Source organism: Heloderma suspectum, chromosome 2, assembly GCF_057233095.1.
Source record: "Heloderma suspectum isolate Gila_16-S chromosome 2, 16-S_ref, whole genome shotgun sequence".
Taxonomy (NCBI): domain Eukaryota; kingdom Metazoa; phylum Chordata; class Lepidosauria; order Squamata; family Helodermatidae; genus Heloderma; species Heloderma suspectum.
In genome coordinates, this window is record NC_139459.1 from 206,857,317 (window position 1) to 206,929,405 (window position 72,089).

Genomic DNA, 72,089 nt, shown 5'->3' on the forward strand with positions numbered 1-72,089 from the left:
ATCACCTGTTGTTTTCTTGAACACAATGCTTCTTCATTCACTTGTTCAGTTGCAAGTCCTACAATGAAATATCCATGGACATATACACACACATGTTGTGTACAGATGGGAGAGCAGTCCTTAGTTACATCAGGTACTTAGGGAAAAGCTGTTACTACCGTATTCTGTGCTGCCTGTTCCAGTAAGGGGTGAATTCTTAGGGATGGATTCCACATTACATCCCTAAGAATGCTTCATATTTATATAGTGTATTTTGAAACCTACATTATAGTATATATAAAAATAAGAGGTGTAGTGGACAGTGAAACCAATATGGGGGAGCGTAGCTCTGAGCCTTCCCCCCCCCCAAAGTTGAAGCAATGACATCATCTGTCAGAGAGCACCAGTTTAATAGATGAAGCGTCCTTGCTCTGGCAAGTGAGTGAGGTGATAGAGGGCTTTCAAGTTTGGCTATTGCTTGTAGGGATGGGGGAGAAATCCTCCACAGACCCCAGTGAGGCTGGATTCAAAAGAATCCGGCCCCCCAGACTCCGTGGAAGATTGGAAGACTTATCTCTGCCTCCTGGAGAAATCCTTGCTGGCTGGATCCTCCCCGCCAGCCAGCTCCGGAGTGCCAGCGATACAGCCACCATTGCCATATCGCTGGCTGGGCGGATTGACTGCAGCCACAAATGGCATCTGGGATGCCATTTGCGGCCATAAAGGCCTTAGTTTAAGGTAAATGCAGCTGTAAATGGCTGCATTTACCTTAAACTAAGGCCTTTACAGCCGCAAATGGTGTCCCGGATGCCATTTGTGGCCGCGCCGCAGTCGATCCACCCAGCCAGCAATATGGCAATGGCAGCTGTATCGCTGGCACTTCAGAGCTGGCCGGTGGCTCTGCAGACTTGCCGTGGAGTGGAGCTGGCTGGCGAGGATTCCGGGGGGAGGGACGGATCGCCTCCTCCCCGCTGTGGACCCCCGCGGATGCCAGGTAAGGGGGTTTCGCACATCCCTAATTGCTTGTGACAGATTAGCAAAGAGCAAGTCAGAGACCAAAGCAAATAATCACACACATGCTGGCTACGTCTTTCTTTTCCTTTGATGGGTTTCCTAATTCATGCTAGATGTTTAAATGGTAACACTTCTTTGCAAGATTGTTTGCATTTCTAATTAAAAGCTAAAGGTTGCACGTTAAACCTCAATGTGTTTAAATGTTAAACATTCAAAGAGAGCAATCCTATGGCTGGCTGCTAAACAGTTTCTAGATGTCCATAGGATTTATTTAGTTTCTGGGAACCATATTCCCCCCTCCCCTGCCGTCTCATAGGCGGCATGGTTCTTCCCCATCTCTGCACTTGTAAGTGCAGCATGGAGAGGGGGAAAAGGGGGTGTTCCTGGGGGTGGGGAGGGGACAAGACTATGGAGCCTCCCCACCTCCCACTGCATGCACCATGCAGCCTCCTCACCTCCCGCTCTGCCTCTGAGGTTCCCCACTAGACAGCCAATATCGGCTGTCTAGCCATAAATGCAGGGTGGCCGAAGCACAGAGGAGAGGATCCCCTCCACGTTCCACCCTCCCTGCACTGGATAATCAGCTGCCTCCAAGTTTGGAGGGAGACAACTATCCTGATGGGATTGCACCCAAAGTTGACCCAAGTGGTCAGAAGTAAGCACCACGGAATTCAATGGTGCTTAATCTGAGGTAGCTGTGCATGGAATACTCGTGATTCATAAAATGAACTGTGAGACTTTATTAGTGGTTTGTTTGGTTTTGATTGGATGTCTGTGTTCTATGATGGAGTTTTAGACCAGTTTTTAGAAAAAGCAGAATATAAATATATATTCCTGGGCTATAGTTTCTCCTTGGGATGTGTGGCTACTACTTGGTACTACCTAGTACTTGATGAACTCCTGCATTTCAAAATTTACCACTTAACCACAGATTGAAGTGCTTTGAGAAGCTAAGATAAAGTTTGCACTAAGGATAGAAAATATTATTTCTGTGACATTCCCCTCGCACCCGCAATGCATTTTAAATAAAAACAAACACTACAAAGCAAACATGGTCCAGATGACTCATTGTCTCTCATGTGGATGGGGATGGAATGGTGGTGACGTGGAATAGCAGCTGCATATATATGCCTACAACAAAAACCTGAACCTGATTACGAGTATTGTAAAGAAAGAAGGTGTATTGGGAAATTGAATGTAGTTGTTTCCCCTTGCCATTAATCTCATTTTATGTTCCTTTTACTTTTATTGCAGAAAGGTTTGAAGGTGGAAAAAAAATCAGCAGGGCTGCAGGTCATGCCTGTTGTCAATGTGAGCTAAAACGAAGCTGACAAGTGAATCCCTGACCTGGCCCTCTGCATGCTGCGCTAATGAGCTCCATCGCACTATGAGTCCAGATGTGATTTCCTCACTTTATTCAAATTAACTAAGCTTTAAATAAAAACATAGCACTTCTTTTTTTAGAAGGATGTATAAAGCCTTTGTTCTAATATATATATATATATATATATACACACACACACACACACACACACACACTCATTCTAACGCTGTTACTCTCTGCACATGTGTGTTGGGAATATTACTCTCAGTTTTCCATTCTGTCATATCGCAGGCATTTCAGGCAGGACCTCAGCAAATAGTGTTGCATAAATGCAAAGTGGGCAACCATAATATGTCATGCAATCAGCCCATACCTTTTGCTTGGCTTCAGCGGGCTATCCTGTGTATAGGGCTGGAAAGAAATTGCCCATTGACTCACGAACAGCCTCCTGTCATTTTGCCTCTATGACTTGAACATGTTTTATTTCACCTTCTTATAGACATTTGGTCCTGTGTTGTTGGTCTCAGAGGTCAGGTGGCAATTCTAGAAGAATCCGTAAATGCAAGGTAAGGTTAATATGACTACGTACAAAATCTTGGCTAGCAAGATAAAGTGCTCTCAAACATTTCATGTAATGGTCGTGAATTGTTGGCTATCTAGGTGTGGTTCATGTTACATGACATGTGCAGAAGCCTCGAGAAGCTTCTGGAGAGGCCACGGTGAAAAGAGGCCACCATCAGAGACAAGGAAACAGTAGATCTAAGGTAGCAGTTTCCTTGTGCTCTCAGTCAAGAAAAAGAAGAGAGAAGAAAGCCGGCACTGCTACAACAGTGAGTAGATGGTGGTAGTGATTCTCTCTGTGCTGGAAATACAGTGTAACTGTAAGGTGAGGACTGGAAAGAGGCTGTCTAGTCACAGGTGCCTATAATGGCTGTTACAGTATGTAATATATGTATCTTGTCTCTTATTAAGAGGGTGGTGCAAGGTGGTGAGCATCCAAGATGAACATGAAAGGAGAGGAGAGAATAGACTCAGGATGCTGTAAATGATTTTATTGATGAAAAGCCCAACACGTTTCGGCATGTTTTACAGCACAAGACAATCTGTTGTAAGGATCCCTGCAGGCATTTGTATAACCCTTTGAAGAAGGTCTAATATTAAAAGACAGAGGCAGAAAAGTATCAGGCTTTTCATCAATAAAATCATTTACAGCATTCTGAGACTATTCTCTCTCCCTTTGTGTTCCTTATTAAGATGGTAACATCTGAACCTCCTAAAGGAAATAAAGTAATCAACCCTGAGTGCTCACTGGAAGGACAGATACTGAAGCTGAAATATTTTGGCCACCTAATGCGAAGAGAAAACTCTCTGGAAAAGACCCTTATGCTGGGAAAGACTGAATGCAAAAGGAGAAGGGGACGGCAGAGGATGAGATGGCTAGATAGCATCACCGATGCAATGAATATGGACTTGAGCACACTCCAGGAGAGAGCGCAGGACAGGAAGGCCTGGCGTGCTATGGTCCATGTGGACACGACTGAATGACTCAACAACAACAACAACAACAACAAACATCTGAACCACTTCAGACCTTAGCGGCTGCTGTAGCTCCATTGAATACAATGAGATTACACTTGTACAAATTTATGTTTGTGAATTGCTCCACAAATAATAATAATAATAATAATAATAATAATAATAATAATAATTTGCATGATTGCAAAATGTTACTGTATCATATTAACTGGCAGATGGATAGAGAGAAGCCATTGTCATGTCTGATCCTGACAGCAGCTGGGATTAGGGATGGTGGAGAATTCCGCCACAGACTCCAATGAGTCCAGTTCCCCTGGAGTCTGTGGCGGAATGGAACACTTACCTCCGCCTCCCCATGGAATCCTCTTCAGCTGGATCCTCCGGCTCTGGATTTCCAGAGATACAGCTGCCATGCCGTATCGCTGGCTGAAGGGATTGACCGTGGACGCAAATGGTGTCCAGGATGCCATTTGCGGCCGTAAAGGCCTTAGTTTAAGGTAAATGCAGCCGTAAATGGCTGCATTTACCTTAAACTAAGGCCTTTACAGCTGCAAGTGGTGTCCTGGATGCCATATGCGTCCACAGTCAGTCCCTTCAGCCAGCGATACGGCATGGTGGCCATATCTCTGGAAATCCAGAGCTGGCTGGTGGCTCCACAGAATTGCTGCGGAGTGGAGCCAGCCAAAGAGGATTCCGGGGGGAGGAACAGATTGCCTCCCCCCTGCGGGCAGATTCCCCATGGACTGGAAGGTAGGGAATCTGCCCATCCCTAGCTGGGATGACTCATCAGATGAATGCTCAACCTGGCAGAGCATAAGCTCCCCATGGGAGCCCCTTGACATTAGCAAGACCCAGGTATCTCTGACATCAAGGGAGAAGATGGAATGGGCCCTTCTACAGCAGCGGACTCTAAAGGACCCCCCAGATGGACCCCTGAGGACTGTAACTTGCTTGTGGCAGCAGATGAGAAGACTGAGTGCCCACTTAGCCCACAAACACATCAGGTCCAGAAGGTGGAGAAACAGGCTGCCACATGGAGATGAAGCACATGCTTCAAGGATCGTAACTGGACTCCTCAAGAGCAAATGTTTACTCATGAGCAAGGTCCTCCTCATGAGTAGGGTTTTGCCAGCAGGCCTGTAATGATCTGCAGCTGAGCCCTGGGCGGGGCTCTGGAAGCTCTGGCTATATCAGCTCTCAGTTGGAATTGGAGAACTCTTAGAAACAAGGTCTCACTACAAGCTCTAGTGCCTTGTTGTATGTCTGTTCCTCTGACCTTGTTCCATGACTGAACCTTTGTGCTACTGACCTTTGTGCTCTGCTTCTTGGGCTGTGTTTTATATCTGACTGCGTATCTGTGTTTGGACCTTGGCATCAGACCTCTTGGAACTCTCCCTCTTGCCTGGTAAGTCTGTGCCTTTGACCTTTGCTTGTTTATTGACTTGCCTTTGGGTTGCCTTTTGATTGCATTAAGGCTGAGTCTGACCCAGCCCAAGCAGGACATTTATGTACTCTAGCCATCCATCCAATTGGGTATGACATTCAGGTGTGTATAACTTAAACTTTGTCTTTTAGGTAGGCTGTACTCATTCCATTCGAACTCAAGAAAAAAGAGGTCAGATGTGGCTGGCCGTAATGCTTATTGCACGTGTTTTGTTCTTCTTGTTTTGCTTCACCAACAGCTATTGCTAATTTGTACAAGGGGTTGTATTTGGTGCAACATCCAACACTGCTGCTCCACTTACAACTTTGATATAGTGCTAGCATGAGTGATCTCTAGTGCTACACCAATAGCAAGAGCCTGTGTGACAGGTTTTCTGGGAAATCTGTCACATCAGCTTATACTATTGGTGTAGTGCTGGAGGTTGCTTATGCTAGTACAGCCTCACTGGTGTAAGTGGAGCAACAGCATTGGATATTGCTCAGAATGTATATCCAACTTATTGAAAAATCTCCAATGGAAGGGCGTCAGTATCATTACTTGATAATATATCCTACTGCTTACCCATTGCACTACTAGATTTTTCCTTTATTTACACTTCTCAGTTCACATGTTAAAGAAGCACATTTATGGTCATCTTTAAGGTACAGAGAGCTGCCATAAGGCTTGTTCTTGGCCTGCACACATGTAGAGGCACAGTTTCTACAATCCAGTACCTCTATGTGGTTGCTATACATTCAGCTGCTACAACTTCCATTATGTCAGTAGCCCAAGAAACAATCATCACAGAAGTCATGGCAGTTTCATGTACTGCAACTCATGTGTGGGAGGCTGCTGCTTCAACTAAACAGTATGTCCAATGTCAGCCTCACACGTTTCCCAAGACAAGCCTGTGGTGGTAACTTGAGAAGTTGAGAACTGGCCCTTTTCCTTCCTGAGACTCTCTTTTCCCTAGCAGTTCCCTTTGACCATGTGAGGCTGCTTCATACTGAGTCAGTCTGTTGTCCATACTATCTGTATTGACTCACACTGGAAGCACCTCTCCCGGTTTCTAGCTAGAGATGCCAGGGACCTTGACCTTCTACATTCAAAGCAGGTGCTCTACCATTGAGATAAATTCCCGCCATCCTTTATGTCCAAGGTGAGGACCCTGAGGCCCTCAAGATGTTGTTGGATTCCAACTTCCATCAGCCCCAACCAGAATGGCCAGTGGTCAGGGATCATGGTAGTTGTGAACCTCCAAATATCTCTGGACTACAAGTTCCCCACCCCTGCTATGTGTTTTAAACTGTCCAGTGACATTTACAGAACAGCTAGAAAGCCATTTATGGCTTTCCTCTCACTGGAGCATCCAGAGGAAGGCATTGCCTAGCCTCCTTGTGCTTTGCTGCTGACAAACAGAATGTGCATGTGCAGGCTTATCTGCCACCACCAGCCCATTGTCAGAAGCATCGGCGAGCTGGTCTCCCCCCACACCAGCTGACCCTACACAGTGGTTTATGAACCTTTGGGGATTGGGAGCTGAATTAAGTTCTGTACTGTGTAACTGGTATGATTATTATCATTGCTATTTATTGGCTGCTTTTATTATGCCCCAAATTGTGCAAGGAAATTGCCATGGTCAGAAGTGTTGACTTTTTAATGTGTGTGAAAGTTTCCTGAGACGGAACAATATTTTGAAGGCAGACATTCTCCCTTTGAGCCAACTGCCACTCCCTCTCTTTGCCAAAATATTGAGGTTAATTGGGGAAGTCCAAGGTCCCGAATTACTACCGAGTATAAAAGAGTTCGACATCCTTGTTTTAATGTTTTCATTCAGGCCCTTGTAAAAATACCATTGAAAGTCTGAGCTATTACTAATCACATTACAGTCATGGGCATATTTTATTATTTGGCAGTAAGGTCATCCTGTACATTGTAACTAAATCTGTAACAGGATCCCAATTCCCATTTGATATTGCTGGCTTACTTAAGTATTATGGCTACAAATGACAGGAGCAGAGGAGGGGGTGGTGGCAGTGGCGGCGGAGGCAGCAGCAGCAGCTGGAGATTGAAACTTATTCAGGCAACCTAATTTCTATTCATTACTTGTCAAAGAAATGTGGGTATGGTTCACTGGGAGGGTCTATTAGAGGATGAAAAAGGCATCCGTTCTGATCCTCAGAATGAAGCATCTACAGCCAGTTAATGACACTAAAGGGAACCAGCTCCATTATATCCATTGCACATTTCAATATTTATAGCCAGAAACAGAATATAATTCAGGAATTTTGAATCTCTTTCAGCCCAAGGGCCAAAGACCATTTTGGAGGAACTGTCTGCTGCAGCGGGGGCAGGATGGACATTTCAGGGGTGGGTGGTGCCAAAGACACAAGGGGAGGGCCCCAAACAAAAATAAATCAATACCAGCGTGTTTTCGCTGAATGGCATAAAACCTGGAAATCACCAAATAATTGGAGACCAGGGGAAAGCAGGTGGGGCTTGGCCATCTGGGGAACCCCAGAGGATGAGATTTGGCCCCTGGGCCTGAAGTTCTGCACCCCTGTTATAAAGGCATACTTTAGTAAACACATGGTTCTAAAAGTTCAATACTGCTGGAGTGGGCAACCTGCAGCCCTGGGGCCACAAGCAGCCTTGGCCTAATTTCTCATGGCCCTCAGCCTAATTTCAAAAGCCCTCTGCATGCAATCAGTTCATACCTCTGGCAAAAGCTTTCTGTCCCTTCCCATTGGCATGTTGCATGGGAAAGAAAAGGAAGACGGAGAAAGGAGGGATCTAGAAAAAGAAGAGGGGTTACCCATACACGTTTGGCTGTGTCCCATTCCCACCACTTGCTTTGGTCCTGTCTACCGTTGATATCCCCCCTCCACGATTACCTACAGGGAATGTGGGCCTCAATGGGCTACCCACCCTTCATATAGTGGGCCAGAGCCAGGTGAAGTCTTTGCAGAACATTTTCAGAAGAGAGGGTCAAATGAGGAGGATGTCCAGTTGTGCAAGAATGCCAGTGGAGGAGTCCAGAGTCAATGGACTGGAAAGTCCAGTAACTCCAAATGCTAGGCAACAGTGATTTGGGGGTGGAGTTACGATGGGGGTGATACCTTGGGATTTCAGTTTTAAAAACAAAAGTGACATCAATAGTCCCCCCCCCCTTAATATCAGAACTGGTTTGTATCTAAATCGGCTTTAAGCAAGCAGGAGCAACAGTATTGCATCGACAATTGCTTGGGGTGGGATTAGTCACCCATTTCCAGCACTGGCTGATGAGTAATGGTGTGGCTGCCATTGCTGATGTGCACTTGGCAGGGTGTGGGTGGGGGCTCCTCTTACCACTAGTTGCCATTTGCAGAGGCAGGAGGCTGCTCGGCCAGAACCATGCAAATGCTGACCGGCCAGAATGGAGGACGTGGGTTTCCGATCTCGTCAGCTATTCCTTATTACCTGTATAACAGCTCATCTGATCAGCTGCTTCTGTCAGCTGCAAGGAAGGGTGCACCCCAACATGTTTGCATCCTCCAGCTTTTCAAAGACATCCCAACACTTCAATGAATTCCCGCTGTTTCTGATGCATAGCTGGCAGCCTGGTCCTGGAGCAGTTTGATAGGGTGCTGGGAGGTAGGCCAGGCATCAAGCAGGTAAATGGATCAGAGTCTGAGAACAGCTCAGTCTGTGCCTCAGCAATGACTTGTTCAGACTAATGATCCAAGTTAGAGCAAGCAGTTTTATAAGACCAGGTAGAACCCGATCAGCTCTATGTATCACTTGACCCCCTGCTGAGGTGGTAACTGGGTTTCCACTCTCTGGCCGTCCACACTAGTGGTGCTGAAGTGAAGGAGGAACCTGCCAGCACCTCCCCCTCCTGCTAGTATATAGAGAGAATGGTAATTAAGCCCCCCACTACTGGAGTCTCTGGCTTGAGACCATTACAGTCTTATACTGACTTACCATGCTGGTGTCAAGTATTCCCCTCGTATTTAGCTCTTTCTGTGCTGTATTCTAGGATTCATCATCCCAGACTGACAGCCTCAGATACAAGCTAAACTTAAGGATGGGAAAGAAATTCATTTGGTTCACATTTTAGTATGAACCTATGTAATATGAATGAATATGCGAACCAGAATGCAAGTATCCTTCCATTTTTGCACATCTCTGTATTTTGCGATGCAGATCTCCGATTTAAAGATGTGCACAAAAAGGCATATATTAAGGGAAATCACTTGCAAAAATGCATGTATTAGGAGAAATTAGTATGAATTTTCATATGGACTTTTAACCCCTGCAAATGCTCAAGCTGATGTGGAAATGGGATAGAACAAACTTGAGCTTCATAAGATGTGGAAGTTGTACAAGGTGAATCAGAGATTTGTCTGCCCCTAGCTAAACTGAAGGCTTGTCAGCAAGAGGAAGTGTTCTAGAGCGGTGGTTCTCGAACGTTCCCCCTTCCATAGGCACCTTGAACATCGCTGAAGGTTTCAGCAGACTGCTTAATAAAAATATGTTCATTCTACAAATCAAAGCATGTACAGAACTCATATTTTTAATACCGGTCATCTTGCCTTTCAAGTGTTCCACAACCCACCTGACTGGAGTTCAGAGGCCCCCAGTGGTTTGTGCAGCTCGATTTGGGAACCTCTACTTTAGCCAGCTCTTCCTTAACCAGCCAGGATGCACTTCAGATCCAGTGGTCTGACACAGGGAGGCAGAGAAATCCACAGTGGATTCAAATAAGTTTGGATTTCTATGAATCCAACCAGTAGATTTCCTAGCAGACCAGCTTTTTCCAAGTTGCATGGATTCTGCAGACTTATGGACTGGTTTCTTACTGGGGGGGGGGCGGAATTTGCACAAATTCACACTTGTGTTAGTGCTCACTAGCACTACTGTGCCAGTGGACGATATTCTTGTACATCCCTAACCCCCCCTTCAATTCCATCAATAAGCAGCCAACAGAATGAAAGATGGCTGACAATCCAGGAAACACAGACAGAACAGATTCAACAAAATCTGTACCTCCCTAGTCTGAAAGCACCACTGACAACAGTGGTATCTGTACTTGACAGTGTACAATTTCATTTTCATTGAAAGGCTCATTTTCAGCTAGCACATGCTGAAAAATGTGTACCCCAGCTCACACAATTCTCAAGGTGGCTAACAGTAATTTTAAAAAAACCCATACAAAATACCTAAAATAATTTTGTAAGATCTTCCACCCTTGAACCAGGATGACTTTCAATGTCTGAAATGTGTGGTTTCATTAAATAGGGCAATTCCTATTGGGGGAAGATTCCATTTTTATTTATTGAGAGGCACATAGGGAGTGAGGGATGTTATGGTTTGAGTGGATGAGGCCTGGGTTTTCAGCAGCTCTCATGCCAAAGCCACAAACCATTGTTTAAAATAACTTGTATCCCACTTTTCCTCCAAGGAGCGGATGACACAGGGTTTTCCCATTTTTATCCCCACAACAGCTCTATGAAGTACTGTAGACTGAGGTATACTGAGCAGCTGAACAGGGATCCGAACTCAGGTCTCTCTGGTTCAGTCTATCCATGGCAACATTGCTTTAGAAACAATTTCTAGACTCTTGAACAGTTGCTGAGAGCAGTGGAGGCTGGTGGCACTGATGTCAGTGGGGAAGTGGATGTGCTTTGGGGTTCAGTCAGAGCCAGTCAGAACTCTAAAGGAGCTCTCAAAGATGCTGACTCCATTTTGGGGATAGGGCTCAGCACCTTGGTCAGCTCCTTTAGAGTTCTGACTGATTCTAACTGAAACCCAAAGCGGATTCACTACCTCACTGACATGGGAGCCTGCGCTGGCTGAGAGAGAACATAAGAAACCAATCCCACAGGTGTGTTCGTGTCCATACTTCTGGATCACTGCCCCCCGCCCCATATTTTTCAGCCCTGCTTCCCAAATGGCTGAAAAATGTGGATGATAAATGTAGGTAGTGTATATGCACAAGCCTGGGTTGCAGTTGTGGTCTCTGTGTTTGTTCCTTGTCTCTCTCCTGTTCTTTTCCCCTGCTTCCCCCTACACACACTGGAAATCCTTTGGGCTGAATAGTGCCGAATGAGCACTTGCAAGCATGAGCCCACTGACAACAACAAGACTTGTAAGCAGAGATATTACTTAGCTTGAGCTCCTACTGGAGGGCAAGGAAATTAAAGTCTTATCAATCTTGGTAACTGCAGCTGGGAAATTTTTAAAAAAACAACCCTTTTCCTATATGGGAAGGATTAGATTAGACAGAGGTCAAATCTGTGTTTTTTTGTTTTTTTTTAATCAACACCATCAGGCGTTCACATACTGTTTTGTCACTTTCAGGGATGTGAGACTGTGATGTACTATGGCTCTTTGCAAGTGGCACAGTGTACCAATAAGGCAGCTTGAAAGATTTCTTGTCAATAATCTATGGACTACAGCCCTCCTGATTCATAAGAGGCCAGCTCAGACCTCTATAAGCAGCAGCTATGTTCTCTCTATTTTTTTCCTATTTTTCTGGCTTCGCAGAAATTGAAAACAGAGCTTCTTCCTGGGGAAGGCATGAAACAGGATGGAGGGAGCCCTTCCCCAACAACGGATTCATTCATAAGTCAGCATCCCGCCTGTTGCTCAGTACAGATCTCCTTATGACAAGGTAGCCCTGCCTAGGCATGGGGTAGAATTTTGCCCAGTTTTATCTTTATCAGTTTATACTCTGTTAACGCAATAGATCTTTTTCTATGAAAGACCATGTGACTGTGATGGTTGATCTACCCCTTTGTGCTACATCATGAAGCTTATAAAATCTCACCAAGTCATGATGAAGTTCTCCCCTTATTGACATTTCTGTATGCCCTTTGTGTGTTGGTTAACTTTTCCATTAAAGCTATCAACCATAATCTGACTGAGTCAGTCTGAGTGCTTCTCCAACTCCTTGCTTTTCCCATCTTTGCTGCTACCTAAGAGAATGATAGAAGAACCTTGTTTTTTAATTGTATGTTTTCATTGTCATATAATGAGAGTAAATCATTATACAGGGAGTAAATCATTATACAGGGAGATACAGATCACTTGATCTGTGATTAAAGCAGCCTCCTTAAACACCTTTTGCCAAAACTGATTGTCATATACAACCACCACATGTGAAAAATGTACCTATTTCATTACACTTTCTCCAGCACTTGGGTGAAGTATTTTTGTAAACGTAACAGATTTCTAGGAGTGAGGTACTTACCTATGAAGTTGTTGTTCAGTCGTTCAGTCGTGTCCGACTCTTCGTGACCCCATGGACCATAGCACGCCAGGCCTTCCTGTCCTGCGCTCTCTCCCGGAGCGTGCTCAAGTTCATATTCATTGCATCCGTGATGCTATCTAGCCATCTCATCCTCTGCCGTCCCCTTCTCCTTTTGCCTTCAGTCTTTCCCAGCATCAGGGTCTTTTCCAGGGAGTTTTCTCTTCGCATTAGGTGGCCAAAATATTGGAGCTTCAGCTTCATTATCTGTCCTTCCAATGAGCACTCAGGGTTGATTTCCTTTAGGATGGACTGATTTGACCTCCTTGCAGTCATATTTTCCTTAATTTTTGCAGAGGTGGATTTTTCCTCTTGCTGGTACAATTTAGCCCATTTCCCTCTGTCAGTAGTGGTTCCCAGGTCACTTTCCCATACTGGAGTAATTCCATCCATTGTAGGAAATTGTATATCCAATAATAATCTACATATAGTTGACATCAAACCTCGTGTCTGTTGTATTTTGTATTATAAGGTTTTCAAATTTGTTTCAGGATGGGCTATTTGTGCTTTTACAATTGGTATGCTGGAAAAATGTGATTTGATTTGATTTAATTGTATCCAATTAAGTGTTGTATTTTGTAGTTGAGATTTCAACTCTTCCCCAGTTTGGGGAGTAAGTATTTTTATAAGAACTTACAAAATTTGCACTTCTTTGAATGGGATACAAATTGGAATGCGGATACCCTTTAACAATTGTACTTCTCACATTTTGTGATACAGTTCCCCAAACAAAATATGTGTATATTTAGAGAAACACATGCACAAAAATGCATGTACTAGTGGAGGGAGAAACATACCCCTAAAGCATTAGATAAAGGAGAACAGTTCACCAATAAAGTGAATATCAGGCAGAATTGCATACAAGAACACAAATTAGGAGAAATGTGCACAAGAACTCATATAAAGGAGAAATTGAAAGATATGCCCGTCCCTACTTGCTGTTGATGGTGGTGAACGGGTGGAGGGCAATGCTCCTTATGGTGTCTGGACAAACTCTGTGATGAATAGTGCCAAGATGGTAGTAACTCCTTAGCACTAACTTCCCCACCAAAAGCAACCACTACCCAGATATGGCCTCCTAATCAGGCAGAGAATCCAAGATTAAAAGCAGACTGAACTAGCTGTTCCCTTGATGTATTTTGAGCTGATATAGGCACACCTGAAAGTTTCCCAATAAAGAGAAAGAACCTATCCCTTTACCACTTGTTTTACCCCCCTGAACCTGGGGTGGGGGGGGCATCTAGACAGATAGGTGGGAACTTCTGTTTCAGTGCTTTCAGTTGCAATCTAGACACTTTAATGTCACAGACCAGAAAAGTAGCAGAAAAAGAATGGGTAAGAGGCCAAAATGGATGGTGCATTGCATGTAGCTGACTTCTCTCTCACAGTGAATTGTGGGAGAAAAGGTACCTATCTTTCACAGTCACACATGGTTAACTGAGCAGTAGCATGCTCAATAAGGAAACGTGAAGCCGTTATCTGCTCATATCCTTGTAGGGATGGACAAATCTGTCAGTTCTGTTTTCTCCCACATTCATTTTTTTTTTAAAGAATCTCAAGTTCTTCTTTCTCTCTTGTTTATTAAAAAATGCAAGTTTGGTTCTCACAAAAAAGAACCAAATTAAATTCTTGTCTATCCTTATGTGAAGGCTGCCATAAGTAACTTCGTCACTGCTTCTTATATGTGTGCCTTTTTATATTTATTAGGTTTATTAGCTGCCCTACCCAGCCACTCTAGGCAGCATACAATAGAAATAACATGAAATACAACAAATTTACATAATCAACTGAACAAAACAGCATCGCTATAAAAAAGCCACACACACACAAAGCCCTAACCAACCCCAAATGCCCAGGTTTTCAAAGCCTGGCGGAAACTCATCAAAGAGGGGGCATGGATGGATGCCCTTCCTCTATTAACGTTGATGCTTTGTGGTGCAGAAGCTTAAAAAACAACATGGCTCTGTTAGGTATCTGCATAGGGAGCTGCCTTCTACTGAATGAGACCATTGGTCCATCTAGCCCAGTATTGCCAGCACTGACCGGCAGTGGCTGGCTGGCTTTTAGGCAGGATTCCTTTCTTGCCCTACCTGGAGATGCTGGGGATTGATCCTGGGACTTTCTGCATGCAAAGCAGGTGCTTTACCACTAAGAAACATCCTTTCCCCTGAACTGCAGATTAGGTGAATAGCTGGGCAACTAGCAGAAAGCCTTGCCCTCCCACCAACATTAGATTTCTATTTCAATTAGGCATCCCCTTTCGCTTTGCGCATTGCTCATGGGTGTTGTTGTTCAGTCGTGAAGTCGTGTCCGACTCTTTGTGACCCCATGGACCATAGCATGCCAGGCCTTCCTGTCCTGCGCTCTCTCCCGGAGTGTGCTCAAGTTCATTCATGGGTATTGCCATGCCACAATTTAATCTCCCTCCTGCTCTTTTCACAGCTACTTCCTACATGCACAGCCTTCCCACTGATATCAACGCATCTCAGACCATTGATTATGAAGAGAAAAGGAGAGTGAACAAAATGTACTTGCACCATTTATAGTTGCAGTTTGGTGGCTCTCCTTTGCAGGTGAAGTTCAGTTTTACTTTTGTACATGCTTGGCGGAGAGTGCAGGCCAAGCTGAATCAGTCTTTATGGGATGTGTTTACCTGCTTAGAAAGTCTGGTTGTTTTTAGGACATTTGACATGGGACTCTGATAGGGATGTCAGAGAATTTCTCCACGAATCTGAGGCGGCGGCGGCTCCTGGCAGCGGTTTGGCGGTGGTTCGGCGGCGGCAGCCGGTCTTCCGACTGGCTGCCGCCACTGCCATTTCCAAGTAACAAAAACAACAACAACAAACGTGATAGGCTACGTAAGATTTACGTAGCTTATCACGGCTAGATTTTCAAAAAACATCGTGATAGGCTACGTAAACATTTACGTAGCCTATCACAGCTGACTTTGGAAAAAAAAATGCATACGCAAATGGCGGCGCCCATGGGCGCCGCCATTTGCGTTCCTTGTTTGGGCATGTGTAGTCTACGTAAACATTTACGTAGACTACGGCGAAAATAAGGGCAACGCTATTTGCGTTGCCCTTATTTTCGCTGTAGTCTACGTAGACTACATGTGCCCAAATAAGGAACGCAAATGGCGGCACCCATGGGCGCCGCCATTTGTGTACGCGCTTTTTTTTTTCAAAGTCAGCCGTGATAGGCTACGTAAACATTTACGTAGCCTATCACGGCTGACTTCAGGGACGCAAATGGCGGTGGCTACGGCTGCCTCCATTTGCGTCCCGGCAGGACAGCAGGATTTGTGGCCGGAGGGGCGGGGCGCCTTCCCCCTGGCCAGAATTCGGGGGGAGGGACGGAGCGCCTCCCCCCCACTGCGAAGCAAGCTGCGGGATCAGGTAAGGGACTTTCATCCATCCCTAGACTCTGAATGTAATTCAATAGGCCTAGGAAGTAGCTTCTGTTAAGCAGCACCTTATCTATGACCAAGAATATTGTTCCTGTGTAAGCTGAAGGGCCTGTTTCTCATGAACTAGAACAGACTTTAAGGAAAGGGATGTTTTTAACCCCTCATGAAAATGTCACAGCACCATAACAAATCACTCTCTTGGCTTGGAGTCATATGAATCCTTCAATAGTATGTTAGTTAAGGTGAAAGTAGGCTAACCTTGTTAGATATTGAAGGTACGGTGAACATGGCTTCTTCAAATCACAATTAATTGGATAAGGAATGAAGTGACTTAGGTCTTTATTCCCCAGAGGCAAGGGTGTGGGGAGCACCCTATTTTTGCAGTGCAGTCCTATATAATAAAGTAAGTCTCTCTCAAGTTCAGTGGAGCTAACTCCCAAGAAATGGTGAATGGGCTTGCAATCTTGGGGCAGTATCCTATACTGGTGCTGCATCTCTCTCTGCTGAGTCTCTTGCACAGGTGGGACTAGCTGCTTGTGCAACAGGAACTAGTAGTTCCAAAAATAAACCCGGGAAATGAGCAGCAATCAATGTTTGTTTCCAGAGCAGAACAGGTTAGCAGAGCTCCCTTCTGAAAGCTCTGCTGATGTGTGCCCTTCCAGAAACAAGTGTTGCCACTTATTCTGGATTTCTTTGGGAAGGTCCCATTGCACTGGCAGTATGTCCTGTCCTGCTAGTCTTGGATACTGACTTTAGTTGCTGTGTGATGCATTTTCTAGGACTTTAAAACTTTTCTTCTGTTCTTTAAAAAAAAGGGGGAAAGGGGAAAGGGAAAATAATAGCATATGCATCACAATTATTTTGTTGTTGTCTGGCTTACTGTATTGAGAGATGATGATTCCACTGGCTACAAGCTTAGATGGTTTTCAGAGGGGATTAGCCAAATTCAGGCTATGCAGAGGTCTATTAACTCCTAGCCATCTTAACTAAATGGCAGTGCCAGGTTCAGAAGCAATACGTCCCTTATTGCCGGCCAGGTGGCATGTCAGTGTATGCTTGTCCCATTTGTGGGCTTCTTGGAAGCAACTGAAGGGCAGGATGCTGGACTAGATGGATCTCTGGTCTGATCCAATGGTGCCGTTCTTACTATCACACAGTGGTGTAGTGGTAAATTTTGAAGTGCAGACACTCATCATGGCATTCCCCATAGCCATTCTCCCAAGGAAAGGCCAAACATTCAGGCAGCTGTGTTGGTCCACGTCAAGAAACCATTTCTGGCAGTTTTCATCTCCACCAGGATCAGGTCTTTTGCAAAGCTAATGAGTCTTAATTGCCTATTCAAGACCAAGCCAGCTCAAAACAGTTTTCATTACAGAAGACAACAATATATTGATGCTGGGGAAATTCATTTTCCCCCAGCAACTGTGAGGATTGCAGCTAAGCTCAGAAGGAACAGGGAATCCTTGAGTGTGTGTGTGGGGAGATGGCATCAGCATCATTGCTAATCAAAAAGTGCCAGTGTTGTGTCCCTGTGAGCTCTGGCTTCACCACACCACTGCTATCACATGAATTGGGACAGCCCACTGATGGTTTTAGATATGGTTAAAAGCAGAACATTTTGAGGCAGGCCTTTCCTAAAGTGTCATCCTCTACAGTACTATGAAATGGTCCCACAGATATATGGAATAACTTCCCATGTTCAGTCTAGCTAAACATGGATGTTCCATTTAGCTAATAGCCAATGACAATCCTCTGTTGTAAGCTTTGCCTGGTGTACATCAAACCATAAGAACATTTTTAGAATGTGCCCAGTTACTGTGTTTTGCATTTTCATCATGCTTATATTGCTGAGGTTGGTTGGATTCTCTCTTTCTTTCCTCAGGCATTTTGGTTTTTGAAAAATGCGCTTGGGAGGAAAAAACACAAAACAAAATTGGCAGATGTAATAAATATTATAAATAGAAATCCACATTTTTGTAAGAAAACATTATGTAAGAGTTTGTGCTTTCTATAGATGCCTTTAACACAATTAGTGCAACACAGCATAATGTAGATACTTTGTGTAAAACATCCTTAAAAAAAAAAATAAGAAAAATGAACTTTAGTTTCCTTGAAATCAGCAGTTCACATTCCCTCCCTCCGTTTTTCTTACAAAAATCACTTTGAATAGGAAGCAATTCATTCTACAGAGGGTTTGGATTGTAAAGCTATTAAATTACTTCTCTTTATAAATAAAATACTAAAAAGTTAAAGTTCATAAGCTTTGGTCAGACATCAGCCCTTGAAGAAAAGTGCTCAGTGAATGGAAATCTGTATGAATAAGATGGATTCATAAACAGGGCCAGAGAATGGGACTTTAAAAACCACAGGACTAGACATGACCAAGGAAGGAAGCAAGTTGGTTTTTCTGGAACAGAGAACATATAATAATTCACTTTCATGTTCTCAGTTGTGATTCACTGGAGCAAGTAATTTTTGGGTTTTCTGGCTATCATTTGAAGGAGATGAGGATAGAGTTCCTTGAAGTATGCAATTATTTTTTGTTCATTATAGACTTTTCCTAAAAATATTTGGGGCTGCTTAACCAAAAGGTGTCTGCAATGTGGCTATGGTGTTCCAAGCATCCGGACTTGCAATAATAAATATCAGTTTTGGTGACCCCAATAAGCATCCACCTGTACACAAAATGTATCTCTCCAGTGAAGTTACCTGCCAGCCTATTTGCAGATGTACCTATGCACCACATAGGTATATCAGTGGCAGACTAAGGTCTGTTAAAGCGTCCTCGCCATAGTGGTGGCGAAACAACAAGGCGGTTTCCTTTTAGAGCTTTTAAAAGCAAGAAGGAGAGAGCTGTGAGTGTGTGCCTAAGCATAGCATTTGATGCTTCAAAAGGCACTTCACAGTCTGTGTGAATCTCATCTTTTAAAGTAGGGATGTATGAGCATTTCATTTCTATTTGCAAATCATGCAGGTTTGTCCCACTGGCAATCAGTCAAATGTGAATGTGAGCTGCAGGAGCGCTTTTTTTTAATTTTTAGAAATGTTCACCCATTTAAGAATTTGAAAAACGAGTACTTGAAAAAATGTGCACTTTGAAATGTGCATTTATTAAAAATATGCATTTTTACACTTTAGTCAATGGGGGGGAAGTGTGGACTTTTGAAAAATATGCACAGAAACGCACATTTTTCCTGTTCAAAATGTGTGCTTTTCCCATTCAAACAAGCTGAACAATAGGTCAAAAATGAAAACAGGAGCAAGCCAAAACAAACTTCGAAGTGATTTCTGGAGAATTTAGGTGAGCTCAGAAATTGCTGGTTCTCCCATCCCTACAGAACACACACAGAGAGCAAGTCTCTAGTTTATGCTTCTCTCCATGTATGTCCTGGTGTGTTTGGAAAGTGTGATGAAATCTGAGAAACTGGGGGGTGGGGGGACAAGGGTAGGGAAATGGATAAGCTTTCTAGGTCAATGGATATAACTTTACTGCCATGCTTTTTTCCATGGCCACTACATTCCTCTTTCCTCTGTTTCTGTTTTCCCCAACTGTTTCAGATTAGGTATTCCTGCATTCTGGTTTTTTTTTTTTTTTAAAAGCCATTACAAGAAACAAAATATGAAATCTTATGGTAGTAGGACAGACTATGCAAATGGGGGACACTTCCTATGATAGGTATCTGTACCTAAGTATAAAAACCTAGTACAAAATACATTACTATCCAATGCAGGACAGGCAGAGCTCAGAGGGGATCCTCTCCTCTGTGTTCCGGCCACCCTGCAATTGTGGCTAGATGGCTGCTTTCGGCTGTCTAACCAGGGTGCCGTGGAGCGAGAGAGGGGAGGCTGGACAGTGCATAGGAAGTGTCACACTGGTGCTTCCATGGTCCCCTCCCCATCCTCAGGAATGCCCCCTTTTCAGCTGCTCCATGCTGCTCTTCTGAGCACAGAGCCAGAGATGACCCGCGCCTCCTATGAAGTGGTGGGGAAAGGGGCAGGGAGTCAGGTTTCTGGGAACCAAGCTCGGACTGCTTACTCTGAGCTTGGATCCCAGAAACCGAAAAATCCTATGGCCGTTTAGACGCTGTCTAGAGGCCATAGGATTGTGCCCTAAGTGACTTTGTATTTGTGTAACTATACTCAACTCCCAAGAGTGTTGTGAGAAGAAGCCCAAATTATTTGTGGAAGTTTTACTAGAACTAAGAACTAAGCATGGATTTTTAACATATCTTCTTGGTGCACAGTAAAAGTGGCCTATTCACAACATTGTCTGCAAGCTGGATGTCATATACTAAATTGTAAACTCTTCCATTTCACTTTTACAGCAGAAATTAACTGTTGCGGTGGAAGGTAGAAATTATTTCCAATGCTGCACACCATCCAGTGTTGTTAAGCAGCAAATTAGTGTTGGGGATGAGGGAGGAAGGACAGCTTGTAGGACAAAACATCTGGAGGGCCACAAGTTCTATTAACCCTCACCACTGGCTACTCTGGCTAGGCTGATAGGAGTTGTAGGCTAAAACATTTGGAGGGCCACAAGTTGCCCACCATATCGATGTGATGTCTAAAGGGCAATCACATCAGGTTGTGGGGTATACTGTGCTTGTGGGAGTTGCCGGCCTGGCCTGAATTCAAGAATGCCGACTGCTGTGATGATTCAGCATGACAGGTATCCTCAAAAGTCACACCAGGGGACATATTTTCCTGGCACATGACCCTCCAGTTCAGTGCTTTACTACGTTAATTGCTGTTGATCTCCCCAGTTCAGTGCTTTGCTATGTTAATTGTTGTTGCTTTCTTCAGCATTACAAGCCCTTTTCACCTGGCCTGAGAGTGGGTGAGAGGGGCCTAGCTGTGAGCAGTGATCAGGACACTGATACTGTGTCAGAGGGGCTGGACCATAGCCTGGATGCTGAACCCGAACCCCAAAGACAGGAACCCATCAACCTAGATTTCATCCCCCCACCTAGCTGGGACTCCCAGCAACAGCAACCCTCTGAGAAGCTAGCTCTCTCACCTTCAAGGGTCTCATGTCCTCTGGAGCACAGCTGCCAGTGCAGGCAACGCACTTGGTGAGAAATAGTAGGGAGACAATGGACTGCTTTGTTCCAGACCAGAGGATGGCCCTTTTAAAGCTGTCTACCCCTCAGGAAAGGGGGTAGAGCCTGGAAAGGGCAGTCAGTCCCAAGGAGTAAATATGGGCTCAGGTGGATGTAGGAATCATGCAGAACAAATTGCGCATCCCCTGTGATCTGTCCAGGACACTGAAGCATCTATCTTTGACCTCCCTCATTTTCCAGACTATGGTTCCTGATCTTGCATTGGACACATGATGTAGCCTGTGCATTGCCTGCAGCGCAAGGCAGCTTGCTCAACCTGCTTCCTCCCAATATTTCCACTGGGTCAGTCTTATTAGGATGGGACAGGGAAGGGGGAATTGGGATCATGCCCTGCTGTTCCCACTCCTGATTGTTGCACTTTCAGCTGATGGGCGGAGTAGAGCCTACATGTGACACGTAAAGTTGTGCACTCCTTGGATCTGTTTAGACCTGGGCTGCAGAAACTCAGGACCAGGGGCCATATCCAGACCACTGGGATCACAGTCTAGCCCTCTGGGATTTCCCAGAAGGACATGGCCCCTTCCCTCAACCACCAATTGTTTGGTTGTTCACTGGCTTTGTGCAATTCTCTCCCCCACTCTAAAAGGTTGAAAAGACTCTTTTAAGGCTCAGGGAGCAATCCTATGCCCCCACAGGCAGCATCTGCAGAGGGGGACAGAATTGTTTGGTGTCTGGACCCCCAGGTTGGAAGCAGAAAATCACACTCCCCCCCCCCCGTAGCGAGTGTAGTTCTGGTTATATATCCATGCTCAGAGACAGAGCCTGGAGATGGGAAAAGGGGGTGTTCCTGGGGGCAGGAGCAGTGGCCATATGACATTTTCTATGGCTGCCCCAGCCTCCTTCCCTCCCCCTCCACAGTGCTGCTGCTAGCCATGAGCAGAAATGCAGGGTGGCCGGAGAGGCAAAGATCACCTCTGCAGTCCAGCCGCCCTGCACTGGATACTCAGCTGCCTCCGAGTTTGAAGACTGCCAACTATCTTCATGGGATTGTTGTGCCCTCAGTCACCCACAGTGAGAGCATTAAGTTGCAATATGCTGATGTTTTTGCTGAGTTTGACTCCACCCTTTTCCCATTTGGATCCTCCCACCATTGGAATGCGGCCCCCCTTCTTGAAATGGAATTTGACACTCAGGCTGAAAAAGGTTCAACACCCCTTCAGCTGAACATGTGTAGATTGGGGCGGGGCCAGCACGTGTGAATTTGTCCTTCCATGCATTCAGTGAATACAGATAGATATTAATAGGGCCATTATTCAACTACAAAAATGGTAATTGGAGAAAGAACCTTTACAATGGAAGATTTTTAGGCACCACTTTTTTTTTTAAGCTTCCAAATATTTGGGTCCTACTGTCTGTTCAGGTGCTGTCTATTCCGAATAGTAAAGACTGCAACATTTAGTGCTTAGGAGAAAGGAGAACCTATAGGCTTTTTGAGACTAAAGAAATTCTTTGCATAATAGCCTAAAGGGGGAGCTATTGGAGTCTATCAAATAAGAATGACACCCATAGAACAATCGGCCTGGTTTGAGGTGGAGATTTCTTTATAAAAAAACAAAGCACTATTTTATTTCTCTGTTTATTTAAATATGGATCTCAGGCAATCTCTTGAGCATAGGGGAGTTGGAAAAACTGGACCATTCTAAGTTTTAACCAGAACCATGACCTGTGATATTAACAAGCAAAATGGAAACAGAAACAATGTTATGCCATCTTTAGTTAACACACCACTAGGAACAGGTGATCAAGCAAATCTTGCCAGTGTTTACTGAAGTGGTGGTATACTGCAAATAAATTGAGGAGATGACCATCTGTGTTCAGTGTGGCTGAACTGAAACAAATCTACATGGCAAATCATCCTTTGTGAATTCTGGTGTCATATTTGACATATTCCCTGGATGTTCTCTGAATACTCACCGAGTCTATGCACAAACATACTTTAATCAATGGGAGAAAAATGTGTACATTTAAAAAAATGTACACACTTTGTGCTTTTGGAATTTTTTTTGGGGAAAAAAATCCACATGGAAATATACATGAATTTTCATGCAAAAAGAAAAACCAAAGCTCACAAACTGATACCACTTAGAGGTGGAATTCTGACAACCTCAGTGAGCCTTGAGTTTTTCTTATTTGTACATCCCTACTTAATATGCAGTATTCAGTTGTTGGCAGGTTCTGAGATTTTATGTTCATAAAGTCTGCCAAAATCAAAGTCATCAAAACATGGCAACAATTCTAAAGCACTCAAATCTTGCTCAATGTTCACTTTCCAAAGATGGATCTGAATTTTAAATTCAACATTTCTCACTCAACATTTGTATGGCAAATATACGAATTAGGTCCTAGCTCAATATAGTCCTTGCTTACTTGTCTTAGGTACAAATGAGACTAAGATGGGCATGATTTCTGCTATAAAAGTTGCTGTGACAGAGGCATGCTTAACCATCCCCTGGGATGGAGGCAGGCTGCTTCTCCCCTGCAAATGCAAATTTGCACAAATTTGAGAAATGGGAAAAATTTGATTCCACCAATGAGTAGACAGTGTAATGAAATGCCACTGACAATCCCCAAACACAGATTAAATGGATTTTACAAAATCCATCCATCCATCCTTAACTAAGACATCTTTTCTAAGTAGACAATGCCATTCTTATTGCATGGTATCCCACATAGCTCAGCACAATGGGTTGTATCTAGATTGGTGATCAGCAGAATTCTGCTCATTGTGGAGGCAGGGTGGGGGAAGGCAAGTTTTTGCCAGTTCTTCCTCCTGCAGTCTCCTGTTCCCCCCTGAAATTCTGTTCTGTTGGGTTGGGGCCTTGGGGGACACTGGAGCAGCATGAGAGGTGGCAGGAGGCACTGCAGGAAGAAGATGGAATTAGAAAAATGATCTCCTCCTCCTCCTGCAGGGGGACCCCCATCAGATCTTGGTCCTTTTTGTGACTAGGAGCCCTTCCATTCACAGAATAGCCAGTCTGGATACAATCCAATGAGTTTCTGGGCAATTGCTGAGCAATCTCAAAGGTGACGCACAGGTTCAGACATGATCCATTGTACAGAAAACTTTAATTCTAAGTGAGATGCACCTCATTGGTGTCTGCCCTTGTATATGCAACCTGTTGCCAACAACATCCATGGACCTTTGTAACTTTTTTTTAAAATCCCCAAATAGAAAACATATATGCACACAAGCAGATTTTAAGGACCCATTAAGAAAGATAAAATCTGAAAAGGCTCCAGATGCTAGCATGTTCTTATTTAATTTAATAATAATGCCTGTTTCACCATACATAGAGAGAAATGGAATCACTAGATGTAGGCTAGAGATTCATAAAATTAGATTTTAAAAGCCTTATGCAAACAAAAGTAGGAACTCAAAGAGAAGTTGGTACAAGGAATGGAGAAGGAGAAAGACAGCAAGGAATGATGGACGGAGTGAAGATAGAGAAGGGATAGTCAACTGGAGCCTGTTGTCTTCTCCACCGCTGTCCAAACCCATCTTGAGGCTCCCTGGTTCTGGGAAGTCTTCAGATGCTGGAGAAGTAACCGTTTTCTGGCTGAGAACTTTCCTTCAAATCTTGCCCCAGATCTACATCAGATGCTCCATTGCTGGGATCCAGCTGGATGCCTTTCCTCAAATACCTCTCTTCCTCCTGGCTTCTCTCGGTGCTCCGGCTGTTGGGACCAAGCTGAAAGCCTTCCCTGTGGGATCTCAGTTAGGGTATCTCTCAACTTCCCACTTATCTGAAACTGAGCCCAGTCATAATCCCACAGCATTAGGTTCTGAAACCTAAAAATGCAAGTGCTGGTTAGCAGTCTGAGCAGTACTCATTAATCAAATGAGGTCAATGATTAGGAAATCATCGGAGAAACACTGAGCAAATGGTGATGAACCTGAAGGTAGATCATTCATCTTATCATGAGAACATGAGCTAATTTGCGTAGCTGAGTGTGGTTCAGACTAATCAAATCCATGATGAATTAGACAACTTTGCTCCCATTAGCTCCCACCTCTAAGAGAGATATTGGTTGCCTAGCACTTTCTTTGTTGCCATTATGTTATTATGTACCCTGTGATATGATTAATGAAAAAAAGCATACTGTGATTTCATGTGAAGGGCACAGCAACATTTCTAAGGGGAGAGCAAGTTCTCAAAGCTTATTTCTTGTCATAATCATTAAATGTCTCAGCCTCTAGAGTAGAAAGCAGTGAAAGTGAGATCAAAGACCCGTGCTATCTATTACCCGACAGATTGTGTTTGAAGATCATCACCCAGTACCAATGGGTGGAACTGCAAAATGGGGAATTTCCACAGATGACACCTGAGGTCCTGATTCCAACTGCGGATGCCAATAATGTGTACAGGGCCTTGCACATGAAAGCGTTATCTTGTGATTCAGCCTTACAGATAGTCACTGTACTTATGAATGCAATGGAGACCTCACCATTTAAAAGGATCGGGGCATAATTTTGGAAGCAGCTCCCGCTGATGCATACAGTGACCCTGTCTTGTGGCTGATTCAACCAAATGGCTTCTGTCTGCGTGATCTGTAAGCCAGTAGGAGCCTTGAGGATAGAGCATGTGCAACTGGGCCTGGTTGCTGTTATGGCCACTGGCAATCTGAGCTGCCCATAGGAATTAGAGGCGACACCCAAAAGAGCCAACGTGTGCAGGCTGATCACTCCTTGGGGCTGCTCCCTCCATGTAGCATGTGCAATAGCTTGGGTGACTGCTTGGGTGGAGGGGTGGGGAATACAATAGAATATCCTGGATGAAGGAATGGCTGGCTGGAACCCACTGGAACGTCTTGTGGAAGATCCCAGTGGTTTGTCTAAATGGTTCTTATGATTCTCAGCTGCCTTTAAGAAGTTCAAATGGTAGTGGGTGACTGGATGGTTAATGCTGCACTGCCTGAAGTAGGGTGGGTAGGGAGGCTGCTTGAGTTGCTACTCACAGCTGCCCTGAAGAATGGTCCTGCTGCCTCAAAGAGCCATATCCATGCCAGCCTCTCATTGGCTGGGCTGCATGAGGCCTGCCCCCTGTGGCTGCCTCATGTGCCACTCTTTCAGGGGATGGGAGCCAAAGTCTACAGAAGGCAGAGCAGCATAACCATCACAGAACAATAGCTGGGTCATGAAATAGGGCAGTCAATCCTTGCCTTGCCTTGCCTTGCCTTTAAAGAAGGTCCATAAGAAAAGTTCCATAGATAGAAACCTAATTGTCCTCTGCATCCTACTTCCAGACCTGTCTGTGATGTGTGCTCTTTGAAATGTTAGTGTTCAGTTCAATGCTTGGTGCAACAAGAACAGAGCAGGCTCTTCAGACCTGGCTTGCTGGCCTCCGTGATAACCATAGGGAAATGGCCAACACTACATGAGGCAGAGTGGCTGTGATATTTTACATTAGAAGGCAAAGCCTTTGGTATTAGGGATGTTGGAGAATTCCGCCACGTACCCCCGGAGTCCATGGCGGAACGGGGCAATCCCCCCCACCCTGTGGAACCCCCTTGGGACAAAGCGTACCTGGCGGCGGATGCTGCTGCTGCGGTGGCAGATGCGGTGTTGGTGGATGCGGTGGCAGCTCTGGCTCCTCTTCCTGCCTCTGCCAGGCTGCTGAGGCTGCAAATGGTGGCCATCATAGCGGCCGCCATTTGCGTGGCTGCCTTTTGCTGCAATAGGCTACGTAAATACTTACGTAGCCTATCACGGCAAAAGGTAGCCACACAAATGGCGGCCGCTACGCCATCTGCATCCCTGCTCTTTGCTGTGATAGGCTACATAAATACTTATGTAGTCTATCACGGCTTGGCAGGGACGCAAATGGTGGCTGGTGTAGCGGCCGCCATTTGCGGCTGCAGCAGCCCGGCAGCGGCTGGAATCCAGCAGCTGCAGCTGGCCCCGGCTGGTGGCTCCGCGGAGTTGCCGCAGAGGTTTCCCAGAGGAGGGACAGAGCGCCTCCCCCCCACTGTGGAAGCCCCAGAACGGAGCCAGGTAAGGGATTCGTACATCCCTATTTGGTATACCCTTTTTTTCTTTTCATTTGGATGAGCATTTTGGAATGGGGATGATGTAAGGCTGCCTTTAAAAAGAAAGGAAGACGAGGCTATTTAATAGTTTTGATTTTTATTTGTTCGAAAGTCTGGGCCTTTTGGTGCAGATATATTGATGCTATTTTTATTCTGAAACATCAGATATAGTCAGTCAGTCCTGGTGAAGAGAGGGTATTGAGCTTGATGCTCTAAAGCTGGGAGATGCATACACAGTGGTCCCCAAGGAACTTAGGGGGGCAAGTGTGTCCCCTTTTGGGGACCCTCAAAATGTCAAGGCTGCTCTTGCACAAAAGCCCCTGCATCTATCATGCTGAAATTTGGGATGCTTCATCCCCTCAGAATGGGCAACTATCCCTGCAATTTTCATCCAGTTCTGCCAAGAAATAAAAATGTTATCAGCAGTTCCCTTTAAAAAAAACTCAAAAAATATAAAGGCGAGCAGCACAGAGACCCTTGTATGTATTGTTCTGGTACTGGGCGCAGCGAACTCCCTTCTAAGCAGCTATTATGCCTGACATGTATCATGAAATGCTGACAAAGAGAAAAGAAGTTACAGCTGCTTTTTAATTGCCCGTGATAGTCAATGGGAAGCAAGAAACCTTGGATTTCCGGACCTCTACTCAGGTTTGCTACTGAGTCAAAGTGGATGGATTCTGTATTGGTCTGGACCAAATGGGGCCATTTTCCGAAGCCCTGCACAGGGGCGTCTGTGTCAAAGCTGATTGGTGCACACCTCCTTCTTTTAAGAACATGGCCTACACACACATGCATGATTGTACATACATGTATGGAGGACAGGAAAAGGGGTAGCAGGTATACTCCATTCCCGCTTCCTCATATTCACTATCCTCAGATTTTGACTATGGCAAAGGGGCTGATGTATCTCTTTTATGTGTATCTCACTTTAAAGCTTCAAACCCAGTACCGCACCAGGCTGACTATATCTGAGGTTTCAGAATAAACAGGCATCAACATGCCTGAATTTTATCAGCACAGTTACAGGACAGTCAGACCTTAGCTGAAGGGAGAGACGCTAGGCAGTTTGCGATGGAATAACACATGTTAACCTTAAAAGCCAAAGTTTTATACAGCTTTGGAAGAAGCAGCTCTTCTGTAATGGCTTTGACCTCTCTCTTATTAAGAATACAACTGAGAACAGAGATTGTTATCTAAATCAAGCCCACAGGGGCACACAAAATAAATACAAACCATTTGCTAGGCTGCCTCCCTTATCATGGGGGAGCTCTGATAATTGTTCACAGCAAACACAGGAGATATTTTGCAGGACGTATATCCCAGCACTACATATACTCGGAATGGATTAACTCTTTCTGTTGCCTTGGGTCATGATATGAGAAGAAAGGCCACCCAGCCAGCTATAGTCTGTTATCCCTGCAGACTGCCCTGAGCTTGGGGAATAGAAGCAAATTATCCACGGGGATACAATTTAAAGCACATTTGTGTCGTGCATGGGGGATGTGGAGTCCACCACAGCTTCTCAGGAATGGAATAACAAGGTTTAGTTCCTTGTTTTTACATGGATTTTGAGCACATTTCTTGAGTTCTCTGTGCCTCAATATTCTTTCTGTTTAAGGGGGAAAAAGTACCTATAAGGGATGTTTAAAAGGGTAGTAGTGGGAGGAGAAGGAGGACCAGGACCAGATTTCAAGCAGATGTGTGTTGCGTATGGAGAATGATAGTAATGATAGTAATGGTGATGATTATGATGATAATAATCAAACTAAATTATCCATAGGGAATCGGGATGCAATTTCAAGCACATCTTTGTTGGGTATGGGGGATATTATTAGTAGTAGTATTCATCATTATCATCATCATATTTCTTAGCGCCTTTTCAAGAACATAGTCTTCCAGGCCCATGTGTGTTTTGCAGTTCTGCACAACATTGCACAGCATTGCACAGCATACATAGCTCCCAGCCAATACTAGAATGCCAGGTCCTAAATTTAAGGAACATTTAAGATCCATGGACTGAGTGTGCCTGGTGGACTACTACAGCACTGCAAGAGACCTGAAACAAGGTACATCTGTTATGTTTTAAGGACATGGGATGTTCTGGAATAAAGGCCAACCTTATCTAAGTATCATGTACTCAAACATACTGCCTGATATCTTCTGAAGTGTTTTTCCTCCTGTGATGCAGTGGACAGGAAGTTCTATACAGACTTAGGAGACCTGAGTTCAAATCTCTTCTAAGTTAGAAAACTCATTGACTGGCATTAAGCAACTTCCACTCAATCTGAACTGACATCTACACGCAAGGGTTGTTTCTGTGCCCCATTTGCCTCTAAAAGCAAAGGATATTTCCTTGCTACATTGGTCCAAGCAAGAGCAAGATTGAACCAAGACTGCACCACTGTGAACTCACTTTCCAGGTTTGGAGTGTAGATATCTGCCCCCTTCCTTTAAAAAGCCTGTAGTGGCATTCCCATGATGTGCACTTCCCCTCTGCTCTGAAGCACTGATGCTGCTGTCACCTCATTGTAAGGGGCTGGGCTAGCTTCCAGCTCCAGAACCCAGAGGTGAATCATGGGTAACAGGAGCACTGAGTCTTGCTTGCAGGATTTTTCATTTTGGAACAGCCATGATTAATACTCCGGTACAGGAAGCTGGACCAAATGTGCACATATACAAGGCATTTGGAGATGAAGTGGCTTACCATGTGATCACGTGGAAGGCACTGCAGAAGGGACGAAGCTCCTGCAACTGCTTTGTAAAGGAGAGAACGCTGAAGTCTCAGGCTGAATCTCTGATGATCACTGCCAACTCAGCTCCCAGGCACTTCCAACTCTGAACCAGCTTTTCTCCTTCCCTTCCATTCAGTACAGGAATTGTTATTCATTTTTCACACAATGACAGGTTCAGTCAGCTTATTGTGCCACTGAGAATGAGCTGGGTATTTAGGCATGGGAATATAATTCACTGGAAACTTTCAATTTCCTTAATGCCTTCATATTACAACAATCCCAGAAGTGAGGGTTCCGGAGCTGATGCCCTTTCTTCAGCAGGCAGAAGAGGGTGAGGGAAATAATTGTATGGTGCTATGATGTAATTGTTTGGCTCTGCTTTATAAGGTCATGGCTTTGCTGTTGCCTATGAATGACCCTGAGACTCCGTGTCAAGGAAGCGCCTGGAAAATTCCATAGCCAGTTTTGCCTTTTATATGGCTCCATTATTCTTCCTCCATCTGCCTCCAGTCTTCTGAATTGTACAGAGGACGCATTTTTCTTAAATAATTCTGTTACATTACGGAATTGACCGTAGGGTGACCGGGGCAGGTGTACCCTAAATAGTTATATGAAATAGGTCAATTTGGCAGGTGCAGGTTGTCATTCAGGGAGGAGAAAAGCAGCACCTGCCAAAAAACTTCCTGTTTTATGTATGTATGTATGCATTTTTCTTTTATTTTAGTAACGTATGTCCTGCCTTTCTTTGGTGAGAAAACTCGAGGTGGTTTAACAATACAAAAATACAATCTTCAAACATCAGTGGAACAATTTTTTTAAAAAATCAAACAGAAGCAGCAATCAACAAGCAAAACAAAACTCTCATAAGCAGCAGCTGCAGCAGGAGTAGAGGTATAATTGAAATGTAATGAACTGTTGCCCACAAAGCACCCGAAGCTGCCTGGAACACCCAGTTTCATCCAATGGCAAAATGCTAATGGTGATGGAGCAAAACAGGCAGGCCTCCTTGGTGATGGTTGACGTTCTCCAACAATGGTGCTAGGCCTGAGAAGGACCTGCCTGTCATGGCCACCTGTTGAGCCTCCAAGGTATATCTCTCTTACATTTGATCACCCTAGTAGGGATAAGGAGATAATGAAACAAATGTACGTGTGTGTGTGTGTGATTTATTATTATTATAAAACACCTCTGCAGATGCCAGAAAGGACTGGGAGGAAGGTGTTGTTTGAAAGTTTCACTCATTCATACAGTTTGCCCTATTTTATTCTTTCAAAAATAATATGATTAAAAAATCCTTAATAAAATATAGTTTGAAAAAAAAAGCAGTGAAATCACTGTAGGTTTTTCTTAAGTCTTTTCATCTTTCAAAGATGTGTCTTAAATAAAGATGTCAGTTTTGCTTTCTCCAGCATTTAAGGGAGCAATCCTATGGCTGCTAGTCAGTGGCTAGATGGTGGTTTCTGGGAACTGGCCTCAGAGCCCGCACTCCGAGGTTGGTTCCCGGAGAACCGACCTTCCCCCCCTTCCGCGCTACCTCGCAGGCAGCATGGAACTGCCCTGTTCTCTGTGCTCGCAAGAGGAGCGTGGAGCGGCCAAAATGGGACATTCGAGGGGGTGTTCCCGGGCGGGAAAGGTGGAAATGCTGATACGATACATCCCACGTCCGACACATCCTGTCTAGCCACAAATGCAGGTTAGGAGAAGCACGGAGGGAATGATCCCCTCTGTGCTTCTCCTGCCCTGCTTTAGATAGGCAGTTGCCCCTGAGTTGGAGGCGGCTGCCTATCCCCCCATTATTGTGCCCTAAATGTTTTAAAACTCTAGTTCTTTCCATCCCATAGATGAAGAAATCTGCAAATTTTGGTAAATTCTTATAAAAAGAGGAACCAAAATGAAATTCTTGGATCATCTGCACCAGCCAAATTCCATAGGTACAGGTAATCCCAGCATGGAGAAGACCAAGCTGCAGCTGCCTGCCATATATAGATGTTGAAGATGTCAGAAAAAAAAGGTGCGGCAACCCTAAATTCAGCACCACAAATATGGTTGAATTTACAGGGATTGAAAGACCAAAGCTCACAAAGGCCTAGGCCTGGATAGATGAATCTGTTAGTTTTGGTTTCTCCCACATTCCTCCAAGGTTTTTGTTTTCCTCATAGCAAGAAGTGATAAGGTGGCCATGTGTCCTCTTTTACAAAGGACAGTCCTCTATTTTGAAGGTGTCCTCTATCTGAAGGGCTGTCCAGTCCAAGTCCAGTTAAAAGATAAAGAACCCTCAGAAGGAAGAGCTGGGCCTTGAAGTTGCCCATCAGGAGCACTTGAACAGCAGAGCAGACTGAGCGAGGCACACAGGTTGCTCTTCTACACTACAGTGAGATGTACTGTATTTCTATTTAAACTATAATAATAATTTTTTAAATTTGCAGCTACACATATAAATTAGCATATACAATTTTTATGCAAATTTGTCCTCTTTGGTGATACATTTCCTCTTTTTTCGGCGATTCATAAATGACCATCCTATGGACAACGTTGCAGAATATAATTTATATATCTGTAGACAGATATGAGATATGCATGCAGCAACTAACTGATGAGATAACAGAGAGATGGTTGGAAAAGCACTCCAATGAGGAGACCTCCTAATAACCATCTGCTTGAGGTTGCAGCTGTTTGCTCAGATCTCAACTGCCCATGTATTTGTATGTCTTATTTCCTGACAGTGTCAAACCATCCCGCCTTCAAGCTTATTTCATTAAAATCAATCAAATGGGGAAAACACATTAAAATAAACAACATGCCACAACAGTCTGTTTTCCCTTGTTTTGTTTAATAGGAAGTCAGCAGTCTGCCTGCGCTTTGATGTGGGGATGCACATTTGAGGCCTGGATTATTGATAGACCTTCTAAACAAAAGCTCTGAGGTTGAGTTTATTTTTACACAACTGCACATATGGATCTAACGAGGATTCCCACCTGCTAAACTGCCTGAATTTGCAAAATTAGGCTTCAGATCTCAACTGCTGCCCTCAGGAGATTCCCAGCACATCTCCAAGTTGGTGTTGAAAAATGATTTGAGAAACACTGGCAGTGCGATCCTACGCATCACTACCCAAAAGTATGCTTATGCATATTTATGAGAATGTAACTTTGGAATGCTGGTAGTCTAAAAAGTGGAAGCGGCCCATATATGGAGGGATTCCCCATTCCTTCAGAAGGTTTGGTTACACCATTAATGAAATAAATTAAAGAAATAAAATGATTGGAAATTCCATTCTTCTACTGAGGATATTTGGGAGGGATAGGATCAGATGTTGAAGTAATGTATTATTTATTGAGGGCAGCAGGAATATTACTAGCACAATATGGGGCAAGGGGGGTGGGAGGAGATGTAGCTATGGTTATCAAATGGGAGATCAAGCACTGGGCCCATAATGTAGGGAGCAACCTGAAGCTGCTGTGGAGGACAAGGCTAAAGAAGAATAAAAGTCTAACAGTACAGGAAATAAAATTCAAGAAATATACAAATAATACCAAAAACATCCTTCTTAAACATTCTTATCTTAACAGTTTAGCTTAAAGCTCTTCCTGACAGTAATGTAGCCTTAGGAGAGGCATTTCAACCTTTTAGTAGAATATTGCACAGAAGGGATGAGCTCCCAAGCGAGGTTCGCCTGGTGCCTACATTGTATTCCTTCTGGCGCCAGGTGAAGACTTTAATTCATTTTAGCTTCATGGTCTTTTCGTTTTGGTGTTTTAAATCTGTATTTTAAAACTCTGTATTGCTGTTAGATTTTATTCCGGTTGTACTGTTATACTGTGGTTTTAAGCTTTCATATTTTATATTGTTTTATGCTGCGCTTTGTGGTTTCAATTTTTGTAAACTACCCAGACAGCTTTGGCTATTGGGTGGTATAGAAATGAAATTAAAATAATCAAAAAGCTGGGAAACCATCAAACAATTGGGGGTTGGGGTAAATATGGTGGGCCCAGGGGAAAGGGGAGTGGCCATTGGAGGAACCCTGGAGGGCTGGATTTGGCATCTGGGCCTGAGGTGCTGCAGCCCTGCCCTAGAGAAATGGAATGGATCAACTGGGCTGGATATTTTTTAGTTATGGACACAGATACAGACATGTCCAAGAACAACCTCAGTGATAGAAAGAATAGTGTGATGTCAACATGTTATTTATGGGAACACAGATGACTTGACGTATTCATGTTTTATAGCAACATGTCACCAAAAAGCACTCAGTATGTTGGAAAACATGGCAGGCATGATGAATAAGGGGCTGCACACTGTTTGCAGGGCTCATTAAAATCATGTCATCAATGCAAGTTAGCCATGGTGTCCTTCCTTTATCTGCTTGGGTCTTCCTTCTCAGTCTGAATTAGGGAAGGGTCATAACTCAGTAGCAGAGCACATGATTCTTACGCAGAAGGTAGACAATACTGAGATAGAGAGAGCAATGGTCTAACTTGGCATAAGGGAGCTGTCTATGGGTAGTATCCAATGTTAGTCCTACATAGAGTACACCCATTGAAATGAATGGGACTTAAGTTAGTCATGACTAACTTAAGTCCCTATCATTTCAAAAAGGTCTACTCTATGTAGGACTAACATTGGGTACTTATCCTCTGTTCCTAAATTGGGGTGGGGGTGGGGGAGACAGGGAAAACCAGTCTCCAGATATTAATTATACATTTATTGTGTCCCCTTTAAACCCAAGTGCCAGATCAGGAGCATGGGTAGGCATCATTTCCTCTTCTCTTCTTGCCCCCTTTTCCTTGTGGAGGAGCAGCAGCAGCACCACCACCACCACCACTGTGGACTAATGACAAAGGCTCTGGTGCTTGAAAAGGCAAAATGTATTGTGCTCTGTGCATTTCAGAATATCTACTTCTTCAGGAGCTATAAATCAAATAAAATATTTACATTAAGAATAATATCTTATGGATAAGCAGCCGAAGTTGTTTTAGGTTATGGAATTTTAATATTGAAATGTTTTTTGAACTTTTCTAATACAGAATAGGGTGTTATCCATAAGATATTATTCTTAATGTCAATGTTTTGTTTGATTTATAGCTCCTGAAGAAGGAGATATTCCGAAATGCACAGAGCACCAGACATTCTGCTTTTTTGAGCACGGGAGCCTGCCTCCCCCTTCTTTGTCATCCCTGTTCCTTGTGTGTCATGTCTTTTTAGAGTGCAAGCCTGCAGGCAGGGACTGTCTCGTTTTACTGGTTGCAACTCGCATGTAAGCCACTCCAGGAGCCTTTCTGATTGAACAGTGGGATATAAAAAAAAAAATTGCTTTCAATCAATCAGCCCAACCATCTGGACAGCCCCAAAGATTCAATCCCAATAAAGCCTCTATTTCCAGGAAGGATAAAGGGTGCTAGTCTTGTGAGGGTGAGGTGGCAAAAATTCACAAGGGCAACAGCCCTGTGCTTCCTTGTCTCTGTTGTGCTTGTAAAGGATATGAGAAGGAAAATGCTAAAACAGAAGACCTTGTCTGGAATATCTATTGCAAGGGAATGGATCTGGTTTTAATAAATTTAATTTACTTTAACACATGGCAGAAACACTTGCAGGAATGGTGCCCCTTCTGTTAATTCCGCAGCTGCAACTACCCTATGAAAGAGATATGCAGTGGATTGATAGCTCAATGCCCAAAGGTACTAAAGTTGAAAATCTCACTGCTTGTTATTCAACTGACTGCTTGCAGCTGCACAGACACTGTGGGATTGGGGATTTCTGATTGTTCCATTTTAAGATACATAATGAAATAACCAATATAGCTTCACTTCCGAGGCTGAGATTTCAAGAGAGTTCAATGTCTGATTCCCGGTGATTTGTCTTCATAAGCAGTCATAAAACATATGTGAAGTGACGGGGCGTCCCACTTCTTTGTATCTGATCTACAGCCCACGGTGCTTTGTCTTTTACAAATGGGTTTGCCAAATTAAGTGTGTGAATAATACTCACATGCACACAGTTCCTGAATGAGATCTACATAGTTTATTGTTTTAGGGCACAATCCTATGCATGTTTAGACAGAAAAATATCCTACAACTCCCAGCATTTCCCGGCCAGAAGGCTGTAAGTGATTTGCTTATACAATCTGTGCTGTGCAAAAGCAAGGCCATTGGGTAGGGACATGGGAAACCCAGGTCTAAAGACCCATTCAATCATTAAACTCCCTGAGTGGCTAGTCTCTTGGACCAAAACTCCGGATTACCATTAGAGGAATGTGTTTGCTCTGGTTAGATCCCACACTGAATTGGGGCAGCTTTGGAGAGATGTAGGGCTTGTCTGACTGAACTTTGTGATTGTGTGTTTGTGGCAATAGCAGCAGCCCTCAGGTTTTCCAGAAATGGCTAGAGAACCAACAGTGACTGGGAGATGCCTGTGCCTACTGCTGCCTGTTCAGTGGATGTCTGCTATGACATCAAATCCCCAACCAGGTATGTGGAATTCCACCACGTCCCACAACTGGAGTCAATTGCCGTCAGCAATTCCCCTCTGGCTGCTGGTGCTGAGAGGGCAGAGCCCCACCTTCCTGCTAAAGGTAGGGCCTGCCTGCAACCTGTAATAGAGGGCCACAAGAGTAGCAGTGGGGGAGGACACACTGGTCTTGCCACCCCCTCTCCCGCTGCTTCATGTAAAGCCAGTGATGATCTGGGCTTCTCACTCTGAAACAAAGACTGGGAACAACAACCCCTCTCTGCCTGAAATTATATAGGGGAAGGGGATATTCTGAAGGCTTTACAAGCAGGGAGGGTTTTATAGCTGCACCAAACACTACACTAACACTGTGTGTGTAGCACAGTCATACATATACACAACAAAGAACACAGCGAGTTGCCCATAAAAGCAGAGGAAGGGAACCCTTTTAAAACACCCCAGATTGTAAAGGCTTCCCTTGCATTTAATAGTTTACCCAAGCTCTACAGTGTACACCTTCATGTATTTTCTCAAGAAAGTCTCATCCATTCATGTATTTTCTCAAGAAAGTGTCATCCATCCATCAAATCCATCAAGGCTAAAGCACTAAGGGCAGTATCCAATGCTGCTGCTCCGCTTATGTAGTTGATGTAGCAGCACTAGCATAAGCGACCGCTATGCTACGCCGATCATGTAAGCTGGCATGACAGGTTTCACCAGAAAAGGTTGCTTATGCTAGCGCTACATCAGTGGCATAAGCAGAGCAGCTGTGTTGGATAGGGGTTGGACTCGATGGTTTTATAGGCCTCTTCCAACCTTACTATTCTATGATTCTATGATACTGCCCTACATTTCTGTGACTTTGGTGTCAATCAAGCAGAAAAGCAAACCAAACCCGTAAAACCTATTTTAGGGTTTTGTTTTGCTGTCACCCCTACACCTATCATTCTGACATTTTGCACTCTATAGTGTTTGCTATTTTCGTTATCCCCCCAATACTACTTTCATAACCCCCTTTCATCCAATTCTGTCAAGAGGTCAAGAACTTATAGCCATTTGTTGATTTCCCCATGATAGCCAATGGGGAGACTTGAAGCTTTGGGTTTTCTGGAGGGTGGTTCTGATTCAGACCCAAGGCAAAGTGGGTGGCCTGGACAGTGGTCTGAGCCAAATCAATCTTCTTTCCGAAGTGTCAAACAGAGATCTGAATGGAAACTTGTATTTGGTGCACATCCCTAATTACCATACATGGATGGTTGCCACCATTAGGGAAGTCATGAGCACCCAACTTAGTCCGGGAGGTGTATTGTCCTGGCTGTGGGTGTTGAACTCTTAGGTTAGAGGTGCCAAGATGGTGATAAATCAGATCCATAAGTTTACTTATAAGGAGACCTTATTGGGTAACTTACAGCACACAGGTGTACCCAATGGATGGATCAGACCGCTTCTCTGAACCACAAGCCATTGGGTCAAATGGGTTTTATACAATACATGTTAGCAATAAGGCAGCACAACAGCAGCAAGCGCCCCTAGCATTCATTCCCAGCATAGACTAACAGCACTAGGTTCTCAGCACAGCCACCTGTACTTCAGCATAAACACATAGCTTCACTTCCCAGGCATAGCCTGATAAGGCCTTCTAGCATTCATTAGTATGGAATGTGCTGGGGCTATTATCAGCCTTTTGACTCATCTGCATATGCTCAGAGGCTTACTAACAAGGGAATTGCACCAATAATGAACTTAAGCATTATGGAACTCTAGGCCCCTCTAATGCTATAAATGACTTGGCTATGCTCCTGGGGCCAATACAGGATGCTGGTGAAATCCTCACCCCCCCCCCCCGGCCTCCGCTCACCGAACTCCAGGGCACTGACAGCCTGGCCTGGCCGACAAGTGCCCTGGAGCTCAGCAAGTGGCTGGGAACAGCTCAGACTTGGCTGCCTGGTCAGCTGTCCTTGACAGCTAACCAGGCAAAAGGAAGAGGAGGCAGCACCCCTTCCACTAGCCGTCTCCTGCCACTTGCTCGTGAGCAAGAGATGGCTAGTGGCTGGAGTGCCCTGCACCTCCTGCTGCTGCTGCACAGGTGTCTGCCTTTGATGGCTGACCAGGCAGGAGGAAGAGGCAGCGGCACCACCTTGCTGGCACCCTCCCGGATGCTCCTCACACTCACCCTGGCCCCTTCTGGCTAGCACCAGCCATTTTGCCACCTTTTTAAAAAAAATGAAAATAAGGGAGCTAAAAGAAACTGTGCATATTTAAATGTGTGCATTTTTTAAGCTTCCTTTTTTTGTAAGAAAAAAGGTGGCACAATGGCGGGTGCTCACTGGATAGGTCTGGGGTGAGTGCAGTGACTCGCTGAGCTCCTGGGGCCTTGAGCGCAAGTCCAGAGTGTGTGTGAGCGGGGGCAGTGCTTCAGCGGGCGCCCGGAGAAACCAGGCAGGGGTGGTTTCGCACACCCTAGCCACCCCCTCACATCACCTCCCAATGTTTCCCAGTAGGGATGTCTGAGAAGTTCATTTTTGCTTGCAAAACATGCAAGCATGCCCTGTTCAAAGCCCTGAATCATAGAATCATAGAATAGTAGGGTTGGAAGGGGCCTACAAGGCCATCGAGTCCAACCCCCTGCTCAATGCAGGAATGTGAATGTGTCCACTGAAAGTGTTTGGAAATTGTCTGACATGTGTTCACATTCAATTTGCACAACTTCCCCACCTTGATTTTGTGCAATTTTCCTAATTTGTGCAAATTTCCCTGTAGATGAAATCAGCCCCACTTAGTCTATGGAAGAAAGTTGTGCAAATCAGGAAACTTGTGCAAATTTAGGGAAATCTGCATGAATTTCACATTCGATTGCTGTTCGATTTGTGCAATTTTCCTGTTTGTGTGGAGCAAGCAATGATAATAAATCTTAGTTTAGTTAAAGCTGGTACAATGATGTGATGGTATTATGCTCAGCACCCCCACTCTCCTTCATTGGCTGCTGCTTAGGGGAGGGGACATGCTGAGCATGACAATATCATGTTGTGAGTCTACTTTAACTAACACATGTGACATACATATTTATTTTTGAGATGTTCAGATGGACATTTGGGCATTTGCCCAAATTAAAGAAATAAATGCACACACCTCGTTATGGTGCATTTCCCTGACAGGATCACCTTCCTTACGAAACTATACTCTGCTTATCTGAACCCAAGAGCTAAATAAACCTTCACAACAGTACCACTGTCTAAGCTTCTGCCAGGTGACCTGAAACTTTAGAATGTCAAATGTAATTAGCCAAGTGAATGTTAAAGTGATACGCTTTCTTCCTGGAGTGGATTCAAGTTTGCTGTTATACCTGTATATGTTTTCAACTTTAGTCCACTACCTCTTTTTCCTCTCTTTAAACTTTTAAATTATCAGTGCAATTTCATGAGTATTTTTTGTCATACTTATATCATTTTTTTTGTCATTTATTTATTTCATTTCATTTCTATACCACCCAATAGCCAAAGCTCTCTGGGCAGTTCACAAAAATCTAGTAATTTTGTTCTAAAATTATTATGATTATGATGAGGATTACTTTGGTTCAGTCAAATAAGAAATTGTCCCAGTGACACACTTACATGAACTCGTTTTTTGGGGTGGGGGGGCGGTATTTTGGTAAACCAAGTTCCCCTTCCTCCCTTCTCCATTTCCTCATGAAACCTGATGTGGCAAGGCCCATGGTACACTCTTGAGAAGCTTGGTACAGGTTTTCCCATCACAAGGGACCAGCTGCTAATGAGAATCTCCATTTGCCAAAATGGCACCTTCTGTACGTTCAAATCATAAGAATCCTGTCCTATACTGAATGAGGCCATCCTGTGTGGGAAAGTGAACAGAGAAATTGTTCAGCTTGAGAAGCAGCAGCAGCAGCAGCAGAAGCATCCCACCCCTACCCCATTCTCATCTTTTAATCCCTCTTTTCCACAACAATGGGCCTTTTCTAAGTTCCCTTCTGTCCAATGGCTTATTTCCTGCTGCGTGTTTATAGGACTGCAGCTGTAGGGCACAACTCTATGCATGTTGAGACAGAAAAACGTCCTACAGCTCCATGCCAGTCCATACCCGGGACCTAGGACTTCTTTGCTGTCCAAACATGCACAGGATTGCACCCTCGATCAGCTAAACATGTGATTATTCAGGCAGCAGATTTTAAAAACAGCAACAGTGGAAGCCCATCTCTAAATGGGTCTCCTTCCTTCTCCTGGACTGGGCTGGGCAGAAAATGACCTCCAGCACAATGCTAATAGCATTTGCTGGTGTGTCAGGTTTTCCAGGGAAACCAGTCACGCGAGCAAACGCTATTGGCTTCATGCTAGAGCTCACTTGCGCTACAGCAATGTAATTTACACTAGCACTAGTGCCAACTGGATAGTGATGTCTCCTATGGCTTTGGATCTATGTGCCGTATTTAATCTTTCCCCCCACTTCTGGGTCATCCTCTTCAGTTGGCTGTGCAATTATCAGTCTTTTTATAATTGCAATCATAGCCAACCTCTTCATGCCTAGATAGTACGCACAAAGTTGACTGGAGTTTGGGATGAGATGCTCATTTCATCAGAGTTGTGGTTTCATGATTCATTGCACTTCGACCCTAAAACAGGCACTTCTGGAGAAGTTGCCATATTGCCACATTTCCAAATGTTAGAAATGATCATGTTAAAGACGCCAGTTTCCCAGCTCTCATTCAAATATCTGCTCATCTACTATAGTAGGTGTGCAGGAGAAAGTCAGCTGGATGGAAGCCAGGGGTCTATTTTTTCCCCTCTTTGGTAAATTCCAGTAAAGTGAAAACTTGACAAGCAAAGATACCTCTCCCCAGCCCACCTGCAAATGATGTCATGGAATTTCTCTTGTGCTTGAGCTGAGCTTCATACAGTCAAAAAGTTTCATATAAAAAAAGAAAAGAAAGAAAGAGATGGTTTGTTGTGAAATAACAAAGGGGAGTATTTAATGGGTCAGGCTTGTGAAAACACCGCCAGACAAGCTAGGCCAATTGGGGTCAGTTAAGCCTCTCTTGACACAGGACATTAGCAACATTTTCCATGGGCTAAACACAACAAAGAAAACTTCATCTGGTTGCACCTCCAATACCTACGCAGCTTGTAATGATTTTTTTTTTAAAAAATCTTGATATGAAACAGCACCATGGCACTGAGCGTTGGATTCCTAGTCAGCAAAGGAACATGCTCATCATGCGCCAAGGCGGTGAAAGCTTCATTCTTTTCTATTTGTTACATTACTTCATCTTGATCCAATAGCTATTTGTCTCCCCTAATCTTCTTATTGCTATGCCCCATTGGGGATCAGTGCTACAAGCAGCCAGCAAATGCAGATGGATTACTCATATGGGGAAGCGCATGTATCTTTTTCAGAATGTCCTTTTCCAGTATCAAATCATGTTCTTCATGATTCCTTTGATTGCTCCTGACCCTCTTTTTGCAGCTTTATTGGTAACCCTCCAGTGACCTAGTTCACATGCTTATAGTTAAGCTATGTGGTGAGAATGTTTTGATGGTTCACATGGCCATCACCAAAGGTCGGTGGGATTGGGCAGCAGTTGCCCATTAAGGAGTCGGTCACCATCCCGGTTCTCCTATTGTTCAGGGCCTCTGGTAAGGCTTTGCACTGAGTGAGATCATGTCCCAGCATCTGAAGTGAAGGTACAGGTAACCTGGGTTATTCTTTGAGTTTGTGTGCCCCACATCCTTCATAAACTAGACAGCCACACACCAATTGCTCTGAAAAGGTTTGCAGACATATGTTACAGGAATAGCTGCACTGACCTCTGGATCAAAGGTTTGAAAATTACCACTAATGGGTAAAATCTATAGAGTTAGCCACACCTATCGAAACCACTAGAAATTGTGCACAAGTGTTGATTAGGCATTTCTAATCTAACTTTGTCTCGATTACTTTTAAGGGCTTCAGGTACAATCTTGCTGTCCCTCATACAAGTAAATTTGATCAAATTCAAAAGGACTTATGAATGAGTAACTAGGGACTAAACAAACATTCATATTATCTATGTGTTAGCCTGCTTCTTTGTCTTTTTTTTTTAATCACACAAACTTATTGTAAAAATAGCAATAAAAGAAAAAAAAAAAGTTCCCATTTTGCTCCCTAGCTTGGTGAACAACAATAACTGTGGTGGTAGAAATGCCTGACCTATTAACCCCTCCATTAAAGAGACAATCACACCAAAGGGCCAATCAGTTCTAATGCTCTATATTATGAAATCCTGAGCTGATGATGGTGTTTGGATGAATGCCATCCAGCCACCCTGTATTTCTCCACATTGTAGTTTTCCCATCTGCAGGTGGTTATTTTCGAGCTTCTAATCCATCATCTTCTAATGAAGCAATTTATTCCAGTTATTCCAATGGGCTAATTTGAAATATTTGTCATCTTTTCTCTTTTTAAAGACCCATTTCATTACAAAAAAAGAAGATATTTGTTTTAGAGTGTTGTATCCCAGGGCAAAATACCTCAATGTTTAATTCTGACCAGTCTTCATGGCTTTAAAAACTCAAACCCAGTGCGGAGTTTGGGAAGAGATAAGGGAAGAGCAGGGAAGAGGTAAATTGCAGATCTCATAATTGTTTTGTTATTTTGGACATACACATAAACCTCTGGAAACCTGTTTCACACAGTGACAGTACAGTCCCTCAGTCCGATATAAACTATACTGAATAATTACACCATGAGCAAGGAGGTATATTACAAAACTACTCCTTCCATTTTAGTCAGACTAGTATAGGGTTTATTCACATTGTATGTGTGAGAATGCACAAGACTTCTTCCAAAATTCAGCTTTTTTACCGCTCACTGGGAAAAGTCAGGACAGAAAACTTAAATTTTAGGAAAAGAAACAAGTGAAAAACTGCCCCATCTAACCCCAAGATTGTTTTGGCCCCTGAGGTGACAAGATTACGCAGGCCCAACAACTCTTACAGACTTCTGCTGGAAGTGAAACTGTGTCTTCCACTTCACTCACATGGCCCACTCATGTGAAGGCCTTCTAGGGCGCCTCTTAAAGAGGCAGTACACAACAGGTTTTACAAAACAAAGCTATTCCAGTGCTCAGTTTCATTGTTGTTGTTGTTCAGTCGTTCAGTCGTGTCCGACTCTTCGTGACCCCATGGACCATAGCATGCCAGGCCTTCCTGTCCTGCGCTCTCTCCCGGAGCGTGCTCAAGTTCATATTCATTGCATCCGTGATGCTATCTAGCCATCTCATCCTCTGCCGTCCCCTTCTCCTTTTGCCTTCAGTCTTTCCCAGCATCAGGGTCTTTTCCAGAGAGTTTTCTCTTCGCATTAGGTGGCCAAAATATTGGAGCTTCAGCTTCATTATCTGTCCTTCCAATGAGCACTCAGGGTTGATTTCCTTTAGGATGGACTGATTTGACCTCCTTGCAGTCCAGGGCACTCGTAAGAGTCTTCTCCAGCACCACAGTTCGAAAGCATCAATTCTTCGGCGCTCAGCCTTCCTTAGAGTCCAGCTCTCACAGCCATACGTTGTTACTGGGAAAACCATAGCTTTGATTAGACGGACCTTTGTCGGCAAGGTGATGTCTCTGCTTCTTACTATGCTGTCTAGGTTGGCCATAGCTTTCCTCCCAAGGAGCAAGCGTCTTTTAATTTCATGGCTACAGTCACCGTCTGCGGTGATCTTGGAGCCCAAGAAAGTAAAATCTGTCACTGCTTCCATTTCTTCCCCTTCTATATGCCAGGAAGTGATGGGGCCAGATGCCATGATCTTAGTTTTTTTAATGTTGAGTTTCAAACCAGCTTTTGCACTCTCCTCTTTCACCCTCAACAAGAGGCTCTTGAGATCCTCTTCGCTTTCTGCCATTAGGGTGGTATCGTCTGCATATCGGAGGTTGTTGATAATTCTCCCGGCAATCTTAATTCCGACCTCTGATTCATCCAACCCGGCATTTCTCATGATGTACTCTGCATATAAGTTAAATAAGCAGGGTGACAATATGCAGCCTTGTCGTACTCCTTTCCCAATTTTGAACCAATCGGTTGTTCCATGTCTGGTTCTTGCTGTTGCTTCTTGACCCTCGTACAGGTTTCTCAGGAGACAGGTAAGGTGGTCTGGTACTCCCATCACTTTCAGAATTTGCCACAGTTTGTTGTGATCCACACAATCAAAGGCTTTAGCGTAGTCAATGAAGCAGAAATAGACGTTTTTCTGGAATTCTCTTGCTTTCTCCATGATGCAGCGAATGTTGGCGATTTGATCTCTAGTTCCTCTGCCTCTTCGAAACCCAGCTTGTACTTCCGGTAGTTCTCGGTTCACATACTGCTGAAGCCTAGCTTGTAGGATTTTGAGCATCACCTTGCTGGCATGTGAAATGAGTGCAATTGTGCGGTAGTTTGAACACTCTTTGGCGTTGCCCTTCTTTGGAATTGGAATGTAAACTGACCTTTTCCAGTCTTGTGGCCACTGTTGAGTGTTCCAGATTTGTTGGCATATTGAATGCAGCACTTTAACAGCATCATCTTTTAGGATTTTAAATAGCTCGGCTGGAATACTGTCATCTCTGCTAGCTTTGTTGTTACTATTGCTTCCTAAGGCCCACTTGACTTCACTCTCTAGGATGTCCGGCTCAAGTTCAGTGACAGCACTATCATGGCTATCAGGGATTACTACCCTAGAAATTCAATTGATGGTGGCACAGTATAATCCCTAATCAAACTGTATTTCTGCTATTGCATGGGTAGTGCAGGACTGGATCAGAATGCGATTTCTCTTGCTTAAAATTTGGTGAAGGCACTTGAAACCTTTTTTGCTGATTGTGCAGTAAAAGGGACCCTTTAATCCTGAATGACACATGGACATCCCAGCCTAGAGCCATATTAGGTCCTCTAGCTGAAAATGGTTTCCCAGCTCTAGGCTACAGGAACACACAGGTGATAAAGAAATAAAGTATCTTTATGGATCCCATACATTGTTTTCATCGGTATTTTAATTTAATGATGTTTTAACTGGCTGCTATTTTTATATGTTCTTATTTGGTTTTTAGATTGTTCTCATAGAATCATAGAACAGTAGGGTTGGAAGGGGCCTACAAGGCCATCGAGTCCAACCCCCTGATCAATGCAGGAATCTAGGTCAGAGCATCCTTGACAGATGGCTGTCCAGCCTCATCTTGAATGCCTCCAGTGTGGGAGAGCCCACCACCTTCCTAGGTCATTGGTTCCATTGTTGTAGTGCTCTAACAGTCAGGAAGTTTTTCCTGATGTTCAGCCGGAATCTGGCTTCCTGTAACTTGAGCCCATTATTCCGTGTCCTGCACTCCGGGATGATCGAGAAGAGATCCTGGCCTTCCTCTCTGGGACAACCTTTCAAGTACTTGAAGAGCGCTATCATATCCCCCCTCAGTCTTCTCTTCTCAAGGCTAAATATGCCCAGTTCTTTCAGTCTCTCCTCATAGGGCTTTGCTTCCAGTGCTTGTTATGGTATTTTTTTCATTGTATATTTTACTGCCGTTAGCTGCCTTGGAGATTTTTAATGGAAAGGTGGGGTACAAATGTAATAAATAAATATTGTTAAATATGCTTACATTGTGGACAGATATCTCTGTTAAGGAGAGAGCTCATTTTTCTCTATGATTTCAAGCAGCCAGATAATTAGCAGCTTGGTGGATAAACCTTATTTATTTGTTTTTTTTTAATTTATTTATCTTAACCATTATTCCCCCACTGTTCAACTGACAAAGCTTCCAGAATGGTTTACACAAGATTTATAAATAAATCATTTGTCCAAAACTGGGATACAGGAATTCTTGGCTATGGATTAGCTTGCTTCACAAACCAAAGGATAATAAAAAAAAGAAAGCCTTCAAGTAGATCATGTCTTTATTGGAACAATGGTCCCCATTTTTTAAAATTGAAAATAAGCCAAAATTACCTATGAAAGCCACTGAAATGGTATTTTGGGCACAATCCTATACATGTTTAGACAGAAAACAGTCCTACAGCTCCCAAGATTCAACCAACATGGCTGGCTGGGGAATGCTGGGAGCTGCAGGGCTTTTTATTGCAGTTTATTGTATGAGCAACCCAAAATGGTCTTTTGATTCAAGTTCTAATATGGGAAAAGGTCCCACCTCCCCAAACACTTGAGAGAATTGTAAGTCCTACACTTCATTGTTTCCAGACTGCGTTACTTCTGACTTACGCACCTTTCTCCCACTGCCTGACACAATGAAGCATAAGCAGCAAATACAGAGATGTCCTGGCAATCTATCCAAGAATGTCAGAAATGGACAAGCCTCATCTTCATATGCTCAGCATCATGGGAAATGTAGTTCTTATGTGCCAAGAGGCAGGGTATGACTTAATATTTAATTAAAATGCATTAATTACAGAGCAGCAGCAGCAGGTTCTGGCCATCCTCATGTAAACTGTATTTTTTGTGTTACCAAAATGGATGCTACCGCATTTAAAATTGAGGCCAAATATTGCAATAACATATCAATAGACATCAAATACAAATGTCAGTATTCAAAGATTATTTAGCTTTTAAAAAATCTGGTGAATAGTCGATTTCAAAATTAGATTTAGCTCTAAGTAATAAGCTCTAAGTAATAACTAATAATCTACTTTCAAATTGTCTTGCCAAGGCACCAAAATGCTTGAGAAACAGTGTGCGTGTGGGGGGGTTGTTTTTGTTTTTAATCTCCCTCTACTGTATGTATTGACCAGCGTAAGAGATTAGGACTCAAAACTAGCTAGAGAAGAGAGAGAGTGATACTTGAAGAAATCACTACCACTTGATGTTTTGGGAAATACGCAGACATTGCCAATGACATCATGGAAAGAAAGAGATGTGAATAGTCTCCAGAAGACAATAGTAACCTTGAAACTTTAATCTCTTTCTCCTTATATATAACAGATGTAAGCTTGGGCAAGCTGATAAATTCTAAAACTGCTGAAGGAAAACCAGGTGAATACATTCCTTCTGCTCAGGGACACCATGAAATTTTGTTTCGTGTGCCAAAAACATACACAGTCCAAACTGTTGGAAATCTGCATTGATGTAGAAAGCAGTGCAGAGGCAGAACACAGTAGGAAAGATGTAGAGAAGAATGAGGAAAAATGGGAAGATTTAAGATGCTATACAGCAGAAGAGGGCAGCCTCTGGACCGTGGGTTGCCCATCTGACCCATTAGAGCATTCCTGGATCAGGCTCCAACCTCTGGAGTGATCAACTGCTGTGATCTCCAGCTGCCAGCTCAGCCAAGTGGCTTTGCCTGCCTTATGTCCTCTTCCCAATGGGAGAAGGCATGGGACAGGCGACATGGTTTTGCTGCATGAGGTCCTTCTCCAGTGGCACAAGGCCCATGCAATAAAGCTGGTTCCTGGCAGATGTGCCAGTAGGGATGTATGATGAACTTGTTTCTGTTCATTTGTGAGCAGGCTTTACCCACTTTGCACCTCCCAGACCAAACACGGATTGACGTGCAATCTGCAGTCAATATCTGTCCATTCTGAGCTTCCAGTGTGATCCACGAGCCCCTAAAAATGAGTTTGACAGCATGCATGCATTTGAAAAAAAGCTCACAAACACACTTCAATCAATGGGAGAAGAATGGCTACATTTCAAAGATGCGCACGATCGATGCATATGTTTGTGAAAATATGCACAAAAATATGCATGCATTTTTATGTGAAAAGGACCGCCCCCCCCCCCCAAGATCGTAATCTGATATGGACATGAGATGGAACTAGCTTCAAGGTGGAATGTGGAGAAACTGGACAAGTTCAAGTCTTGCTTGTGTGCACAGTCCTACATGCCAGGAGGATAACCTCCTCCATACCCACTGGGGACCAAATGACAACAGCAGAGCATGGCCCCAGCCCTGACATGTCTTTCAGCCCATGGAGGTCTGGATGTGTGGGGTCATCTGGCCCTCACTCCATTTGGGTTGCCCTTCCCTGATGTATGGAAAGAAATGGAGGTTCAGCTCTCAGGCCTTATCCATAAACTGGAATATCTTTAAATGCCAGTGATTTAATGAAAAGGCAAATAACGTATTTTTTAATGGCATAACATTTAATACGCGTTGACTGTGGAACTCCAACAGTGACCCCAATGGATGTGGAGTTCCTAAAGCATCCGTCCAATGTTTTCCTCTAACATTCAGGAGAAACTGCTTTTTCATATTAAACAAAAATATCTGCAGCCTGCATTGCTCCACACAATGTGAAGGCAAGAGGCCCGAGAGAGTGGGGAAAGAGAGGGCGCATAGGAAAAATGCTCAACGCAATTATGCTTTTCAATAAGCAGCAACCACATAGAACTTAACATGAAAAATCAGAACTCAGTGAAGAATTCAGCAGGGGTGCATAACCTTTTTTGGCCCTGAAGGATGCTGGCTTGGGGGTGTCCCCCCCCAACACGTGCCAGTGATCCTGATGCAGATTGCTCTTTCTGCAATCTGTATGAGGATCTCTGTGGGAGGGAGTGGAGAGCCTTCTCCCACCACTCCCCTGCAATCGTTATACAAATCCCTCTTTTCTTGCTGGTAACCATGGCAGGAAAAGAGCAATTTGTATCAGAATCACTGGGAGAAGCGTGGAGAGAAAGCTTGTCCCATGGGGAGGGACAATTAAGGCCTTGGGGTGGGTTCATGGCTGCAAGTTGTGCCTGATATAAGAAATATCAACAACCTCCTGACACTCTTGCAATGCCTAATAGGCAACCTGGAACTCCACTGTTCATCTCGCAGGGTGACCCTGACACCACCTTTTCTAGCTAACAGACCACAGGGGGTTGTGGTTCAACTTGCAGGATCCCCAGTGGAAACAGATGCTGTTGATGCAGTGAGGCTGACAGAGTCTTAACTTTACAAACAGTCATGGGAAGGAGCGGAAGCTCAGCAGGCCTCTCTCACCTTTGAAGAATCCTTCAGTTCCACCACTTGCTGCTCTGTCCCTGACCCCTTGGGGAATGGGGTAGCAGGCAGAGGTGTACACCTAAGACAAGATTGGGTTCAGGCCTCACTTTGGTGCTTTGAAAAACAGCCAGTTCAGCTTGGACCACATCAGGCACAACCCACTGTGCCTTGAAAAGCCCAGGTCCCCTTTCCTCACTGTGTGTGTGTGTGTGTGTGTGTGTGTGTGTATGAAAATGGCCAACATTGTATATGTAACCCTAGGTAAGTAACCTGTAAAATTGCAGGAAAGATGCAAGGGTGAGGGAGTAATCATGACTGGAAAATACTCCCCAAAGAACTGTGATTGGAAGTAAAAAAGGAGAGACTTAGTAACGTTATTCCCTAGTTGGAAGCTAGAGCTGTCAGTCACATAACTACTTCCTCCTCCTTTCCCACCCCCCTGCCTGACATTTTCCTTTTATGGAGCGCTTGGGTGGGAAATGTAAGCATTCTTACAGAGTCTCTCTGATTCTGTCTGCCCTCTGAACCTCAGAGGCAGACCTGGGGCTTCAGGAGCAACTCTTCCAGATGCTTCAGGGAATTCCTGCTTTGTCTGAATCACTGATTCAGTGATTCGGCTGACTCCTTCAGTTCTGGATTTGGGCTCTGCCCAAAGCAGATGCTCACCACTAGTAGCACACAGCAGAAGGAATCCAGTGATTACGTACTTTTGAATAGTCAAATAGAATGTTCACACGTTTGTATTACAATGCATGTACCACATTCAGGCAAACTGCGCCAATCATCATCATATGTATAAATTAGTTCATGCCCTTTATCTCATTATAACAGTGTTTATTCTACTGTTAGCGGTAAATGTAATGCATGAACAGTGCCAGCTCCAGGTTTTCAGGGCCCTTGGGCAGGACACCCTCAATGGGCCGCTTCCCTCAGTGAGTCTACCTTCTCACCACCATTGTCACCAGCTGCTGTTGCTCTTCATCCTCTCTCTGACCATTGCTACTACTTGCTTGCTTGACACAGGCAGAGAGCCAGTGAGCAAGTAGGTGGTGGCATCTACTGTTCCTCCTCACTACCGCCAGTGTCTGGAACAGAGTGAGTCATAGGTGAACAGGCAGGTTGCAATGGTGAAGAGGAGGTGCAAATCGAGGTTGCTCTTCTCAGTGGGCCCCTGTTGGGATGTGGGTTTTTGTCAGGTGGCCGGCCGGCCATGCCTATTGTTGACTCTGTGTCTCTGTGTATGTATATACATTGGCCAAAAAAATCCACAACGCAGTGTTGATTGAAAGCATAATTCCTGTTCCTGACATTTTTTGAAATGAACGTTAAAATCAGGAATGACTTAAGAATCAACAGACATTTCAAATAATAAATGTGTGGTTCCTTATTATTTACTTTGCAATTCCTGAGCTTTCAACACACGCGTACATGCTGCAGTCAGATATGTAAGCTTTTTGCCACCACCCTCAAATGGCCAGACACTTTGGATGAGAACTTGAATGTTGTAATTGTTAGTGTTTTAACAAGAGTCTGTTGGCCAAATAAAATTGCCTTGTGTGGCCCATGAGCTGCCAGTTGCTCGTCTTTGGTTTATAAAGTGTTTCAAATCAGTGCACAGGCTACAGGCAGGATCAATTTACTTTTAACAGAACTACATTTTATCCTTCGGTATAATGGGACAGCACATGGCACTGTTAGAAAAAAGGAGACTCCATAACCATTGGCGTCTCAAGTTACATAAGAGCCCGAGCGGCGGGAAAATATAGGTGGAGCAAAAAGGGAATCATACTGACGCGCTCATGACTAACAGCTTGGTAAGCTGATAGTGACTGTTTATTGGCTATTGACTTAGTGAGCCGATGTACTAACTGTTTCATTGGTTACTGGTAAGAACAATAGAAGCGATATGATATAAAGGGCTTTTGCACACGTGTCTCGGGGTCCAGACTGCTCTGCACCCGTTTTGCAAAACGTTCAATAAAATAGTGTTGGATCCACTGCAGCCTGCCTGGCATCCTTTTCTTCTAAACCGAAAGCAAGGACTTTTTATCTAACAATTTGGTGCCGTGACTTGGATCCTGCTTCGGGGCACGTCCCCTTCGCGCTGAGCCGAGGGGCCGCGGAGGAGAAGTGGCCACAGGCAGTTGTTTTACACTGCCTTCTCCTCACGACGGTGGCGGCGGAGGCGCCTGGGGACCAACGCCAGAGGAAGAGGGAGACATGATCACTCCTTTTAGGCACCGGCAGTGGATCAATAAGCAGCTGGATGCAGCTGCGGGCAGGACAGAAGAGGCTTTTGGGGTAAGTGAAACAGCTTACATTAGGGGATAAACGCGGGACGGTGGTGTGTTAGTGATTGTGTGAGACGCCTACGGGCGAAGCGAGTGGGGAGCCCCGATCTGCATTTCCTTACCCCGGAGATGGGCTAGGTCAGAGGAGGGCGAAGCGCAAGAATTGCTGATTGAAATTCCCACCGTCATGGGCGGGTCCCAATCTAAGTCTGCGAAGAAGTCCCATATGCCCTTGGAGTGTTGTTTGCGCAATTGGTCACGTTTTAAGCAGGATTATGGAACTAAGATGACAAAGGATCGTCTTGTCTTTTTTTGCACCCGGGAATGGCCAATATTAGAACCCAAATGGCCACCCGAGGGGTCTTTTGACCCAACCTTGGTATCTGATGTGCGAACAATAGTAGCACAGAGGGGAAGTTGGGACCAGTTCCCTTATATTGATTCGTGGGCAACTTGTGTACCCCTTGGCGGTAGGCTCGCTCTGTGGGTTGTTAAATGCATGTCCCTTGCCCTACCCATGGTGGTCAAAAGGAAACCACCAAAAGAAGGACCACCCAGGGTCGTGGCCACGGCACCGGAGGACCTACTGCTTCCTCCTCCCTACGGGACAGCCGTCGCAGGGTGACCACGCCCGTTGCATCCACCACCCTCTCCTGAGGGGCCCGCCCAGTGGTTAGATGCCCCCGAGAAGGACCCCTCTCACGAAATAGTACCAGAGGACCCCACCCATCTAGTTGAACGCCGGGACACTCTCCAAGATCGTCTATATTCCCTAGAGGAAAGATTGGAGGTCCTACAGAGAGAAGCAAAAGGGGGACCTAACTACAACCTGCAAAAGGACCCCCAACCACCGGTGAAGTTCACCTTCCCCATCAGAGAAGTCCCTGACCCTACCGCCCAACATCTTCAAGGGATGATGTTTGTTTATGTCCCATTCACAACATCTGATTTGTATAATTGGAAACAATTTAACCCCTCCTTTGAAGAGGATCCCGGGCCACTGCTGTCTCTGATGGAGAATGTGAGGCTTACTCACAACCCCACATGGGACGATACACAAATGCTATTGAACACCTGTTTTCTCAGCCAAAAGCCAACCATCCTTGCGGGGGCACGAGCCAAGTATAGGGAGGAAAATCCCCAGGCAACTGAGGAGGAGACGGCGGAGGTTCTGCCCACAGGGTGACCCAATTGGGGGGTGGCCACAGCGGCACATAGACGCTTACATGCTGACTATTTTCGACTCATTTTAGCAGGCATGAAGCAAGCCGCAAGAAGGGCCCCCAATTTGCAAAAAGTCCTGACTCTAAAGCAAGACAAAAACGAACCTCCTGCCGTGTTCCTCCAAAGGCTGAGGGAAGCCTTCGCTAAATATACTGACATTGACTTGAATGATCCAAATAATTTAAGGATCCTCACGACTCAGTTCGTGGGAAATAGCTGCCAGGACATCAGAAAGAAGTTTCAAAAAGTTGAAGGAGGGTTGGCAGCTGACCTAGGAGTTTTAGTTGAAGTAGCTCAAAAGGTTTATGAGAGGCGAGAAGAAGAAGAAGGAAAAGAAAAAGACAAGAGGCAGGCCAAGCTCCTCGCTGCGGTTCTTAAACCTGACAAAGAGGGAGCTAGAAAGGGGAGGAAAGGGGGAAGGAAAGGATCTCCCCTGGGGAAAGATCAATGTGCCTTTTGTAAGAAAATGGGGCACTGGAAGCGTGACTGTTAGGGGTGCACGAAAGTCACTTACCTGTCCTCGAAGCTTTTCGTGGTGGGGGGGAGGCGCTTCGCTGCTCCCCCCGCGAAGTTCAGGCGGGGGGGAGGCTTCCCGCCTCACCCGACCGAAATTCAGGCCGGGGGGGAGGCTTCCCGCCTCGCCCGGCCGAAATTCAGGCCGGGGGGGAGGCGCCTCGCCTTGCCTGGCCGCGAACTAAAAAGTTATAAAACAAAACAAAACGCCCCCGTGATAGGCTACATGATGATTAACGTAGCCTATCACGGCTAGATCTGCAAAGTCAGCCGTGATAGGCTACGTCAATCATCATGTAGCTTATCACGGGTGACTCTAAAAAAAAAAAAGCGCGTACGCAAATGGCGGCCCCCATAGGGAGCCACCATTCGCGTTCCTTATTTGGTCGCTGTAGTCTACGTAAATCTTTACGTAGACTACAGTGACCAAATAAGGAACGGGAATGGCGGCTCCCTATGGGGGCCGCCATTATCCGTACGCGCTTTTTTTTTTTTTTAAAGTCACCCATGATAGGCTACGTGATGACTTACGTAGCCTATCACGGCTGACTTTGCAAATCTAGCCGTGATAGGCTACGTTAATCATGGGGGCGTTTTTTCTTTTATTTTATTGGAATGGCGGCGGCGGCAGCCAGTCGAAAGACTGGCTGCCGCTCCCGCCCCGGACTAAGAGCCGCCGAACCGCCGGCCAGACCCGCCGCTGGGAGGGACATTCGTGAAAGGTAAGTCCCGTCCTGGGTGGGGGGGTGGGGGGGGTGGGGGGGTGCGGAGAATTTCTCCCCGAAACGTGTTCGGGGGGCCGAACACGTTGGCGCTCAGCCCCCCAAAGTTTCGGGGAGAAATTCTCCGCCAACCCTAGTGACTGTGAGGCTTTGAAGCAGAAAGAGAGAGGGGAAAATACGGGAGGAGCGCAGAGAGTTCTGTATGAACAGGAAAGAGATTAGGACAGACCGGGGCCCGGCCCCCTCTTAGCTGTCTCTGAGGCAAGACGGGACCCCATGGTCAAAATAAAGGTTGGGGGCCGCTCCTACAAAGCCCTTGTGGACACAGGGGCCGCCCTGTCCGTCCTCCCCCTCAGTGAGCCCCCAACGGGAGGTGGGGGGTTCACCACCATAATGGGGGTCGAGGGAAGGGCAACCCAAGTGCCCCTCTCTCGTCCCCTGTTCACCAAGGTTGGGAAAACACACCTAGAACATGCATTTGTCTGTACCCCCTCCTGTCCGGTGGCATTGCTAGGGAGGGACTTATTGACTAAACTCCAAATTGAGATTGCTTTTACTCCTGACGGAAGGATGGGGATACAGCTCCCTAAACAGCAGAGTAGTAATAACCAAATGGCCCTTTTGAAGGTTGCAGAAGAATCCACCCCAGAGGCCACCGAGGACTGGAGCCTAATAGAAAACAGAGTTAACCCTCTAGCTTGGGCCGGGATTGGAGGGGCCTCTCGTGCCAAGTCGGCAGCACCATACAAAATTCCCCTCAAGGAGGGAGCAAGGCCTGTTCATGTGAAACAGTATCCCCTTTCCCGCCAAGGAAAGGAGGGCCTACAACCAGTAATAACAAAGCTCCGAGAAGAAGGCCGGCTCATTGAGATAATGTCCCCCTATAACACGCCCATCATCGCTGTGCCAAAAAGGGGAGGGGGGGGGCAAGGGCTACCGCTTAGTGCAAGACCTCCGACTCATCAGCAGATCGAGGCCCCCCATCCTGTGGTCCCCAACCCACACACCCTCCTTGTAGGAATTCCGGAAGAGCACGCCTGGTTCACTGTCATAGACCTAAAAGACGCCTTTTTCAGCATCCCCCTCCACCCTGATTCAAGGCCTTTGTTCGCCTTTGAATGGGAAAGCCCAGAGGGGGGATCAAAAGTTCAATTAGCATGGACAGTCATCCCTCAGGGGCTCAATCTCTCACCGGTCGTCTTTGGCCAGCAGCTCCAAAAGGATCTCGAACCCTGGGTCCAGCAGCACTCAAAGGTGCATCTCCTCCAGTACTGTGACGACCTCCTGATTTCAGTCAAGGCCAAGAATGCGTGCCTGAGTGGGATGGTTTCCCTCCTCAACTATCTAGCGGGGGGGGGGTATAAAGTGTCAAAAGAAAAAGTACAGTTGGCCCAACCAACTGTAAAATTCCTAGGCTACCACATAACTAAAGGGACTCGGAGCCTAGGGCAAGAAAGAGTTGAAGTCATCCGTGACACTCCTGTCCCTAAGTCCCCCCGCGAATTGAGGGCCTACCTGGGGTTGACCGGATTCTGCCGACTATGGATAGCAAACTATGGGGAGACAGCGCGGCCGCTGTATGAGGCGCTGCAGAAAGACAGACTGGATAAATGGAAATGGACTAAGGAAATGAATAAGTCTTTTCTCAGTCTTAAAGCTGCTCTTGTGTCACCACCTGCTCTAGCCATACCAAATCCCAGCCGGCCATTTAGACTTTATGTGCATGAAAATAAGGGCATAGCTTCAGGAGTGCTTTGCCAGCGAAAAGGGCCCTCTTGGAGACCAGTGGGATATTATTCCAAGGTCCTAGATGTCGTAGCACGAGGATGGCCAAGTTGCCTGAGGGCAGTAGCGGCAACAGCTCTGATCTGTACCGAAGCTGAGAAAATGACGATGGGAGGACCCATTGAAGTTTGGGTGCCGCATGGAGTGCCACAAATTTTGGGATCAGGAGGAGGAAGCAAATTTCTCAACCCAGCCCGGCATTCCCGATATGAAATAGGTTTAGTAACAAACGAAAACCTCACTTTTAAGGCTTGCTCTAGCTTTAATATCACCACACTACTGCCAACATTACTGGGCACAAACGGATCAGGACTCCCAGATCATGACTGCCTTGAAGTATTAGACCTAGACACCAAAGGCTGACCGGACCTTGAGGATGAACCAATAGAGGGAGCCCGAGATCTGTTTGTAGATGGATCTAGCTATATGCTGGATGGAAGGCGCTACACAGGCGCGGCCGTCGTTACTCTAGAGGAGAGTGTGCGCGAGGAAAGGCTGCCTCCTCATTTCTCCGCCCAATCCGCTGAACTGGTAGCCCTGACAAGAGCCCTGCAAGCCAGCAAGAGAAAGCGAGTAAATATTTATACCGATAGCAAAAATGCCTTCGCCGTTGTGCATGCTCATGGGCAACTGTGGAAAGAGAGGGGATTCCTTACAGCAAACGGATCTCCAGTGGCTAATGGCGGCCTAATAGTGGATCTTCTGGATGCCCTCCAGCTACCCTCACAAGTAGCTGTTGTCCACGTCCAAGCCCATGGGAAAGAAAAAGAGGAAAAATGGAGACAGGGAAACCAGAAGGCAGATGAGGCCGCAAAAAGAGCAGCCAGAGAGGGAATCCAAGGAACATTCCTCATTCTACCCAAAAGAAAAGAGCGCCCCACATACTCCCCTGCTGAGTTACGGATGGCACAAGAACACGGAATAAGTCCCTGCGATGACGGATGGATCCAGATGACAGATGTAAGACTGCTTCTTCCACAGACCCTGCAGAGGGTTGTTCTAGAGCAAGTTCACCATTCTCTTGGACACCCTGGAGCATCAGCCATGATCGACTATTGCAAGAGGCTGTTTGTCTCCCCTGGCTTAACTGTATGCGCCCACCGACTAGCCGCAACCTGTGAAGTCTGCCAGAAAACCAACCCTCCCAGGGCACCCCCTCCTCCAAAAGGAGGGCGACCATGGGCCTACTATCCTTTCCAGAGGGCGCAGATTGATTTTGCTGAGATGCCACCATGTAGGGGTTACAGGTATTTGCTTGTAATAGTATGTCAAATGACGGGGTGGGTAGAGGTGTTTCCATGTAGGAACTGCCAAGCTAAAACTGTTGTTGCTAAATTGTTACAGGAGGTGGTGCCCCGGTTCTCCCTGCCCGAAGTTATAGAGTCCGATAAGGGCTCACACTTCACCTCAGTTATTACACGGGGGCTGGCACAAGCTCTGGGAGTACAGTGGCATTTACATTGCCCCTGGAGGACCCAGGCAAGTGGACAAGTTGAAAGAATCAATCGGAGCCTCAAGGAGACTTTAACCAAACTCCAACGAGGGGTGAAGCTCACTTGGGTTGAGGCTCTGCCAACAGCTTTAACGAAGCTTTAGGGTTGGTGGAGAATTTCTCCCCGAAACTTCGGGGGGCCGAGCGCCAATGTGTTTGGCCCCCCGAACACGTTTCGGGCAGAAATCCTCCGAACCCCCCCGCCCCCCGCACCCCCCCCGGGATGGGACTTACCTTCACCGAATGTCCCTCCTGGTGGCGGATCCGGCCAGCGGTTGGTCGGGTCTTCGTCCAGGGCGGGAGCGGCAGCCGGTCTTTCGACTGGCTGCCGCCACCGCCATTGCAATAAAAGAAAAAAAAATGCCCCCTGATAGTCTATGTAACGATTAACATAGCCTATCATGGCTAGATTTGCAAAGTCAGCCGTGATAGGCTACATCAATCGTCACGTAGCCTATCACGGGTGACTTAAAAAAAAAAAAAGTGTGTACGGATAATGGCGGCCCCCATAGGGAGCCGCCATTCCCGTTCCTTATTTGGTCGCTGTAGTCTACGTAAACATTTACGTAGACTACAGCGACTAAATAAGGAACGCGAATGGCGGCTCCCTATGGGGGCCGCCATTATCCGTACACACTTTTTTTTTTTTTCTAAAGTCACCCGTGATAGGCTATGTGACGATTGATGTAGCCTATCACGGCTGACTTTGCAGATCTAGCCGTGATAGGCTACGTGAATCGTCACGTAGCCTATCAAGGGGCTTTTTTTTCCTTTCTTTTATTGCAATGGCGGCGGTGGCAGCCGGTCGAAAGACCGGCTGCCGCTCCCGCTCCGCTCGAACACCCGCCGAACCGCCGGCCGGACCCGCCACCGGGAGGGACATTCGGCGAAGGTAAGTCCCGTCCCGGGGGTGTGTGCGGGGGGCGAGGGGGGGTTCGGAGGATTTCTCCCCGAAACTTGTTCGGGGGGCCAAACACGTTGGCGCTCGGCCCCCCGAAGTTTCGGGGAGAAATTCTCCACCAACCCTACTGTTTTGTTTGTGCCACAGGGAGATCAATAGCAAAGGTGCTGCCCTTTCCACTGGGGTGGGACACTCCTTCCCTCCTCACCTGCGTGATCCATTTGTTCCAACACCCTGATGCATGGGGAGAGGAGGAATGCCAAACCCTCAATAAATTATACCCCCCACTCAAATTAAAGGATCGCGTCAGACCTTCCACAGTCTTCCTGCAAAGGAGAAACCATACCGGATGCATACACTGAAACCTTGCAGACACAGAGGGGCATATAGGGAACCTGACGAGTAAAGTAAGATGTGTTAATTCCACCCGCTTTAGGAATAATTCCCTTTCAATCCCACGAGCTGATCTCTGGTGATATTGTGGTGGTCTAGAGTTGTATGAGGTATTGCCCTCCAATTGGTCCGGAGCTTGTGGGTTAGTTCAGTTGGCAGTCCCCTTTTCAATTGCATATCATCCAGCAGAGAAGACTGGCCAACCCCGGCAGAAACGATCAGTAACCCCTTTTGATGATCAAATATATATTGACTCCATAGGAGTACCAAGGGGAGTGCCAGACGAGTTCAAAGGAAGAAATCAAATTTCTGCAGGATTTGAATCTACACTGTTTTGGTGGGTGACCATTAAAAAAATGTAGATTGGATCAATTACGTTTATTATAATCAACAGAGGTTTATAAACTATACTCGAGATGCTGTAAAAGGATTGGCTGAGCATCTAGATGCCACCAGCCAAATGGCTTGGGAAAATCGGCGTGTTCTTGATATGATGTTAGCAGAAAAAGGAGGGGTTTGTGTCATGCTAGGTGGACGGTGTTGCACCTTCATCCCTAACAACACTGCCCCAGATGGCACGGTAACAAGGGCTTTGCAGGGCCTCACCGCCTTGTCTGAAGAATTAGCCGAGAATTCAGGGATTAACAACCCCGTGACTGCCTGGTTAGAGAGATGGTTTGGAAAATGGAAACACCTAGCAGCCTCAATCCTTTTTTCGCATGTAGTGATGATAGGAGTTTTAGTGTTATTTGGTTGTTGCATTATCCCCTGCGCTAGAGGCTTATCCCAGCGGTTAATTGAAACCGCTCTGTCAAAACAGATGCTCTTGCTTTATTGTGCTGATAAAGAAACTCCGTTTTGAATGCTTTAAGACGTGAATAAAGACTTAAAGGAGGGAATTGTTAGAAAAAAGGAGACTCCATAACCGTTGGCGTCTCAAGTTACGTAAGAGCCCGAGTGGCGGGAAAATATAGGCGGAGCAAAAAGGGAATCATACTGACACGCTCATGACTAACAGCTTGGTAAGCTGATAGTGACTGTTTATTGGCTATTGACTTAGTGAGCCGATGTACTAACTGTTTCATTGGTTACTGGTAAGAACAATAGAAGCGATATGATATAAAGGGCTTTTGCACACGTGTCTCGGGGTCCAGACTGCTCTGCACCCGTTTTGCAAAACGTTCAATAAAATAGTGTTGGATCCACTGCAGCCTGCCTGGCATCCTTTTCTTCTAAACCGAAAGCAAGGACTTTTTATCTAACAGCACCACTGCCAGACACTTAACATGGTCCAGTTGAAATGGACTCGATGGTCTTATAGGCCCCTTCCAACCCTACTAGTCTATGATTCTATGAAATGGCAAGGGCAATTGAGAGAAGCAGCTCAGAAAGTTGCCCAGATACAAATGGGTTCAGCTGGCACTTCAGCTTCTCAACAATTCACTGGGCTCTTTCATAATTTTCAATTGTTCTACATGATCTAGGGAGCCAGGACATGCCATCAAGGTATTTAATTTAGGGATGTTATCTGGTTTCAGGCACCTCACTTAGCTTTTCTTAACATGAGTAGTAAATCCTAGGTGAGTGTAGTCAGATGCTAATTGAATGATATTGTCAATGCTCTCCTGTCACCTGAGATGCCTCCATTTGTGTTCAGTGGACTGAGTAACTATGGTAATTCTAGAAACAGGGAAAGAGCTCCTGAGTCCTGATACTATTACGTGGCTCTAGGACTCTGGGGGAAACTAGGCAAAAGACCATCAGCAGGCATGGACAAGTTGCGTGAACTGAAGGAACATTGTTTGGGGCAGGCCCAGCATCAGCACTGACCACTGCAATGGAGTCTCATTTATTCTTATTTTAATGGCAGTCTGATCATCACCAGGCAGTTTGTTGTAGGAGTTGCCATTTCAATTTCCCACCGTGTCCCCAAGCAATGCTCTATTAGAGCATTGTCAGAAATTAAAATGTTAGCTCCTACCTGCTGCTGCCACCAGGACTCTCCCACACAGGTTGGGACCCACTGTTGTAAGGAAGGGCCCACCAGCACAGACTCCTCAGGAAAGTGCCCTCAGTCTGGGGAAATACCTTCCTCTTCCTGTGTGTATACTGCATGCCCCCCCAGCAGTCTGCATGCCCCCCCAGCAGCCTCAGCTGAAGATGCTGGAGATTGCTACAAGCTGACTGGCCACCCTGTGCTTTCTCCACCACTGGGACAAAAGGCACATGCCATAATAGTCTCCTAAGCTCACATCACAGGAACTCAGGCAAGCTTCAAGCGAAGCGAAGAAAAGATGCTAAGGCCACTTTATCAGTCAGCAGGTGTAAAGAAGAGCTTAAGAAGATGGACAGCCAAGGGATCTGTGACAGCAGCCTGCAGTGTGTGCTATGCTTATTTTCTTCCCTGAAACCATTGTAGGCTACACCTTCAGCAAGTGTAAGCTAGTTGCTCTGTTAGAAGTGAAGGGAAGAGGATTATTAGAGGGGTGAGTTTCCACACTTTGCCTCATTGTAGAAGACTTTGTGGACAGGACGTGGGGCACAACAGCAAGGGAAAAGGAGGAAGTGACTGTCAGGAAAGGATATGAGAAGGGTTAACAGGGAGGAAACTACATGGAAAATAGTGACTGACAGGTGCAGCAGAATCAGAAGGCATTCTGAGCCACTGGGACTACAAAATCACTTTCAGTATCTCCGGCCTATTGGGGATGCTGTAACTCTGGATTTCCTACATTGAGCAGAGGGTTGGCCTTCAAGATCCCCTCTATGGCCTTCAAGACCCCTTCTATTAAAAAAGAGTACCTGCTCCTTTGCATGTTGCAGATATCTCTCTTAAGAACCTTGATCTCTGGGTAACTGGATGAGTTGTAGGCAGCAAGAGGGAGACAGCCTTGCCCCTCTGCGACCTACCTGTGTGGCCCACATGTAGTGAGAACTGCAGTTCTTCTAACTTTATGAGCCATTATTATCAGACTTAGCAAGGCCTGACCTTGCCAAGTGCTGGCACTGGCCATGAATGGCTCTATTCACTGCTTTGAAACAATCCTGCTTCAACTTTTAAATTTGCTTCTTAATTGAGTTAACAAACCTGAGGCAGAAGTAGACTATCAAGGGATGACACCTCAGAATTTTCGATAGTATACACGAGTCCTTTCAGATGGCGGGATGATGTCCAAACATCCCATTGCAAAAGATGGCCCAAGCTCCTTATGTTTGCTGAGGCAAACTAAGGTAGTAGCTAAACAGTGACTCACAGGGAAGTTTGCCACTAATTTAATTTTTACCACTTTTGGTACTTAAGAGTAGTTCTTTAGAGAACTGACAAACAGGAATTGATGTGTAGGAGAAACAACAGCATGGAAAGCCATCTTGTCCAAAGCACATGTGGTGAAAACACACTTGCCTACTGTGCTTTGAGCCAAATTAGTTCTGAGCAGAGATAGAAGAGTATCTGGTAACTTGGCTCATGTAGCTGTAATCAGTAGCACAAAAACAAGTCATTCAAGACGTGTTTTTATTTAATGCCACAGACAAGATCTGGTTCCTGTGGAAATGAAAGGCAAACCTGAATGACTTCAACAAAGATAAGATTGTTGGCCGATAATAAATTTCCAAAATATTTTTTCTTTGCACCTGCTGCTGAAGAACTCAAACAGTTCAGTTCAGTGTTCATAACCTTCTAAGTTAGCGGTGAACAAAACTAATCCCTATGCTGCTATTTAGTCCCTCATGTCATGAGACTAGAATTGCATGAGAGGCATGTGGGGATGCGCTTGCTAGCTCCACTCCCTCTGTTACATCCCCGTTACTGGCCCCACTAGCTTCCATGTATGAGGGAGTAAACACCTGCCTAGGGCTACTTTTTGTTCAACTAGGGATGGCGGAGAATTCTGCCACGGATCTCAGTGAGGCCCGAAATCCGTGGTGGAATGAAGCCCCCTCCCACCCACCCCGCGAAAGGCGCGCGAAACAGAGCAGCTACCTGGTGCTGTTCGCACTGCTTTGCGAATGGCGGCCATGTCTGCGGCCACCATTTGCTTCACGATTTTTCGCCGTGATACCTGTTCTCGAAGCTTGCTTCGCGGTGGGGGGGAGGCGCTTTGGTTCTCCCCCCGAAATTCAGGCCGGGGGGGAGGCGCCCCATCCCTTGCCGGCGAAATTCAGGCTGGGTAGGAGCACCTCGTCTACCCAGCCGCGAAAAAAAAGTAAAACACACACACACACACACACACACACACACACACGTGATAGGCTATGTAACGATTTACGTAGCCTATCACGGCTAGATTTCCAAAATCAGCCGTGATAGGCTATGTAAATTGTCACGTAGCCTATCACGGGTGACTTTGAAGAAAAAAAAAGCGCGTACGCAAATGGCTGCTCCCATGGGGACCGCCATTTGCGTTCCTTATTTTGACACGTCTAGTCTACGTAAAGATTTACGTAGACTATGGCGAAAATAAGGGCAACACAAATAGTGTTCCCTTATTTTCACCGTAGTCTACGTAAATGTTTACGTAGAGTAGACGTGCCAAAATAAGGAATGCAAATGGCGGCGCCCATGGGCCGCCGCCATTTGCTTACGCACTTTTTTTTTTTTCAAAGTCACCCGTGATAGGCTACGTGACGATTTACGTAGCCTATCATGGCTGACTTTGGAAATCTAGCCATGATAGGCTACATAAATCGTTATGTAGCCTATCACGGGTGTTTTTTTTTTTAATTTACTTTTTTTTTTTTGCAATTGCGGCGGCGGCAGCTGGTCAGGAGACCGGCTGCCGCCCCCGCCCCCACTGAACCGCCGCCGAACCGCCACCGGGACCCGCCACCGAGAGGGACATTCGGCCACGGTAAGTCCCATCCCGGAGGGGAGCGGGGGGCCGGCAGAGAATTTCCCCACCAATTTCAGGGGGCCGAATGCGTTGGCATTCAGCCTCCCGAAGATTCGTGGAGAAATTCTCCGCCATCCCTAGATAGGCTACGTAAATACTTACGTATTTTTCATCCCTGCGGAGGCCATTTGCGTCCCTGCGGAGGCCGTGATAGGCTACATAAACATTTACGTAGCTTATCACGGGAAAAAAAGGGAACGCAAATGGCAGCCGCCATAGCCGCTGCTATTTGCGTTCCCTTTTCTTCGCCGTGATAGGCTATGTAAATATTTACGTAGCGTATCACGGTGAAAAAAAGGGATGCAAATGGCAGTGGCTACAGCAGCTGCCATTTGCATCCCTGTGCAGCCCAGCAGCAGCAGGATGTCGCTGCGGGTGGCCCCGGCCAGTGGCTCTGTGGAGTCTCCATGGAGCGGAGCCAGTTGGCGAGGATTTCGGAGGGAGGGACGGAGCACCTCCCCCCCACCGCGGATGTCACAAAACGAAACAGGTAAGTCGTTTCGTACATCCCTACATTGAATAGCCCTAACAATGTGGCATTCCCAAAGGGCTGATTTATCACACACATGTGAAGAGGCCATGTTCCATTTACTTGGTTATTTGGGTCCTCTGGTGTTATGGTGAAGAAAGAGGTCCATAGCTATTATGTTCTCACCATCCTAGAAATTGGTGCCTTCTTTGGGAAGCCTTGTAGAACCGTGAGGAAGGTGTAAATGTGATAACTTCCTTCCAACACTGTGTCAAAGCATATATATATATATATATATATATATATATATATATATATATACACACACACGCACACACATATTTCCAATAATGAAGAGGCCCAAGTGGAAGCTTGTGCTCTGTTACATTAAAAATTTACACCACAATCTCACACATATTTACTCAGACGTAAACCTCATTAAGCTCAATGGGGCTTACTCCCAGGTAAGTATGTGTAGAATTGCAGCCGTACCATGCAATCCTATGCATATTTACTTGGAAGCAAGTCCTACTTTGTTACTCCACACAAATGCTTCGTTCTCACAAATGCTGCCCTTCTCCTATTCTCTCCTGCTTTCTCTTATCCTACAAATATACATTTGCATTAACAAAGTGGGGATGATGTACTCCCTATTTCCTTCTCTTTCTTTTTAAAAAAGATATATCCTGGAAAAAATTCTAAGACTATTGGTGTGTGAGGGTGTATATGTGTGTGTATCACAAAGGAATCCTAAAGGCTACTCCCGCATGAGGTAATGAGAAAACTGAACCGAAGATAGTGATATTACCTTTTGACAGTTTTCCAGAAGGGCACTTGGAAGACTGCTGGATTTATTATGGCATGAGAGCTCTAGTTCGATGAAGTGGGCTGTAGTCTGCAAAAGCTTATGCCACAATACTGCTATTCATCTTCAAGGTGTCTTGAGATGCTTTTTTTTTGCGGGGGGATATCTTAACTCTAGTTTTATGAACATAAGGAAGTATTTCACACAACATATTACCTTATGGAATTCCATATCACAAGATGCAGTGATGGCAGCTAACTAGATGGCTTCTAAATTGTTGAGACTGATGATGGAAGTATCCTACAGTTTTCCTTCCTTCTGAATTTCAATTCTTTCCTATTTCATTCCAGTTCATTTTTCATAAGAATTTAGGAAAATTTGCACATTTCTCCATATCTGAGATGGAAAGAACTTGGGATTTTTTTAAAACCCCAAACCAACAAGACTCATCAATCCAGGCACAGGACTTTGAGTGCTTAGGAGTATGGCTTTGAATCCCTGTGTATCCCTTAAGTGCTGAATTAAGGTTGTGTCAGTCACATATTTACAGGTTCCTTATCTTCAACAGCTACATGGCAGGCAGGTACAATGGCCCTCTCCATGCTGGGATTAGCTATATCTATTGGACTTGACCAGTGCAAATGGGTGAAAAATTCATTTTGGTTCATTTTTTATAAGAATTTACCAACTTTCACAAACTTCTTCATATTCAGGATGGGATGAACTTGAGATCTGAAAAATCTGAATGCAGGAGAAAGGAAAACTGACAGATTCATCTATCTCTATTTTGAAGTGCTCTGCTCAGTATCCTTTAAAATGCAATCCTATGCATGTTTAGACTAAAAACTCTGGGAGTTGTAGACCTTTTTCTGTCTAAAGATGCATAGGATTGCACCCTCAACTAGGTAACCTCACTGCAGTGCTTTTTGAACTCTGAGATACATTCCTAGCTCTCTGGGCAATACAAATGAATTTTAATACTTTTATTGTTTTGAACCACAAAAGAGTAAAAAAAAATGAGGACGGTTGTGGGGATGGGTGCGGGGGCGGGAAGAGAAATTCAAATCAGTGAAATAAACTGGATGCTTCCCTCGGAATACACACTGGCCTAAAGAGTCTCATTGTTTGCTACAGCCTGTTTAAAAATCCCTAAGCAAACAGTGATTTATGCTAGGAAATTACCTAACCTGGGGCTTAGTCAGAGGCAGGGATTAATGAGTCGCCTTTGCACTAAGCTTGTTGGTTGTAATGGTTCGGGTTTGGGTATGACATGAAAAATGTTTCAGAAATAGACCAGTGAGAACAGCCATTGCCCCTGGGTCACACAGGCACTGGATCAACATGTCCAGTTGTTTCATGAGAGTGGTAGTAGTGATAAAGCAGTAATGCACTCATAGATTTTGGTTCTGCTAGAGGACAAAGCCAGCCCCTCCCTGACAGGAAAGGATTATATTGGGGGAAAGGAGTTAGCCCACTAAATACACAGAGTTGAATGGAAATGGGCAGGCTGTTGTACTCACCCATTTGAACATGGGAGTACATTATTAGTCATAAGACTCATACAGGAAACTTACCTTTTAATATCACACAGTGCATCATTTCCTAAACCCATGTAGAGGCTTACCTTTTAAGGTGGGTGTGTATGGATGCATGATTTCCTAAACTCATTTAGGTTTCCTCCTTGCCACATTCTATGAGAGTTTAGCCACAAGAAGAATCCAATTTGTCATGGCCAAGATGGGCAGGGAAGAGACCGCAGCTTAGTGGCAGAGCTCATGCCGTAAATGCTGAAAGATCCAGGTTCAATCCCTGGCATCTCCAGTTAAACTCATTGCAGGGTTCTTCTTCTGCACTGGGGAAGACATGAGAGCCTCCAGCATTTGGAGTAAACCAAGTGTGGGGAACCTCTTTCAGCTCAAGAGCCACAGTCAATTTTGGAGAAGCAACCACGGCCACAATCCAGTGGTGGGTGGGGCTGAAGACAAAGGGCCAGCACCCAAAGCGAAAGGGGTGGGGACAAAAATAAAGAAACCTCTGCATATTAGTGCTGTGCCAAAAATTTCTCCCACTTTTCTTTTACCATTCTCATTCAATTTGATAGAAAATAAATTGCTTTTGAAAAGAAATTCAAAGGAGCGGAAATTTTGGAGAAATTCTCATGGGCTGGGTTCGGGGTTCTTGTGCTTACCTTACTTAGGAGGTGGCCAAGGAGTGTGTGCAAATGTCCTGTCTTTCATTGTACAATCATCTCTGAGGCAGCCTGTGGCCTCCTCAGCTTCCCACATTTCAATTAACGCCCAGGGGAAAAGATAATAAAATTATTCCTCCCATAGGGCTTTTGCAGATCAGGAAGCACAGGCAGCCTGGGGGGCTGCAGAGCAGTTGGGAGATGTGTAATAGAATGAAAACACATACATGCAGCACCCTTCACCACACCGCAATGATTAGGTAAGCTCAAAAACACCGCCAAAATAAGTTATAAAATGCCCTCGGAATGATTCAGAAAAGTTGAAGCTTCAACGCTTACAGCAGCAGCAGAAAAAACCAAAAACCATGAGGAAAAAAAGAAAGAAACTGTGCTGCAACCCCTTCCATAGTCCTGTCTATGAGAAACTGTTGGAGAATTTCTCCTACCCTTGGAGAAATTTGGTGAAATTCTGTCCCACCCGCCTATTTTTCTGCCCACAAATACTCTGGAGAATTTTGAGAGGCCATTTGCGCACAGCTCTACTGCATATGGTCTAGGGATGTATGAAAGTCACTTACCTTTTCGCAGCTTGGCTTCGCGGTGGGGGGGAGGCGCTTTGCTTTTCCCCCCGAAGTTCAGGCGAGGGGGGGAGGTGTCCCGCCTCGCCCGGCCGAAATTCAGGCCGGGGGGGAGGTGCCCTGCCTCGCCCGGCCGAAATTCAGGCCGGGGAGAAGCGCCCCGTCTCCCCGGCCGCGAAACAAAAAGTAAAAAAAAAAAAAAAAAAAGACCCCGTGATAGGCTACGTGACGATTTACGTAGCCTATCATGGCTAGATTTCCAAAGTCAGCCGTGATAGGCTACGTAAATTGTCACGTAGCCTATCACGGGTGACTTTGGAAAAAAAAAAGCGCGTACGCAAATGGCGGCGCCCATGGGGCGCCGCCATTTGTGTTCCTTATTTTGGCACGTCTAGTCTATGTAAAGATTTACGTAGACTACGGCGAAAATAAGGGCAACGCAAATGGCGTTCCCTTATTTTCGCCGTAGTCTACGTAAAACTTTACGTAGACTAGATGTGCCAAAATAAGGAACGCAAATGGCGGCGCCCCATGGGCGCCGCCATTTGCGTACGTGCTTTTTTTTTTCCAAAGTCACCCGTGATAGGCTACGTGATGATTTACGTAGCCTATCATGGCTGACTTTGGAAATCTAGCCGTGATAGGCTACATAAATCGTTACGTATCCTATCACAGGTGTTGTTTTTTTTTTTTACTTTAGTTTTTTTTTTTGCAATGGCGGCGGTGGCAGCCGGTCGGGAGACCGGCCGCCGCCCCCGCCCGCGCCGAACCGCCGCTGGGACCCGCCGCCGAGAGGGACATTCACCGAAGGTAAGTCCCGTCCCAGGAGGGGCAGGGGGCCGGCGGAGAATTTCCCAACCAACTTCGGGGGGCCAAATGTGTCGACGCTCGGCCTCCCTAAGATTCGGGGAGAAATTCTCCGCCATCCCTAATATGGTCGCTTAAAGCTCTTCAACTCCCAGAAGCCCCTGCAAGCATGGCCAATGGTCAGGTATACTGGGGGCTGAAGTCCAAAATATCTTGAGATATACTTTTTTTGCCACATATGCTTTAAAGTCCAGTACTGAATGACCAAGAAAGGGGTTTACCTGTGGAGGGAGAAGCAGCAAGAGGCGAGGGAGAGGCTCCATTAAAAAGAAGTGTACATTCCTATTTCAGAACTGTTTATGTTTATACCTCTGCATATTGCAGCTTAAAGCTCTTAGCGCCCATAACTAAGCCTTAGGAGAGGCATTTCAACCTTTAAGAATGGGGAAAAACTGCACAAAAGCTGGGAAGACACCAAACTATTAATGGTTGGGTGAAAGAAGGCAGGGGCAGAGGAAGAGGCAGGAAAAGGATGTGTGGCTGGGACCCCAAGAAGGGCAAATTTGGCTCCACGGCCTGAGGTTACCCCCCCCCCCATGGAGTAAACAACATTGTCTTAGACATACAAGCAGCCCAACTCCATATGAGGCTATTCCAAATGTTCACTTATGATTCGCATGAACTCTGTGGATGTTTTAGTACATCATGATGTAGGAATTGTGCTATATTTGCCTAATTGGCTCTACCATGATCAGAACAAAAACCTGACAAAATGGGCTTGGCACAATTTTGCTGAATTCTGAGCACACTGTGTCCTTCTCTTTCTTTCTTTCTTTCTTTCTTTTTATTTTTATTTCTTGCCTCATTTTCATCACCATCCATCACCCATTACCTTGTGGTCATGCTGTGAGGTATTAGGAGTCATGTCTGGCTTGCCTCAGTGTTCACCATAAAAGCTACAATTCCCATCATGCTCTGTCACTTGACTGGGCTGGAAGATCTTGAAGCTGTATTTGTCTCATTCCCTCTCGCCCAAATGATGAGACACCTTAACAGAAAACCTGCTAAACATTTCAGGAAAAGGATTACCCCCACACTCACCATTCCTAACTGGGGGGAGTGGGGAAGAGACATGAAAAAACTGTAAGAACCACTGACCCAGCTTTAGTCTTTTTTATCCTGTCATTAATAAAATGAACATCTTCATTTGAGAAAGAGCATTAGCTTAGCTGAAGCTTTATTAGCAGTCTAAGCAAAGAGATTAGGGTGGATTACAGAATGGATAATATTATATATATGGCAGTTTAATGGGTTTCCAATCCCATCATCTGTGTGATGGCTAATTAAGACAAAATATTTGTAATGTGGTTGCTTACACTGCCTGGCCCCCAGCAGTTGCGTGTGTGTGAAACTCATACTTTTAAGTCCACATGAAAATAATAAAGTGCCCCCGCAAAACAAATGTATGATGGCTTAGCTGAGATACAGTAACTTGCACCGTGAAATTTTCTCATTAATTGATCTTCCATAAGATGAAAAATAAAAGTAAAGGCTACCTGAACTACCATGGAATTCTCAGTCCACAGGTGGAATCATGGACTAATTCAAGTTGTCCATGTGGCCATTCTGTTGCTATAAGGAGCCTCTCAATCTATCAATATGTCACCCAAAGGATTTTACTAGAAGTCCTACAGAAGCTGCATGATTGGCCCTGGGGGAAAGTAGCATGTTGTTGTGATGATCTCTGCTGGACTCAGCTTTGTTGGCTGGTGGAAGTAGAGGGTTGGCAAAAACATTCTAGTGTGTTCTGAACTTTGGGATCCTGGGATCTGCGCTGCTTTTACTTACTTTTACTTACCTCCATTTCTTTTGATCCAGCAATCTTTTAAAGCATGTGGTGTAATGGATGGATGGAGGAATAGTGGAATAGAAGAACTGGGTTCAAATTAGTAGTGGGTTGAAATTTTCTCCCCATTTGTATGGGGCCATTTGTCCCCTCCCTGTAAAACTGTGGGGTTCTTTTGGTTGCTTTGGGGGGTGCACATTTCTGAAAGTTGCTTAAATTTGTTCTTGGCAGTTCTCCAAACTCTACTCCAGCACCAACAGCTGGAGCCAGCTAGTGCACCCTCCCACAATTCCAGGGCAGGAAAGGAGAACAGGGCCACAGCGACACACCAGTAAATATGTTTAGGATTGGTGCCTTTTTGTGCTTTACGCTGTGTGTGTGTGTGTGTGTGTGTGCGCGTGCGTGCGTGCGTGCGTGTGTGCGTGTGTGTATTTTATAGCAAAGTTTCTTTCACATCTTCATAGAATCATAGAATCATAGAATAGTAGGGTTGGAAGGGGCCTACAAGGCCATCGAGTCCAACCCCCTGCTCAATGCAGGAATCCAAGTCAGAGCATCCCTGACAGACGGCTGTCCAGCCTCATCTTGAATGCCTCCAATGTGGGAGAGCCCACCACCTCCCTAGGTGATTGGTTCCATTGTCGTATTGCTCTAACAGTCAGGAAGTTTTTCCTCATGTTCAGCCGGAATCTGGCTTCCTGTAACTTGAGCCCATGATTCCGTGTCCTGCACTCTGGCATGATCAGGAAGAGATCCTGGCCTTCCTCTCTGGGACAACCTTTCAAGTCCTTGAAGAGCGCTATCATATCTCCCCTCAGTCTTCTCTTCTCAAGGCTAAGCATGCCCAGTTCTTTCAGTCTCTCCTCATAGGGCTTTGTTTCCAGACCCCTGATCATCTTTGTTGCCCTTCTCTGAACCCTCTCCAGTTTGTCTGCATCCTTCTTAAAGTGTGGTGCCCAGAACTGGACACAGTACTCCAGATGAGGCCTAACCAGTGCTGACTAGAGGGGAACTAGTACTTCCCGGGATTTGGAGGCTATGCTTCTATTAATGCAGCCCAAAAGAGCATTTGCCTTTCTTGCAGCCACATCACATTGTTGACTCATATTCAGCTTGTGATCGACAACAATTCCAAGATCCTTGTCGCTTGTAGTGTGGTTGAGCCACGTATCCCCCATCTTGTAACTGTGCATTTGGTTTCTTTTTCCTAGGTGCAGAACTTGGCATTTGTCCCTATTAAATGTCATTCTGTTGTTTTCTGCCCAGCGCTCCAGTCTATCCAGATCACTTTGAATTTTGTTTCTGTCTTCCAAAGTATTAGCTATCCCGCCCAATTTTGTGTCATCTGCAAATCTGATCAGCATTCCCTGCACCTCCTCCTCCAAGTCATTAATAAAAATGTTGAAGAGCACTGGGCCCAGGACTGAGCCCTGCGGTACCCCACTCGTTACCTCTCCCCAGTTTGAGAAGGTCCCATTGATAAGCACTCTTTGAGTCCGATTCTGTAGCCAACTGTGGATCCACCTGAGTTGTTTCATCTAGCCCACTTTGAGCTAGTTTGCTCATCAGGATACCATGGGGCACTTCGTCGAAAGCTTTGCTGAGGTCGAGGTATCTGATGTCTACAGCATTCCCACGGTCCACAAGGGAGGTTACTTGATCAAAAAATGAGATCAGATTTGTGTGGCAGGACTTGTTTTTGACAAATCCATGTTGGCTTCGAGTAATCACGGCATTGTTTTCAAGGTGCTTCCAGATGGATTGCTTTATCATCTGCTCCGGAATTTTCCCAGGGATTGATGATCATGAAAAAGATGGAGGGAGATGGGTGGTGCAAAGGAGAAGCAAGATGGTGTCTTGTTCAGCTACTGAATTATTGAATGATTCATGTTCATTGTAAGAGTTGGCTTATGCCATTTTATTTTCGGATTTGTCACACA